The sequence below is a fragment of the Bos mutus genome, chromosome 15 (genome assembly GCF_027580195.1).
Source record: "Bos mutus isolate GX-2022 chromosome 15, NWIPB_WYAK_1.1, whole genome shotgun sequence".
NCBI classification, from domain to species: Eukaryota; Metazoa; Chordata; class Mammalia; order Artiodactyla; family Bovidae; genus Bos; species Bos mutus.
In genome coordinates, this window is record NC_091631.1 from 47047273 (window position 1) to 47119361 (window position 72089).

Consider the following 72089-nt stretch of genomic DNA (forward strand, 5'->3'; position numbering starts at 1 on the left):
TTTGGGGGCTCCAAGAGCAACTGAACTGAACTGAACTGAACTGAACTGAAAATCACTGCAGATGGTGATTGCAGCCATGAAATTAAAAGACGCTTACTCCTTGGAAGGAAAGTTATGACCAACCTAGATAGCATATTCAAAAGCAGAGACATTACTTTGCCAATAAAGGTTCATCTAGTCAAGGCTATGGTTTTTCCTGTGGTCATGTATGGATGTGAGAGTTGGACTGTGAAGAAAGCTGAGCACCGAAGAATTGATGCTTTTGAACTGTGGTGTTGGAGAAGACTCTTGAGAGTCCCTTGGACTGCAAGGAGTTCCAACCAGTTCATCCTAAAGGAGATCAGTCCTGGGTGTTCACTGGAAGGACTGATGCTAAAGCTGAAACTCCAATACTTTGGCCACCTCATGTGAAGAGTTGACTCATTGGAAAAGACCAGATGCTGGGAGGGATCGGGGGTAGGAGGAGAAGGGGATGACAAAGGATGAGATGGCTGGATGGCATCACCGACTCAATGGACATGAGTTTGAGTAAACTCCGGGAGTTGGTAATGGACAGGGAGGCCTGGCGTGCTGTAATTCATGGGGTCGCAAAGATTCGGACATGACCGAGTGACTGAAATGAACTGAACTGAACTGAAACTAAAAGAAAGAAGTTTGTTTGCTAACAAAAATGTGTTAAAAACCAACTCAGAGGGAGGGGCTAATTGAAAGAGTAACAATGAAACATATACATTAACACAGGTAAAATAGAGAGCCAGTGGGAATTTGGTATATGACACAGCGAGCTCAAACCCTAGAGATGTGGGGTGGGGTGAGAGGTGGGAGGAAAGTTCAAGAGGGAGGAGATCTGTGTGTTATGGCTAATTATGGTTAGTTCATGTTGTTGTATGTCAGGAATTAACACAATATTGTAAAGCAATTATCCTCCAATAAAGAAGAAACAAAACCCAACCCATATCTCCCTATATGTGATGAAAACTTCTTGGCCAGTAGCGAGAGTAATATGAAGAAATGGCAAAGTTCATCTGAGGTCTTCAGTCACAGCATTTCTCAGCAAATATAACTGCTCTCATCTATAATTCGTCATTTTAGTCAAACCTTCATTGTAATTAGTCTTTGAGAGCTTGATTGCATTACCCATTTTGTTTCTGGAAGAAGGGATAACTATGTTCTGTTTATTAAATGTGCCTGGTTACTTCTTAAAAATGACCTTCTAGAAGTTTTCCTAAACATACATTTCTTCTTCTAAGCAGCTATATTAAGGGATCTCCTCCTGACTTGACTTTCTGGGGTCATGTGTGCTTGCTGTACCCATTACTCCCCTTTCCCCTTGAAATCTTCACACTGGTACCACATTTACCCATCACTTGTTTTTTTGTTGGTTTATTTCTTAGTAGACAATAGTCTACTCTCCACTGACTCCACCGATAGAAAGCAGTGGCGTAGACAACCTGAAACTATGCTGTTTGGTTGCTCAGTCGTGTCTGAGTCTTTGTGACCCCATGGACTGTAGCCCGCCAGGCTTCTCTGTCCATAGGATTCTCCAGGCAAGAATACTGGAGTGGGCTGCCATAAATCACTCCAACTTTGGAATGCTTCATATGATTTTTGTGGAAACAGATTTACCCCCTGTAGTTGTATTCTACCCAACCTAATATTACAATCAACTCTCATTTCTGGATCACCTCATTGACTGAAGTGATAGAAAAGTATGTCTCTGATTAGGAAACTCAGTTGACTTGGGTGGATAATAAGAAATTTGAGTATATGAATAGCCAGATAACAACTGACATGCCAATCAAAATATGTTTAAAAGCCCTACTATTTGTCATGGACATGTAACATCTACTTAAATATTATTCAGTTCAGTTCATTTCAGTCACTCAGTCGTGTCTGACTCTTTGCCACCCATGGACTGCAGCACACCAGGCTTCCCTGTCCATCACCAACTCTCAGAGCTTACTCAAACTCATGTTCATCGAGTCAGTGATGCCATCCAACCATCTCATCCTCTGTCGTCCCCTTCTCCTCCTGCCTTCAATCTTTCCCAGCATCAAGGTCTTTTCCAAGGAGTCAGCTCTTCACATCAGGTGGCCCAAGTATTGGAGTTTCAGCTTCAGCATCAGTCCTTCCAATGAATATTCAGGACTGATTTCCTTTAGGATGGACTGGTTGGATCTCCTTGAAGTCCAAGAGACTCTCAAGAGTCTTCTCCAACACCACAGTTCAAAAGCATCAATTCTTTGGCACTCGGCTTTCTTTATAGTCTGACTCTCACATCTGTTCATGACTACTGGAAAAGCCATAGCTTTGACTAGACAGACCTTTGTTGACAAAGTAATGTCTCTGCTTTTTAATATGCTGTCTAGGTTGGTCATAGCTTTTCTTTCAAGGAGATATTTCATTTGCATTTTTTAACCCTTAAGACAACTGTATTGTGGGGATATTATAATCTTCATTCTGAAGATTAGGCTTTGAAATGTAAAATGACTCCCTGCAGTTCTCATAAGGATAAAGAAAACGGTTGGAATGTGTGCTCAGTCTTCCAATAATAAATGCAGCAGCCTTTAAACAGCTGCCTCTGGGTCTAGTGAATGGATCCCATGCAATTCAGAAACGTCATTGCCCTCCCCCTTTCTGTGCACTGAGAGGGCATCTCTTGCATCTCCTGCATTGGCAGGTGGATTCTTTACCACTAGCGCCACCTGGGAAGTCCCAGTATCTGTATCCATAAAACAGCATGACAATTAAGACATAGAACATCTTCATTACCTCCAAAAGATTCACTGTGCCCCTTGGCAGTCCATCTCTCCTTATGGCTCTGGTTATAGGCAAGGCAAGCACTGATCTGCTTTTTGTCTCTATAGCTCAGTTTGTATTCTGTATGCTTTGAATAAATATAATCATACAGTATGTACTCCTCTGTGTTGGTTTCTTTCATTTAATATAAAGATTTGGAGACTTATCCATGTTGCATGTGTAAGTCGTTTGTTCCTTTTTATTGCTGAGTAGTGTTTCATGGTAGTATAGATATATCACAATTTGTTTATTCATTCTCCAGTTGATGGATGTTTGGGTTTCCAGTTTGGGGCTGCTCTGAACATGTGTGTGTAAGCCTTGGTGTGGACATATGTTTTTATTTACGTTGGTAAGCCCTACAATTAGAATTTCTGGGTCATATGGTAGATATATATTTAACTTTGTAAGAAAATACCAGTTCTCAGTGGTTTACCATCTTACATTCCCACTAAGAGTATATATGAGTTCCAATTTCTCCATATTCTTGTCAAAACTTGTTATTGTCAGTCTTTTATTCTTAATTGTACTTATTTTTATACAATTTTAAAGGTTACATTCCACTTGCAGTTATTATAAAATAGTGGCCGTAGTCCCTGTGTCGTACAGTCCCTTCTTGCAGCCCACCTTATGCAGCTGTTCTTATGAGCATGCACCAGCATCTCCTTGCGATTTTAACTTGCATTTCCCTGATGGCTAAGGACTTTGAACATCTCTTCATATCCTTATTTGTATTATCTTCTTCTGTGAAATGTGTGTTTAAATTTTAATCTTTTTGTTTTTACTAGGTTGTCATTATTATTGGGTTATAAGAAGTCCTTATATATACAAACTAGATACCAACCTGTCGTATTTATTTGTGTGGGAGATATTTCTCTCAATTTATTGTGCACATTTTCATTTTCTTAATGGTACCTTTTAAAGAGCAAAAGATTTACATTTTGATCAGCTTCAGTGTATTGAATATTTTTCTCTTTGTTTTTGTGCCTGACCTTTCTTATCTTTCCCTATCTCCAAAATTTTATTTATTTTTTTATATCAAATTCTTTTTTAAATTTTTTATTATTATTTTTTTACTTTACAATATTGTATTGGTTTTGCCATACATCAACATGCATCCATCATGGGTGTACACGCGTTCCCCATCCTGAACCCCCCTCCCACCTCCCTCCCCGTACCATCCCTCTGGGTCATCCCAGTGCACCAGCCCCGAGAGTTTCTCCTATGTTTTTTTTTTTTCTAAAAGATTACTGCTCTTAGCTTTCATGTTGTTGTTCAGTTGCTCAGTCACGTCTGACTCTTTGCAAACTCGTGGTCTGCAGCATGCCAGGCTTCCCTGTCCTTCACTATCTCCCAGAACTTGCTCAAATCCATGTCCATGGAGTTGGTGATGCCATCCAACCATGTCGTCCTCTCTTTAGCTTTTATATTCAAGTCTATTGTTAACTTTGCGATAATGTTTATATATGTTATGGAATGTGTCAGTGTTCATTCTTTTCTATATAGTTTTCTTGTTCTGGCATCATTTGCTGAAATGACCATTCCCCCCCACCCCACTGAGCTGCTTTGACACTTTTGTCAAAAAATCAGCTGACCGTATGGATCTACTTTAGATTCTATTCTGTTCCATTGGTCTGTAAGTCTCTTCTATCCTCTAATACTACACTGTCTTTATTATTATGCTTCTGTCGTAAATCTTGAAATAAAATAATATGAAACCTCTGTTCTTTACAGATTACTTTAAAAATTCTGGAACCTTTTTTGTCTTGCAGTATTAATTTTAGGATGAACTTGTCAATTTTTGCAAGAGAAGGGAAGGGTTTGCTGAACTTTTGATTGTGAGATTACTTTGAATGTCTAGCTCAGTTTGCATAGAATTGGCATTTAATGACATTGGAGTCTTCCGAGCTGTGAACCTGGCATGTCTCTGCACTTCTTTAGGTCTTTAACTTCTTGAAGCAGTATTTTGTCACTTTCACTGTCAGCGCTTACACACAGTAAAAGCTTACACACTGCTTTGGTTTCCCAGAGCTGCTGTAATAAATTACCACTAAATGGTTGGTTGAAAGTAACAGAAATTTATTTCACTGTTCAGGAGGCCAAAAGTCCAACATCAAGATATTGGCAGGTTGGTTCTTCTGAACACTGGGAAGGAGAATCCGTCCCCTGCCTCGCTCCTGGCGTCTGCCAGCAGTCCTTGGCATTCCTTGGCCAATTTCTTGCCTCTGTTTTTACCTGGTCTTCTCCTTCTATGCCTCAGTGTCTTTTTTTCTATCTCCTATAAAGACAGTGTTGTTGGATTTAGGGACCACCCTAACCCAGGATGATCTCATCTGAATATTTTTATCTTACATCTGCAAAGACCCTTTTTCCCCCCAAAAGTTTACATTCTGTAGTTCCAGGTAGAAATGTCTTTTAGGAGCCATAATCCAACTCACTATGCATCTATTTTTGAAACTGTATTCCTGAGTATTTTATGTTTTATGATACATGGATTTTTAAAACTTCATTTCCAATGATTTGTTGCTAGTATGTAAAAATGTAATTGACTTGTATGTATTACTCATATCTTGTGATTTTACTAAATGCATCTCTTAGTTCTGGTCAGTGTTATTTAGATTCCTTTAGGATTTTCTACATCGGCAACCATGCCCTTTAAAAACAGAGGCAATTTTACTTCTTTTTCTATGTATGCCTTTTATTTTTCTTGCTTTGTTAAAAATTGCTTGGATGTCCAATGAGATGATGGCTAGAAGTAGTAAACACAGGCATCTTTACCTTGTTCCCTATCTTAGGGGGAGACAGTTTTATAATTAACTATCAAGGATGATGTTAACAATAGGTTTTATTTTAAAATCTTTATTGATTTTTCTACAATATTGCTTCTGTTTTATGTTTTGGTCCTTTGGTCACAAGGCATATGGGATCCTAGCTCCCCAACCAGGGATCAAACCTATACTCCCTGAATTGGGAGGCCAAGTCTTAACCACTGGGCCGCCAGGGAAGTCTTGACAATAGGTTTTTTCTAGAATGCCCCTTTTCAGATTGAGAAAATTTCTTTCTATTCCTAATATGCTGAATGGTTTTTCTTTCTTTTTATTGTTGTGAATGGGTATTGAATTTTTTCAAATGATTTTTCTGCACCTGTTGAAATAATAATATGTTTTTCTCTATTTATTCTGTTAATATGGTGAATTGCATTGCTTGAATTTTAAATGTAAAACAAATATTACATCCCTGGAATAAATTCTAATTGATAATGTTGTATTTTTATGTTGTTAGCTTTGACTTATTATAATTTTATTAAGGACTTTTGCATCCGTGGTCATAAAGGTATTGGTCTGTAATTGTCTTGGAATTTATTTATCCAATTTTGGTAAAATAAGAATCAGTTGGAAGTGTTCTCTTTTTCTCTATTCTATGGAAGAATTTTGTAAGTTTAGTGGTATTTCTTACTTGAGAATTTGGTGGGAATCACCAGTGATACCATTTGGATCTGGCATGTTCTTTGTGGGGAGGTTTAGATAGTGAATATAATTGCTCTAACAGGTATAAAGAAAGCTATTTAGATGTTCTGTTTCATCTGTATCAATTTTAGTTGTATTTTTCAATGAATTTTTTCATTTTATTTAAGTTCTAGCCTACTTGTTTTTATTTATCTAGCCTAGACATTTTCTCTTCTGTGAAACCTTTCCTGACACCTTCAATAAGTGATTTCTCATCTTTGTGCCACTACTTTATCTAGTATCATTTGTCCTCTCTGCTTTTCTTTCAGCTTGTCTGTTCATGTATCTCTTCCTATGCTAAATTAAGAGCCTTGAAATTCAGTGATTCCATCCTATATATCTTTGTGTCTCTGCCACCTTGTATGTGGCTTGGCACATAATAGATGACCCTCCATCCCAATGTAAATTATCAAATTATTTTGTATACTGTTGTTTAATTTATAGTTACTTTTATAAGCATGTTTTTAATTTCCCTAGTAGATTATGAGCATCTGTTGCAAAAATGGCAAGTATTATTCAATATTCATATTCCTTTTATTTCTTACATTTAGAATGATTTTTAAACTATTAAGTTGAATAGACTTACTGAATACTACAGAAAAAATCATTAGTATTCTAGAACTCAGAGAGAGAGGTTAAATGGAAACCTGGAAATCACACATCAATAGAGGAAGAAAAATAAAGGAACTAACATTGTTAAGCACTTACTATGTGCCAGACATTATGATAAACAATTTATATTCCTTATCTCATATAACCTTAAAATACTTAGGCACAGAAAATATTATCATCCGCATTTTATAGATCAGGAATCTGAGGTTCAGAAAAGTTAAGTGCTTTTCCCAAGTCCACAGAGTTATGACGTGGCAAATCTGAGTTTCAAATCCAAGTCTAAATGATCCCATCATCAATGTTCTTGGTTTCAATCATACTTTTGTCCATTTGAATTTCACCTGTTTTGTCCATTTGAGTTTCACTTGTCTCACCAAGTGAGATGCTTGATGGATTTGCCCAAGTTGCCTTTAAACTTTGCTAGAATAGATTATTCTGTGGTTCCCCTAATTGAGCATTGGAATCATTGTACATTTAGAAAAGCTACAAAACATTCCCTGCAAACGTGTTCTGCCTACAATATGAAATAGAAGAAGTGTAAAAGATCCAGAACAGACTTATCTCAAAGTATGTTGCATAACTCCCTGTGGTCTTCCCATCATTGTTCATCAGCCTTTTGTCCATAAGCATTCTTTCGATGGTATCGGAAGCCCCCATTCTGGCAAATTGGGGGTGTCACTGGTTTCTGCTGCTGCTGCTAAGTCACGTCAGTCGTGTCCGACTCCTAGCGACCCCATGGACTGCAGCCCACCAGGCCCCTCCGTCCATGGCATTTCCCAGGCAAGAGTACTGGAGTGGGGTGCCATTGCCTTCTCCAAGTCCCTACCCAAATAGCCTGGGGCTTCCAGGTGACTTAGTGGGCCACAGTCCATGGGGTCACAAAGTGTTGGGCATACACACACTCACACACCCAGATAGCATAAGGGGAATTAAGAGGTCAAGACCATGATAACTCCATCTCTGTGACTTGGTATGAAAGGAGGGTATCTTTCCTCATAGTGGATCTCACCTTTAGGAGTGTTTCATGTTCTGTTTAGAGAGATCTGTGGGCTAGTTTGTGCAATGCAGTTCTTCTCCTTTTGCCTTGGTACAAGATGAGTAAAACACCAGATCCAGTCATATAGCCTCTATGCTGCTGACAAATAAGATGCTTCTACCTTCAGTTTAGTTTCTCTCTCAACACAAAGAGTACTCTGTAAGTCACCTAGAGCTGGGTTGCCTGTGATAACCAGGCTTTTCTTAATTAGAAAAATGAATAACGCACCGTTTTACCAATATATCTTAGCCAAAGAATTGGGAGGGGAAGAAGTTTTTCTGTGATTTCAGTCTTTCAATTGAAACAAGATGTTTCTGAGGTCTTCTCCATGTAAAAATAATAATAACAATACCATTTGTTTATTTCTTTGCATACAATACTGTGATCAGGAACTTGCTACTTCTCCGGAGAAACTGCTTGCAAAGCCTCATTGAGGTGCCCACTTACCAGTTCACACTGACCACTCCCTGCGGTCTCTCGTGGTGTGGGTGATACTTTCATGTAATACAAGCGCCAGAAAAGAGAGCTGGATCAATTCTCTCTGTTTAAATTCTAGTCTTGGTTGGAAGGATTCCCTTAGGCACCCACAGCTCTAGGTTCTTTCTGACTAAAAAGTATAGCAAATATTCTCAGAGCTGTTCACATTAGGATAAAAAAAAAATCTAAAAAGTATCCTCGCCCTTTAAATGTCAGAGATCAACCTGGGGATCTTTCTCACTTTCAGGTAGTAGATACGGCTTCTTTGTGGTGTGAGCTTCAAACTTGTTGGGAGGAGGATGTTGTTGAGACTTGTCATTAATTAATCATGTTTACCATGTACGACCTGGGTCATTTGATAGTCCACATGGAGGTAACAGAGGAGAAAATAGCATAAATACATGACCCCTTGGAAACTGTTTTCTGTGGAAATATTTGAGTAGGCAGTTGAAATCAAGGTAAATATAGGAAGAATAGGAGTTGGGAGGGCTTCCCTGATGGCTTAGTGAGTAAAGAATCTACTTGTAATGCAGGAGACACAGGAGACGTGGGTTCAATTCCTGGGTTGGGAAGATCCCCTGGAGAAGGAAATGGCAACACATTCCAGTATTCTTGCCTGGGAAACCCCATGGACAGAGGAGCCTGGTAGACTACAGTCCATAGAGTCACAAAGAGTCGGACACAACTGAGCGAGTAGGCACAGCACAGCACAGGAGTTGGGAAGAAAAGAAGGGCAGAATGTAACCATTTTCCTTCCACCTAGCACTGCGCTTAGACCCTACAGTCTGTAGCACAGTGCCTGCTAAGATCCTTGCTGAATCTAAGTGCCTTGCTGAATGAACAGAATGAATGAATGGGTGGATGTCAGATACTGAACTTTCTAACACGGTAGCTTCAAATTGTGGTAAATTTGTTGTGTTCCATCTCGGTGCTATAGAAGCCCAGGAAAGACCTTTCAGAAACTGAGCATGTGCTCTGCAGTGTCTGGATAGGACCAACTTCTGTAGTTCTCTTTCTCTCTCTTTTTTTATTGGGGTATAGTTGCTTTACAGTATTGTACAGTAAAGTGAAGCGGCTACATGTATCCATGTCTCCCCTCCCTCTCAGCTCTCCCTCCCCGCCCCATCCCACCCACCTAGGCCACCGCCGAGCACTGACCTGAGCTCCCTCTGTCCGACAGCAGGTTCCCACTGGCCATCCATTCTACACATGGCTGTGCACATATGCTAATCCCAATCTCCCAATTCATTGCACCCTCCTCCCTTGCCCTGGGCCCACACATCTGTTCTCTACAAATGCATCTCTGTTCCTTCCCTGCAAATAAATTCATCTGTACCATTTTTCTAGATTCCACATCATGTGTTAATATATGATATTTATTTTTCTCTTTCTGATTTACTTCACTCTGTTTAACAGACAAATGAATGGATAAAGAAGATGTGGTACATATATACAATGGAATACTACTCAGATAAAAAGGAATGAAATTAGGTCATTTGTAGAGAACATGGATGGACCTAGGGTCTGTTACACAGAGTGAAGTAAGAAGAGAACATTAATTCCTACTGTTCTCTTTATCCAGAGGCTGAAGGGACCTTCTTGCCTGCAACTGGAATATTGTTGCCAGTTTCAACAAAGAATCTATGTTGCCTAAGGAAACCAGTGTTTCCTCTTCCAGCATTCAGTCTTGGCTCCTTTGCCTGAGAGGGCTGTTCTTAGAAATGTCCTCCAGAGACTTTTCTATTAAACCAGGATGCAAAATGCATTGCGGTGTAATTCTGCTGCTGAGGTCCTATGAAAGGAATGAGTTGGGACAGATGCAGCAAGGTATTAGGACACATTTTCCCCATTCTTCATCCTGTGCAACCCAGAAGTGAACTTATTTTCATCAAGATGACCCAATTCTTAGCATGTTTTTCTACCCACTTTTACCCATAATACTTTCAAATCACTGTCTAATTCAAACTGTGCAGAACAACAAGAAAATGAAAAGAAGATAAACTGGTTAATCAAAAGCAAAATGGCATTTAATTAAAACTAAGATGGCAAATTCATGGAAAATAAAAGTATTTTACTAAAAAAAAAAAAAGAAACAGCCTTGTGATTAAACCTCAGGGCCACAAAGAGCATCACTGTCCTTTTGAGGTTTTGAGTGTATTTCATTTGTACATTGGAAGCAATTATTTGTCACATTGTTGATAATCTGTCTACTAAATTGTGCACTCAGCACTGCCATCATTTTAACCTTTTTTAGTCACCAGGCTTTCATCTTTCTGCACTTTTATCAAATTTCTGAGTGGTAGTTTATTTTCATAAGCTTTTAATTAAAAAAATTAAAATATAGTTGATTTACAATGTTGTGTTAATTTCTACTGTACAGCAAGGTGATTTATATATTCTTTTGTATGTTCTTTTCATTATGGTTTATCTCACGATATTGAATATGGTCCTCTGTGTTGTACAGTAGGACCTTGTTGTTTACCCATCCATCTGCTAACCCCAAACTCCCAGTCCATCCTTCCCCCACCACATCCCCTTTGGCAACCACAAGTCTGTTCTGTGTCTTTTTCCCAGCTAGATTTATTTGTGTCGCAATCCACTTATTTCACTAGGTATCTTCATTCGCGTAAAGTGTCCGCCTTCTCTGTTTCTTTCCACTACCTTGACCCCACACTCATCCTATAGTCAGAATCAGGACACAGAGCAGTTCCGACCCTGAAATAAGAGGCTGGCTCTTAATTATCCTTCCCCAATAATCTTGAAAGATTGAGGATGAAAGGTTATGCCTAGAGAAATTCCTCTTTACATTCCTAAAACTGCATCAGAGAAACTGCTAAATTTAATCAATGATCCACAGTCTTTTTAAGTAAAGAATTTTCTGTGTGTATCTAACAATCTTGTTGGGATCTTTTGTGGCAAGACAGTGTGATGAGAAATAAACATTCCCTATGGTCCGATGTATTGGGTATGCTCTTGGAAACGTGGGAGGGACTGTTTGCCAGCAAGTCTTGGCAGTTTTGAGAGATAACTGGCCAAGTCATAAGGGAATGAGAAGAAGAAGTTTATGTAAAACCGAGTCCAGCATTGTGTATAAAACACAGGTCTCAATGTAAAGAAATCTGTTGCCTTAAAATCTTGGGGAAATATATCACCACATCTTGTCTTTACTACACAGATAACCCACACAAGTAGCCTCTTCTTAAAAAAAAAAAAAAAAAGGTTTTTTTTTTTTTGAAATAAGAATATAAGAAAATCAAGATGATCTTAAAGAAATGGATCTCTATATATTAATTTTCTCCTTGATTTTACTTTTAAGAGTTAAAACAACATTTCAGGAGAGAAATGTGGAGAAGGATAAAGGGAAATCAATAAAGTTATTCTGTGACTTTTCCCAGGAGGGAGCTGTGTTAATCGAGAATGGCTTGCTTGGCTATATATCAAGTCCAAGGAGACCAGGAGTTGATTTTGAACCAGATTTCCCCGCTAGACTGAAGAAAATAAATATGTATATTGATGTATATACATGTGTGTGTATGTATATGTTATTTAGTTGCTAAGTCATGTCCAACTCTTTGTGACCCCATGGCATGTAACCTGCCAAGTGCCTCTATCCATGGGATTTCCTAAGCAAGAATACTGGAGTGGGTTGCCATTTCCTTCTCCAGGGGATCTTCCCCACCCAGGGATCAAACCCACGTCTCCCACATTGGTAGGCAAGTTCTCTACTACTGATCACCAGGGAAGCCCATACGTGTGTGTGTGTGTATACAGATATAGATATAATTTTATAAGAATGGTTTATGTTTGTATTTATACTATTATATACATTTTATCGGGCTTCCCAGGTGGTGCTAGTAGCAAAGAACCTGCCTGCCAATGCAGGAGATGTAAGAGAAATGGGTTTGATCCCTGGCTCAGGAATATCCCACTCTAGCATGGCAACCCACTCCAGTATTCTTGCCTAGTAAATCCTGCAGACAGAGGAGCCTGGTGGGCTATAGTCCATGGGGTTGAAAAGAGTCAGACACGACTGGAGCAATTTAGCATGCATGCACATACATTTTACTATATATTTAAAATATGTGTGAATGTGTATACACACATATTTAAAAAGTAGGTAAGAGTAATTTCTTTAGATAACTAGTAATACCAGACAAAATTCTTCTTATCATATTTTATGTATTTTGATTTAGATAATTTTACACTTTATAAGTTTCTTTTATAAGACTTTTGACTCCAAAAGAAGGCAATTGATTACAAGAGCCTAAAGAGAGAGAAAAGGGAATGGGAACCAGAGTTCCTGACTCTAGGCAAGTGGACACGTCTGTGACCACCGGAAATCTTCTGAAGAGTCTCTGTGTCATTCATGTGGTCATTTTCTCTTGTGATCACATTACAGAAATTTTTAGCAGGTGTGATTTCAGCCTGGAAGTCAAGATGGCCAGGAGACAGTTGGGACCCCAACTGCTGGGCGGGGATGCCACGGCCCCATGTTTATCAAAGCAGCAGTGGTGTCTTTGTGGCCAAACTGGAACGGCGTAGTTGGTCGGGAGACAGGATACCTAGGAGTCAGGCCTGACTTTACCTCCACAGTGTGATCTTGAGTGAGTTATCCATCCTTCCTGAACTTCAGTTTCCTTGATTATGAAATGGCATGGATACTGATTCTTGCCCCTTCCCAGCAACATGCTGATTTGCTGCCCAAGAATCTTGTCAAAATTTCTTGTTCTACTCAGTGATCAGGAGATTTTGGAGACAAGCTAATGATCCTTTTAGCGACCTAACCTAGTGTAGTGAAACCCCCCGTACTGATTCTGAGCTTCTTTCTTCTCTTGTATATTCAGACTCTAAGTTGTTTTTAACATCACCTAAGATACTGTCTTTATTTTCTAAATCCCATGTATATCATAACTGCTAAGAAACTATTCTTGTACATAATAGAATCTAACCAGAGAGGGACAGGACAATTCTAGAATTTTCCTGGAGGGAACTTAGGAATTCACCTAATCTAATCTTCTCATTTTATAGTTGTGGGAACTAATGATCTGAGAGGTAAAATATCTTGTCCAGAGATAAGCAGAGAACTCATGTCTCTTTAACTTTTCATTTCTATGTTCTTTCCATTGATTCATATGTCTCGGGATCACTGTAAACCAGAAATATAACTTAATGTTCTAGAAAGCAGACTAGACCAGGGTGTATAAGCCTTTGATTTTCCCCAGGGCCAGATTCGAACTCTGTGCACATCCTGGCCAGCGGGGTTGTAACATTCTCATGAAGGATGAAGAACTCAGGGTTGTCAGAGCCTCTTCTTTGCCCCTTCTTGCCCCATAAGACCCAGTCCAGAATCTGGATCCAACTGAACTCCTGCCTTTCTATGTTTATTTTGGATGAGGTTGCATTTGCCCTTTATCCTGTAGGGCTTACATTTTATCTTCCAGTCGACTTTCCTCATTTTATATTCAACATTCCTGAGAATCTGCCTTGTGATATGTCATGGTGCGATGGGCTAGATACACAGTCTTCACCGCAGTCACAGTGCAACAGGTCCTGAATAAGAGTTGCTTGCAGCACTCGGGGCCTCTGAGGAAAGAGAGACTGAAGTCATCCAAAGGAGACAAGGAAGAGAGCAGACAGCATATTCATTCTCCTTTCTTGTCAGCACAGAAAGGTTCATTCTGTGCAGTGGTATTTTCCAGACTAATGTCTTCCTTGTTTTCAGTAGAAGAAGAGGAAGAGGAATATGTCAGACCCTCTCCCCGCACCCCGCCCCCCGCCCCCCACCCACCTGCCCATCTACAGGTCTGCTTCGGTCTTACTTGGCTTGTTTTCCATGAATTGTCTGAACCAAGCTGCTTCCTGATCCTTCACTCATTTCTTACCACACGATGAAAAACAGTCACCAGGGCCCAGAGATACACATGTATCAATATATATGTAGATGAGTTGGAAGGAAGATATGTCCACCCAGTATTTCCTCCCTTACTTTAGTTTTCTGATCTGTTTTCTCTGCTTTTTTAAAAAACTTGACAACTAGATACCTAGATGTTTCCTAGAAACACCCAAAGCATTATTAACGCTTTAAACAGAATCTAAACACCAGCCAGATGTTCTGTTTAATTTTCCAAATACTTTTTCTCCTTCCTTACCTTAGAAGTTTTCTCTCTTTTCCATGCAGTTTAAGATATGGATTTTGAGTCACTATGCTCATGGCAGGAGAAGAAAATCATCATTTAAAGGTTGATCATGTCTATATCACCAGTCCACAGGCCTGAGTTATATAACATTATAACCCTAGATGAGGTTAAGTTCCAAGAAATGTACAGAATGAGCAATAATTTGTAAAGCACCCATTACGTGGCAGGCACAGTTCTAAGCACAGTAGAATCAGAATCGGCATGCTTGCAGGTGAACCCCTTGCAGACTTGAGCATATAGACCCAGAAGTCCATAAACTGAACAGTCCAGAAGAATGGGGGTAGACAGTCAGGCTATCACGGTGAATCTTCAAAGACCTAAGAATGCTGAAAGAATTTACTCAGCCTCCTCTAGTGTGGGAATGCAAGTTGGCCTCAAATTGTAGTTGGTTTGCTCCAGGCTGGCCAGCCCTGGAGCGCACCGTCCAGCATTCCTGGAGGGCAAAGTATCAGACCGCAGGCGACGAGCCTGGCTCCCTCCAACATAGTTCTCTGTGGCCCTCGTGTCATTGCTCACTGCAGCATGGAGAGAGTCCTTGAGAAGTGTCAAACACGGCAAATATAAACTCTCGGAGGTAGCAGCTTCTACCCTTAAAACATTCCTTGGCTTCTCCCCAGAGCGCTCCCAATCCTCTGCTCTCTGCTTTCATCTCTGCAGGAATTCTGGTACCGTGCTGCACCTCAGTCCCAAAAAACATGTTTGAAAATGTTTCTGTGTTTTAGTTTTTCTAATTCCGCATGCTCAGCATTTTTGGAACTCACCTATTTTACAAATGCTCAAGTAGACACAATCGTATCTTTCTGGAAGCTCTTCCCAGCTGCTCTATTGTTAGTTAATAATGGGGGAAACCAAGGTGTCCAGAGCATGATAATACTTTTGTTTGTTTGTTTTGTTTTTAATTATTTTTAATAGAAGGATAGTTGCTTTACAGAACTGTGTTGGTTTCTGCCATACATCAGCATGAGTCAGCCTTGGTGTCCATGCGTCCTCTCCCTCTTGAACCTCCCCGCCACCTCCCACCCCATCTTACCCCTCTGTGCTGTCACAGAGCCCTGGCTTGAGTTCCCTGAGTCATACAGAAAACTCTCACTGGCAAACTGTTTTACATATGGTAGTGTGTATGCTCCCATGCTTCTCTGTTTGCCCCACTGTCTCCTTCGCCCCGCTGTGTCCACAAATCTGTTCTCTATATCTGCGTCTCCATTGCTGCCCTGCAAATATGTTCATCGGTACCATCCCAGAGCATGATCATTCTTAACGATACTTTGGATTTACAGCAGACTCAATCTGGATGAACCTGAGGCAGTTCATACATACTAGTTCATCTTTCCCCACAACAGCTGGTTCAGAGATCTAGATTCTCTTCTTGGTTCTCCAAGAATCCTTCTTGGGGAAATATACTTAGCCATGAACAGCCTTGGTTCCCAACTATGAAACAGGAATAATGATATGAGGGTGTTTGCTTCCCTGCTTCCTTGTCCTAACCCTTTAGAAAGTAAACAGGTTTAAAAGATCCAAAAAGTCTGAGATTGAAGGAGTTATGTCTTAACTTTATGACCCTTAATGGAAAAGTGAGAGAGAGTATTAGAAACTTGACTGGAAACCCTGAAATCTGAATTGTAATTGATTCTCCTCTTTTTTTAATATTCCTGTATTGGCTGCCCAGGGTCTTAGTTGTGGCATGTGGAATCTTTCAGCTGTGCCATGTAAACTGTTAGTTGCAGAATGTGGGATCTAGTTCCCTGACCAGGGGTTGAACCCAGGCCCCCTGCATTGGGAGTGCACAGTCTTAGCCACTGGACCACCAGGGAAGTCCCTCAATCTCTTCTTGATAATGGGTCACTGCCCTGGATGGATACCTCTCTCTTTTAAATGGAGAAAGTACTGAGCAATACAGTATATCAATAGAGTATTGCAAAGTGCTCAGAGATCCAGAGATGGCGAACACAGTAAAAGGGGCCCAGTCTTCTAAAGAGCATGACTTTGGTCAGCAAACATGCCTTTAGGGACCATAGAATCAATAGGACTAAATGTAAGGTAAGTACAACCTCCAGGCTCTGCAGCAATTTCAAAGAATATGCACACTCGAGACTGAGTCCCTAGCCTGTACCGTTGCACGTCATCTCTGGACTCTCAACCTAGTAGCCTTAATCTTCCCAGATCTCAGTGGGTAGAGATGCCTCATTGCTTGCCAGCCTAAACCTAATGACTGAATATAAGGGACCTAGACTGAAGTAAAACTTGGCTCTTAGATGACACACAGCAGCCAAGAGTAATGATCTTTATAATATCAGGTTCAATTCTCTTAGTGCACAGGTAATAGGGATCTCGCCTTTTAGAAGGGCCTGGATCCTCATCCTCTTCCTCTCCCTTTCTCGCTCAGTTTACCCACTATTATACAGGAATGAAAGATTTTTTCTTTTACTTTCTTGGATCCAAAAGTCCAGTGAAACCTACTTCCTCAAATTGCTAGAATTAGGCACTAAGCAATGGACAGTAGTAGACTATGTTTCAGAGAACTTCACAGACCATGAGGGTCGATCAGATAAATTCCAGCTCCTCTATGGAGTTAAGGCTAGAAACCAGGAAAAGTCCTCTGAAACTCACCCAATGAGGAGGCAACAAGATTATTTTATAGATTCATATCAAACAATATTGGGCTTCCCAGGTGGCTCAGTGATAATGAATCTACCTACTAATGCAGAAGACGCGAGTTCAATCCCTGCGAAGGGAAGATCCCCTGGAGAAGGAAATGACAACCCACTCCAGTATTCTTGCTTAGGAAACCCCATGGACAGAGGAGCTTGGTAGGCTACAGTCCATGGGGTCACAAAGAGTCGGACACAACTGAGTGAGCGTGCACACACACACACACACACACACACACCAGACAGTATTATTAAATATATACACTGAAGCATTATCTTACCATTGATTTCCCCTAATATCCTAAAAGGTTAAAGGAAAGCAAAAAAAAAAAAAAAAACTTTCCAGTGGGCCACATATTTAGTGACATTACTCAGCCTGAGACACCTGGAGCTGATGTGAGTTTGAGGTATAAAATCCACCAGATAACTCCTTTTGAAACCACTTGAAGTATAGAATCCCTGTACCAGACACTGCTCCCTACTGGTTCAAATTTTCTTTGCTTTTGGACAAGGGCATTGCTAACCAAGCAGCGCATAACTAAGCTTCCTCTTCCTCATCATCCTAGGAAGAATAGTAGGGAGTGTTTTTGTCCATTGATGAGCAACTCTTGCCGACAGAAGTTAGACAGTTCACATCTAAAGCACACAGATGGACTGTGTTATCCATCTGGTTCTCCCATGAGAGATGCCACCCACCCCGAAGGGTACATCTTTAGAAACTGTGTTCCAGGTTAATATAGTGGAAATTACCCCAGCTTGGTGAAGACAGTCACATAGTTGTAACCCGATTCAGTGGTGTCTAAGCTCTGAATGTGCATGGATGGCTGTCAGAGGACAGATTGAATGCTTGCCTGTGCCCCTTGCCCTCTATTCAGAGACAGGGATTCCTCAGATGAAGACCAGCAGAGAAGCTAGCCTCCCTGGGGCACCACTTACCCGTACTTAAATATTCTTTCCTTAGTCAAAAAAAGGAATTGTCCAATCTTTTTGCCGGAAGACATACTATGAAACCCTGGAGGCTTTAGGTCAAAGAGTCATGAAGCATTTCTACCTTCTCAGCCTCTCTTTCTGAAATGAGGGCATCTCAGCTGAGTTGCTGATCTCAGATCTGGACTCACCCACACCCTCTAAAGTGTAAGAGATCTCTATCCCTGTGTGTAGCTCAGAATAGTCCTTCACGACCACATCATCCTGGATGTGGCTTTATCACGTGACGTTACCTCCTAATTCCCAGAGAGGTGAGATTTCAGATGAAATTCATCTGGCTTCCAACAGCACACCTTTGGAACTTTCAGAATAGATGAAATATATCAAATTGTTCTTTTTCAGAAACACAGACGTGGGTATAGAGGGAACTTCTGTCAGAGTATCATCATGGATAAAAAGAATGCTATTCACCATTAGTTAAATGCTACTTTTATGTGGCATTTTACTAAGCATTATTCCCAAGGCTCTTTAGACATGAATCCAGATCTCTCCAAAAGTTACGATCAAAACTGCACTTACTGGGGGAGAATGGATACATGTGTGTGTGTGGCTGAGTCCTTTCGCTATTCACCGAAAACTGTCACAGCATTGTTCATCAGCTATACCCCCAGTACAAAATAAAAGGGTTTAACAAATTACATTTACGTGAGTGTAAAAGTTCATTCAAAAACTACTTGTTGAGCTCCTGCTACGTGCCAGGTGCTGGGTACTGGGAATACAACCATGGCCGTGTCACAGCCCCATCTTCATTCACCTTTGTCTTTGGAGGTGAAGACAGCAGAGTATTTAGGCAGAGCCATTGCCACAGCAGTGTCCTCTGTCCTCTGGCTAAGGAGATCACACTGCCCAGCACAGGGCCTGATATATAGTCAAGCACTCAATATATGTTATTAGATAAAATGAACTAAATGAAAAAAATGAATAAATGCTAATATAAAGTGTAGAGTATGCCATGCATAATACATAGAAACTAGACTAATTTGAGATGATTACCTACAGAAAGTGTCATTTACACTGGGCAAGGCAATAAGAGTATACTGACGGATAAGAAGGGAACGATCATACTTAAGGAGTTAGACCTGTGTTCAAATCCTAGCAGTGACACTCATGAGCGGGACAATTCTAATTATTCCAAACCTCATCTGTAAAACACTGATGATGGCTTTCAAGGCTGCTCTGAGGATTAAATGAGATATTAGTTATCTATATCCGTCTAGCTCACCAAAGAGCTCCAATAATAGCTTAAGGAGTCACAGAGAGCATAAGTGTAACAGTAAACCACAAAGCACCCAAGTAGTAAGGTTAACAGCACCAGTATTTTGAGCATCAGAGATCAACAAAAAGCTTAAAATCATGGTGGAAGCAAGGGAGAGGTGCCACCTCTCTTAGCCTCCAGCCCACACAAGCCTGGAGGGAGCAGGTGACGTGCAGGGTTTTATCTCCCCCCTCAGGGTCATCCCAGAAGGATTTCGTGTTCAACTTTCAGCTGTAGGACCACATGGCACCTTGCTGTCACTGTTCACAGGATAGTAAATACCCTTCCAGGTAAGCAGATGATCTTAGGGTATTGTGATGTGTGGAGGCCCTTTGTGTGTGTGTGCGACACACACACACATACATAAAAATACAGTTTTAAGGTATAAGTTTCTTGTAACAATTAGCTTTTGTTGCTTTTGTCCTAAATATCATAAATATATGAGAATCCCTTCCTCTGTTCTTTCCTCCATGCATGTACCTCAGACCTTTTCTTGCTGCATTCATGTAGTTAACACACACATACACACATACCCTGTTCTCTACTGGCTTCATCTACTTTTAGGTGAGCTGTTAAAAAGTGCCCTGAGATGCACTGGCTTGCTTTCTATGTTAATGTGGGTGGGGAAAGACCAGGTCGATGGAGATGCCAGCAGTGGACTTGCAGTTTGAGTTTTCAGTCTGAGACATGAGATAGGACTGTATTTTGATATGGCAAAAAAAAAAAAAAGTCCAAGAAGAGAGTGAGAGAGGTCAAAGAAAGCAGATGGTGGTGGCCAGAGATGAAGAAAGGTTGTAAGACGTAAAAGGATTTGAGACCTAAAAATCTGAGGAGTGGAAAACTAGATGTGCTTAAAATAATGATGGGGGAGAGGGAAAGCAACGGTTTGGACCTGTGAAACCATGCCAGGCACTGAGAGCCAGGGGCAGTGGCAGAAGGGAAGGCCAGGTAAGACAAAGCGGGAATCTGGCTCCCTACAATGCAGCATGGAGCAGGGATACAGAATTTGCTGCAGTGGGAGGTGGGGCCAGTCTGGCACAGTCTGTGGGTTTGAAAGGAGCTGGGCGGGTTGGAGAATGCCAGGCCGCCTTTGTAGTTCTGAGTTCAGAGAGGGGGTGACAAATACTGGGTTTCAGGTCAGAAGCCTGGCTTGGGTGGCTTCTGGAGAAATTTTCTCTCTGCTCCCAAACTCTTACAGTGTGCTCATCACACCGCTGGCCTCCAATCAGAGCATGAACACGTGTCCCGGAGGCCGTCCAAGCAGAGATTCAGCAGTGGTACCTGTTGGCCGACTCATGGGGCCCTTTCCCTTTCCTATCCCCTGGAGGCGGTAAACTGGGCTGAACACAATATCCTTGTGTATTTCCCGTCATCCTCCCAACATGCTTCACCTCTCCCAGACTCCTAGGGTTAATCCCCAAGACAACCTTGCTTTGAAAGAAAAAATGTGGTGAGCCTACTTGAAGATTTGGATCCCAGAGGCCTCTTCTCTGTCCTGCCTCAGCCAGACACGGGGCAAAGAGACGGACGTTTACAGAGAAAGAAGCAGTAAGTTCTTGTTGTTGCTTGTTTTCAATGTTTGATTGCTCTCCAGATTTAGGGTCCCTGAAAGCAATGGGCTTTTCTTTTCTTCTTTTTCTCTCCTCTCTCTCTTTTTTTCTTTCTTCTCCTGAAGAAATTAATAATATCCCCTTCCCATCCTGCGGGTGATTCATAAAAGCAATTGCATTAGAAAGTGCTTCTCCGTTGCTGCTCGTAGCCTGGGTTAAAGATATCTGAAGTTGATCTGTGTGTGCCTGTTCGCAATACTGTAGTATTTGGAAATGCATCTGCATTTGTGAAAATGATTTGTACTGATGATTCTTCCCTAGAAGAAACACTACATAGCTGGCTGATTGATTGTAATGATGATGAATTTGTCCCTGGACTGGCATGGATGTTTTCTTTGGGGATTTTTGTGCCTATTTGCTACTCATCAAGGGGAAGCACAGACCGAGTTTGGAATGAGGGTGTGGTCCGCCTGATTCAGCTTCCTTCCCGGCCCATCTCTGACTCCTGCCTCCTGCTCCTCCCCTCCCACCCTGGCTCCTCCGATCCTTCCTGAGACTGTCAGTGAAACGGCATCCACCTTTCTTTTCCCTTACTGCCTGTGTTGTGCTCCATCAGGTCAGAGACCACTCCCTGTGATCAAACTCATCACGTTTGTGATCTCAGCATATTTTCAATCCAACTGAAATCAACTCCTTTAGCTTCTTCCATCCTGGGATTATTCATCAACATAGTAAGAGCAATAATAATACTGTATTTAGAAGTTCCTTAGCACATTGCATCTCTGAGAGTCTTACAGATGTTACTAATTAATCTTCACAACACCCCATCCAGGAGCGGTAAATATTAATAACCATAATAGAATATACACACACACGCACACGTGCACACACACACACACACACACACATATGCTAAGGACAGCAAAATAGTTCACTTATTTATCATGGTTCACTTGATACAGTAACTGATATTTTTGAGGCACCCATCATAGATACAATAATTAGAGATGTGCTTTTGTTAACAAAACCACTACCCACTTCTAGCGTACCCTTGGGTACTAAATAATTACCCACTTTGTGTGGTTATCTAGCTCACTAATTACCCACAGAAATTGGGGTCAGGTGTTAACTGCTTGAAATAAGTATCCTCTAAAGACATCGCTGAGTTGTATAGAGAAAATGATGTGTTCATAGCAAAACTTTGGTAAGTTACATATTTGTGTATCTTGGTAAACAGAGTGAATACAGACGGGGATAGATTAGCTCAGAGTGTGAAAATCATGCTGAGCCATTGCTGCAAATATACAGAGGTTTTGGAGAAGCTCAGGAAATGTCATTCTCTGTCTACCTTTCCTTCATGAAGATGATCACAATCGTGATTCCCATAATCTGGACTTCATATATGAGGACACTAAGACAATTGATGATTCTCCTTAGGAATGATTCATTTTGGTGTTACAGGGAGGCACCCAGTGAGTCAAAGATTTTTTTTGACAGCTCCACCCTTTATGATTATTCTAGCATGTTTCTTTTTCTGCATCAGTGTAGTGCAAACATCCTATTAGCCAAATCTGAAAAAGATTCTAACCCAGTCTCCAATCCCTGCCAGCCATCTCTTTCTCCTTCCCAGTAATGACAAAAAGAAAAAAAAAAAAAAGGAAACCCAACACTGTGATTGTAGGTCTTTCCCTTTTTGCCTTGATTTGTTCTGCTTTCCTCTCTCCTCCTCTCCCTTCTTCCTCTCTCTGCATCTTCTTCTTGTTTGTGCTTTTTCTTCTCTTCCTTGGCATCCATCTGTGCTTCTGCAGGTCTCACAGAGACAAAGCACAATATCTTGAGTTGAGCACAAAGAAACCACCTTTTAAAAACATCAACTTGGAAGAAACCTGCATCATCAGCTACCTCCCTCCCTTCCTCGGTCTTTACAGAGCCTGGCATTATATTCAACACAGCACTGCCTGTTGTCTGCATGATTCTAGCCACAAAAACTGGGTGAAGGTGGCACCATACCCACTGTGTGTTCAGATAGGTAGAGACCCCAGTTTTCAAGGGACACCTGCTTTACAGGATCCTTGGGTAGCTGAGCTTTTAAGATGTGTGCCAGCAAAAATGATAGGAGATGCTCCCTTCGTCAGTTCAGGATGTCTTTCATTTTCTTCTTGTGCCACTTTTTTTCTGTCATCTGAATGATTACTTCTCATGATCAGGGGACTGTCAGCTGATCAATGAAGTGTGTATGGATCTGATGGACATTTGAGGAGAAATGCTTCAGGAGTAAGAAAAGATGTCTGCAGTAGAAGCAGAGGGTCAGGATGAGCTATAGTCACTGATACGTTCCCTTGGATTTGGAAATGAACTTAAGTGGTAAATTAGTACACAAGACAAACAGAGTCAATGTGTAAAGCACAGCCATTGAAAAGAAAGAGATTTTTAGCATTGTAGTCACCACATGCCTTAATGGAGTGTATACTTTAAATACAGATTTGAATCACTGCTCTTGTATCCCTCTAAATGTCAATTTCAAAGAAGTCCTTGGGCATTGTTGACTTTCTGTCCGTAAAGAAAACCCACCAAGATTCACCAAGTACATCACCTGCAGTCACACGCATACGTGTTTTAAATGCCCATGGGATGTTGAACAATTAGGCAGAGAACTGCACTGTGGTCTCTTCTCTTCACTGCTCCCCTCCACCCCCCATTTTTTTTTTTCTTTTAGAAAATGTGATACCTGATCTCTGGATCTAGCAGGGATGAGGGATTTTTTGTTTTTGGAGGTGTTTTTTTTTTTTTGTATTTGTATAATACAATGTCTGGCCTTCCCCCTGACCTGCTGGTGTATTTTCGGTCTCATTAGTAGTCAGAGAGAAGCCCTAGTGCATCCGGTGCTGGGAGTCAGGTCTGAGACACAGGACAACAGAGAGAGGGAGCGGGCGAGAGGATATTAGAAGAGAGGCTTGTCTCCAAGATATGGAAGGAAGTGAGAAATGACAGGACTGCAAGCTTTGTATGGAGGAGCCTGGCAGGGCGGGGGGGAGCGGCGAGGAGCACAAAGTGGGTTCTCAGAAGCCCTAGAAGAGCTAAAGGTGATTAGAAGGGGATATTGATTCCTTATTCTGCCAGCGATTTAAGCAGGCATGCGAGGAATCCGCACCATGGTTGCAAAAGGAGACCCACTGCCTCCTGTAACCAGACACTCGGGCTTTCCAGGAGCCCAGCGAGAGCCGAGAAGAAAGGGGGCAGTGTGGTCTAGGAAAATTCAACTTGTCGCTGATTTGTGCCTGATGCTCGCTGTCCGTCAGCAGCCTCCCTTACAATCTTTTTTTCCTCTCTCTCCCCCTTTTTTTTTTTTTTCTTGCCTTCTCCTTCTTCACTGAAGCCTAGGGGAGCCAGTAAAGATTAAATGTGCTTTCTCAAAGGCAGCCACTTCATGCTGCTATGTCGAAAGGGCCATTATTATTATTATTATTTTAATAGTAAAAGAAGAAGGGAGAGAGGTTGAGAGAGAGAGAGAGAAGCTAGGTAGGATGATGACGGACTAGCTTTTCCGAGAGGAAAAGGGAAGGGAGAGAAAAAGCAGAGACCCTGAACGGAGGATTGTGCCTGAGGAGAACCTACGGAGGTGAGAAAAAAAAGTTGTCTTGAAGATTGGGGTGGGGGGAGATGCTGAACAACCCTGTACAGCAGGAAAAGAGACATAATTTAGCTGTCTTGCTGGTATGATTCTATTTTGGAAGGGGTGGGGGGGTGGGGACAGGGGTGGGGGGGATCCTGGAGCTTTAACGGTTTGTAGTTGCATATGGAAATACATACAAAATACTTAGCATTTTTCCTAAGTGCCCCAGGCCCCCCTCCAGTTCCTTCCTATCAGGGGCTGCTTTGTCATTCTCTTTGACTAGCCAGCCATCTACCTGGCTCAGGCTGGAATAAAAGAAGAAAAAGAAAGAAGGACAGGAGAGAAACAAGAAAGAAAAAAAGGGGGAAGAAAAAATGTTAAAAGAGCCATCTTCCCACCCACTTCCCCTCCCTTTCGTTTCATTTTTTTTTTTTTTTTTTTGGAGGCGGCACTGGGAGCCGTCCCCGCACAGGAAAGCCCAGTTTCCAGGCAGATGGGGGAAGCGCCGATCTAGCAGGTACAGAACCAGTAGCTGTCTGCGAAGATGGAGGGGAATTATGCTTCGGATTCCTCTGAAATATTGGCAAAAGGCTTCAAAGGATCCGCAGCGGGAGCGGGGCGGGGGAGATGCGCCTCCCTGGCTGGCGCCCACCCCTTCCCACTCCCCTCGACCGAGTGACAGCCTGGTGCTGGCTCGGGGTGGTTTGGCCTTGGCTTCAGCCAAGCAGCTGATGCACAGGAGGCCTGTTCGCAGGACTGGCAAAGTGCACGCTAAAGAAAGAAGGAGGAAATTTTGAAAAGCAACCCTGGGGAGGGTTCATTCTTATGAAAACATTAAAAAAAATTTTTTTAACTGAATATTCTCAAAATTTGATCAGTCCCAGCCCTTCTCTCCACTCCCACCGAATTGCCCCCTACCTCCCCTCGTCAAAGCATAAACTACAGAGTTACAGTCTCTAGATTTGGTGTATCGCTTCCTGCCCCCGCCTCCCCCTCCCCGCCCAGTTCTCGGTCCTCTATTGAAACACCTCGCCCAGGCGAGCGCCCTGCAGCTCACATTTCCCCCCCTGGCTCGGATGGTGCTACGGGAGCTGCAGCCTGACTCCACTTCCAATGGGTGAGTTTAAAACGCTATTCGTATTTATACTTTCCAAGCCTCCAAATCCTCCTCCTCGGTCTTCTTCTAAAAACCCAATTTGGATGGTTTTGCATGCGGCATGTTCGCCCGGGGGAAAGAGATGCCTCCGATTTTCTTTACCGTCCTTAGTGCTAGTTGTAAATTAAAGCTTTGAAGAGACGTTCAATCCTGACTGTAGACCGTGGTTTGCAAAACATGGGCATTTCTAAGTCTATTCATACTATTTTCCATTTTACTAAACTCTTTTGCCCAAAGCTCCAAAGAGTTTTCTCTGATAGACTGGCGATTGTGTGTTCAGGTATGTATATGCGCCCACAGACCCTGCGTCTGTGTGCCTGTATCTAAGTGGAATCCAGATACTGTGGACGAGGGCTACTTAAGAGAGTGAGGGAATATTCTGCCACCTGTTTGTTGTCTTTTAGTCAACAACCTCGAGCACAAACTGCTTGTCATTCCTGTTTTGCTTTGTTTTGTCTCAAGAAAGAACAATTTAGCGCGCGCCTCTCAATCCCTGAGACCCTAACTTGTGATGTTTACCGTTTAAATCCACGGGTTAGGCTCTTGGGAGCTGCGAGTCGCGCCCTTGCATCCTGGAAATTTGGTGGAACTTTTTTTCTTTGAAGCAAAAACAAAAGAAAAGAAAGTTGGTCCGAAGTGCCTGAGTGCACCTCTGAGGTTTTCATTGTTAGGTGGGATCAGGTGATCAGGAAAGTGGCAGCTCCTGGATTTCTGTTAAAGTAGGTACATATTCCGTGATAATAGCGTGCTAGCTGCGATGTGTATGCATGTATATTATTAATGCCCGAGGCTTGTGGAACTCACCTATCCTGGTCTATTCCTTGAGAGCAACACGCAGTACTATCCGAGCGTAACAAGAACAGCTCAGTACCTGGTGCTTGACCTCAGAACATGTCAGCTGAAGTCCCAGCATGCCCCATGCCTCCAACTTTTCAACTCAACAGTTAATCTTAAAACTGTGCCCAATTAAAATGGGCATATGGCTAGAGTATATATTCAGTGCCCACACGTGCATCATATATGGCTGGGCAGTGAACACACAGACACAGGTAGGGGTGAACCAATAGTGTGAGCTAAAATAGCAATAAGCTAAAAACTCTACTCTTACTAGACTTGCTAGGATGGAATTTATGGTGTTAACCAAGATTAAATTTGTATTACTTTGTTAGATTTTAAAAAATAAAACAGATATAGCCTCCTTGCTTGGCATTTATTTTAAGAGGTTATACACAATAAGCTTAAAAGTAATAGAGATTGCAAATGTATTTTCTAAACATATAAAAGAAAAAATAATAGGAGATATGTATTTTTAAACATATAAAAGGAAACAACGCACACAAAATTATTGTATCCTATAGAAGTTGTCAATGCCTATACTTTATTTAAAAATTGGGGAAAAACTGATCAGGATTTCAAAAAAATTGATCCAACAAAGTTATTTATAACACTAACCTATACAGTTCAAATAATCTCTCAAGGTAATGGTTAGCATTACCCAATTTGCAGTTTTTAACTTTTCATACCATAATAATCTCAGTGATTTAGATCTGTCTCACGGTTAGAGAAACAGTAACTTACCTTTCCTTTGTTATGAAAAATTCCAATATACAATTTCATTTAAACCATTTTAGTATTCTTGGGGCAACATTTGTCTTCTATTTTTGGAAACCACCTAAATCAACCCTGACTTCAAATGCTTTCTTCTTTTGAAGACTTTATTTCAGTTATAACCTCAATTTATACATGTTGTCGAAGGTTAAGGAAATTGTTCTTTTTCTGCTTTTCTTTTTTTAAGAGTTTATTGCCATTTTAGAAACTGACTCCAAATCGCAGTCAAGAAACCATTTTGTATCAGAAAACTGAATCGAGAAAATGAATTGTGCAACAATAGCATTGTGCCTTTTGTTGAAACCTTCTAGTAGATGTAATATTTAAATATTACTTTCCAGCCTTTGATGGCCTGAATATATTTTGAAGAAAAGAGCTATTTGATTTTCAAGTTATCTTTTGGTTTTTATACAATAGATTAATGCTTTTCCCCCATCTTAGCTGATATGTATGCATAGGCATTTGGAAATTATGGAAGGACATCTATTTAACTTACGGATATATATTACCACTTGATTCATATCAAGTATTTGCCAAATATTTGGTACTTTTGGAAGTCAAAATATATCTACATCTTATTCTATGAAAATATATGCGGGGATCAATAAAAGCACACTAGATGTGATTCTTCTATGATTTTTAAATGATAATAGCATAGTAATTTAATACTAGTGATACAATTTCTATTCCAAGACACTCTTTCAGTTTTTTACATGTTTTCAAGTGGGTTGCTCATGTCCTGAGGTTGCTATCATACGATTGATCACACAGGCAATCAGGAGTGCATAACGACACATGAGATTTTATATTTCAGCAGGGAACTGCTTCAGTGTAAGGGCAGGTTTCTCAACACCCCTTCTTCCTCACGGAGCCCATCAGTGAAGTTCAGTGAAATGAATAACATAATTGGTGGTTGGTTCAATCACTACCAGTCTAGACTAGCCCAGACGCATCAATTAGAGGGGGCTGTCTTTTAAAGGGAGAGTGCCACCGAAACAAGCAGGGCATTATTGATACTGATCTTTAAAAGTGCAAATCCAGCTTGGCAGATAAAAAAAAAAATAAGGCGGAGAAATGAAGGGGGGCAGTGCGTTGTGGGAAGAAAAGAGAAAGAAGTGAACTGGAGCTTTCGGGACACAGGACAGGAAGCTTGAGAGAAAAGCAGGGAATAATGAGTGAAATGCAATGCAGCACTTCCTTGCAACACACAGTTACAATTCAGTTCACAGGGCACACTGGTTCACCGTATTTTTAACTAGATTCCCCCCTACTTTTTTTTTAATTCCTTTTTTGCCCCTCTTTCCAAAGTGCCAGCTTAAAACCAATGCAGTTGGAAATTTAACAGCTCTAGGAAGCTCTAGTGAGAATAAAGCCAAGTAAGACGAACCAGCGAAAACTCCTTTTGCAGCAGTTTTCCCCAAAAGAAAAACATGGAAGATGTTTATTTTTCGAGTCTCTTATTCAACCTTTTTTAAAAAGAAAAAAATCAAGTGTTCAAGTGAACAGGACTCATTTAAATCCAGCACCTGGGAACTAATTTTATGGGCAAGACACCTTTAGGTAAACAGCTCATAGTTTTCTGTTGAATATAGTAAAATTGTGAAGAATGTAACAAAAGGCTCTGCTAATTTGGTTGGTTTTTTTCTTTCTTCTTTTTTTTGGGGGGGATGGATAAAAGACAGATGATTTAGAAAGCATTAAGAACACATCAAGCCCCAGGGAAAGAAAATGTTTGATTGGTATTAATTAAAACACTGCTAATATATTCTAATAAAATCAAATTTAACATTCTAAACTAATCCGCTTGGTATGTCAAAGGGAAAGAAAAGTATTGTCTTATTTGCATCTCTGCAATCCAAATGCATTTGCTCATTCAGCAGAATTAATTTTTATCACCAGCCTGTTTAATCTCCTCACAGATTTAGCCAAACTTATTCTTTCAAACTAAAAAGGATCAAAGTAGGGAATCCATAAAGGTATTGGGAAGACTAGTGACTGCATTTAGTACTGGCTTTATATTACGACGTGTTTTTTCGTCTTCATTCGCTTTAATGGGGTTTGGAGGAAAACGGTCTGCAGCGAGAATGATGAATGGTTAATTTTTCCTTTCTCTCCTACCTACTGGGTTATTTAGGAATTCCAGTTGCCAAATTATATGAGTAGCATTTATTTACAGGAATAATGTTGTTCTATTGATTAATATCTCATGTATTTCTAACTTTAGTATCTTATTTATTACGAATTCTTAATGAAAAAAAAAAAAAGACTCTTAAACAAGAGACCAATTGCCTTTTCTCAAGAAAGTGGAGAGGTGAATGTAAAATTTTCTTCACTAAGAACTGAGTTCTTTGTTTCCTTTTTTAAGTCAAAATTTCTATAGAAAAAGTCATACTTTCATAAAATGGAGAGTTTTACGTTCTTTATTGTTAAACTCTCACAATGGGTAAAATTGTCCCAAAATGACATCATACCCAAAATGTTTCTCCTTTTATTAGTCTCCCATGACTGTGATATCATATGTAAATATGTGCCTCACACACAAAATGAATGGGCCATAAATATCGAGTACCACATTTGTATATTTCAAAAATGAGGAATCCTGCACACTCTCCAGGAGATGTAAAACCACTGACTCAACCACTGACGATACTGCCTCTTGCTCCATTGCCTTTTTCAGTTCTTGGATGTAAAAGAGCAGTCGCAGTTCGGTTTCACATGTATTGTTCTATAATCCAGGCAATAAATGCTAATTAGTAATGCTCAAGGATCCGACCATTCAGAGTAATTATCATAATTTACTTCTTCCTTGTTAAAGACATTCCTTGCTGATTAAAAAAAAAAATTAAATCATGATTTTACCATTGCACTGCAGTGGAAATACACTGGAGAGGTGTTCAAGGTATAGGAATTATCACTCTGGCTGCATTTGAAGTCACCGACATGTGCCTCTTAGGTTATTCCAAATGGAATTGCAACTAGATTTCGGAAAAGAAATTCATGTAAATGCACAAAGTTTTGCATGTGCACCAAGAATGTATGATTGTATTTTACAAACCCCAAGGCTCCTCCTTCCCCGCCCACCCCCTTTTCTAAAACCACTTACTGAGCAGAACAAAGGAAGCTGCTAACTATAGAGGCATCATTAAGTATGAACAGCAACAGCATGATAAAGTATGTGATATGACAACATATTTCATTGCACAAAAGTGCAGATAATTAAATAATTCAATAGTAACCCTGGCTAATTAGGAGAAAGATCTTTAAGGAGGAATCAAGAAAATGGATCCAATCAACTTGAATAATATGCTCCATTCTCCAAGATCACAAATATATATTTGGTTATTTGCTGATTGATTGATTGATACAGGAAGATGAGGACAAAAGCCTATTCTTCAAAATGGAACTTTGATCTGATGTCCTCTTTAGGACAAATTAGCCATATGTTTTAACAGAGCAGAATTGAATCCAGGGCTCTGTTTTCAGTCCAAGGTGTAATCTGCCATTCGTTTGCACACTTATTTTAACAATTGAAAAGCTTTTCATATCATTGCCTCCGAATATGTATGTAGCCTTCACCGCATTTTCTAATGAGGCTCTTGTTTAAGTTTGTTTCTTATTTCTTGAAGCGAATAAGGATCCTCTAAGGAACAGAATAAATAACCATGCGATCATTCTCTTTGGACCCTACCCCCTTGCTTTTTCCATTAAGGTAACATTCCCAATGTTCATTGTTTGTTGGTTCTTTAAAGAAGAGCTTCAGCTTTTACATGAGGGTTGAAAGCACATTAGAGAAATAATTCCCTTTGGATACTATACAGAAGGAGCCACCTGCAAAATGTTGATGCTGTTATTGAAATCTCAAGTGGAATCAGCTTTCAAAAAATTAGATATTAGATACATCCGATATAATTTGCAATGTGTAATTATACTAATGTGCATATAGTTGTGTGTTGCTTTACATGTTGCCTACTTGAGATTTTTTTTTTTTTCCCTTGGGCATTTCTCCTCATTTGAAATGATTCCTGAGTAGAATGTTTTTAAAGTCAGCTTTTATTTTAAAGTCAGCTTTTATTTTTTAAATTCCTTATTAATTAATAAAAGAAGCAAAGAACTCCATGTTCTCATGTAAGAATGAATGTGTCTGACCTAGATGTTGGAAATTAACCGTCACTAAAAGGCTGATTGTTGTGCATACTTACATTATTTATAAAATATTTGCTGCTCTTTACTGATTTAGTCTTCATCTTGACTTTGGACAACTTGAAGTAATGGAGAATATTAGAATCGTAAATCTTATTCATAAGAAATCCATTTCCTTTATTAGAATAATGAGATAAAATGCCAGGGAAATGGCCTTAGGCAGAGATAGTAATTTTAATTTAATCAAAGTAATCAAAATCATAACAAAAACAACTTCTTTTCTGTTTTTCCTCCACTTTGGGTGGCACATGATGAATAATTGAAACTCTGGCTCTAGTCGTTTATGCACTAACATCACCTTCCTTTATGGTATCTCGATATGGTGTCTCCTGAACTGGAGAGCCCACCACACCAAGGTGTTGGCCCCTGAAGATCTAGCTGTTAAGGGAAAACCCAGGCAGAGCAACAGCAACTGACTGGTCAGCCTGGCGCTCGGCGCTTGCTACGTGCTCAGCAGGTGTAGATGCTCCTGAGGCAAGTTTGGAGAACTGTCACCATCAGATCACAGAGGGACCCCGAGGAAGGCAATGCAAGGGCCCCAATTTATGCTTATATGTTCAGGAGACAAAAAGGGTTCCAAGGGAGGCTCATGTTGAGATGATACAAGATATTACTCATTCCAATTAAGTAGTCACAGGTCCCAAAGAAAGCTGATTTGTTAAACCTTTGACTCATACTAGGCACCTAGAATACGGTGCTTTGCATATTTATACTGTTTATTCCTCAAAATTCATTTTGATGATGGGGTCCACATTGTAGAAGAGACATTATGCATGGGCTACATCTGTGCAACACCAAAGCAATACATTGATTTAGTTTTCATCTGATCATGTACACAGGGGCTTTGCATTATTAGCTACCTAAAGGGGTTTCTCAAAAATTGTGTGAAACGTCCTTCCTTGCTACAGTAGCATTTTTGTTGATTCACAAATGTATCGTACACATGTATCAAAACCTTAACACCCCATCCTCCCATTCTGTGTTCACAAAATAATCAGTTCCAAAATCTATGTTTATTTAGTCACTCATCCAGGATCATTCATTGCGTGTTTCATCAGAACGGAAAAATACCTATTAATAATATTTTAACACTAGGTTGTTTTACGGGTTTTCAGAAATATATGTATCCTATACCTGTTAGGTATTAGGAATAGTATTAGGTATAGTATTTCTAGGTATACTATACCTAGGAAAAGAACCAACATTTTCAGTGTATCCAAAGGGTTTAGTGCTGAAAGAGAAATGTTTCGGAGTATATCCCTTTTGGTGTACCTAATTCATTATGCATCTTCATTGTGCTAACATAATGAAGAGGTTGACAATAAAGGCCTTAGTTAATTTAAAATCCACCTGCAAAGTATATTTCATTCATAAAAACTTTTGTAGAATAAAAGAAGCATTAATACAGCTCTTCCCAAATATCCTTATCTGTAAAATGAGTGTGTTGGATTAGTTGGTCTCTAAAATCTTTTCCAGCGGGGAATTTTGGTAAACGATTCTTATAGAGGTGTAAGAACAACTTCAGGACATTTGTACCAACAGCTGCCCTTTAAAGTTATATTTGATCCCACCTCCAGGTGCTGTATTTACTAACATATTTTGCCTTGATGCTAAAACTGTAAAGACTGAAGTTCATTTTCAGGAAGGGCAGGGATGGAAAAGAGGAACAGCCGAAGAACGAAAAAAGCTACCCAGTGGGAGAAGGAAATTCTTGATCTGAGACCTAAGCCCATTTCCTTCAACGTTAACATAGAAGAAGCCCAGACAAGCACCTGCCTTTCTATTTTAAGACCAGAAGGACTATTCTTTAGTCTTTCTGCCTTCATTAATTGCTCGTAGTATCCTTTGATTTGTTTTTTTTTCCCCCATTGGGTTGACATCTTTGAGTTTCATATATTCCCCTTTTCACTTGATGCATTTGAATCATGTTACTATCCCCTTCAAAAGCCTACAGTAGTCATATTAACATGCCACCCTTCCCCAATTAAACCTTAACACATTCAAAGCCTCCTGAAAATTGCCCCACCCACTGTTTCAAACCACTCGGAATGTATAACCTCTTCTCGAATTAAGCGAGCCTGCTCTTATCAGGTCCATGAATATTCTCTCACCCAGGCTTTTCTTCTCTGCACAGTCTGCCTCTCACCTCTTGTACATTTCAGAAATCTTTCTTTTCTTTCTCACTCTCCCTCCTTTCTCCTTCATTCTTTCTCTGCCTTTCCCTTCCTTCCTCCCTGTCTGCCTTTTGTGGTTCCTTTCATTCTTTCTTTCAGTGGGTACCATGTGTCCTGCTCTGAGCTAGGCACTAGAAATACAAAGACACACACAAGGAATTAACATTGACTCCTAGCCGTTCTCTGTTCACTCCTGCGTTGCAGAAGTGTGCTGTACCCACAGTTATTTTATTTTGCATTTAGTCTTTAGATTTAGTTGAATGTGTCCTTAATGTCCTGTGTTCTTTTGTTGTTTTCCTCCGTGTCCTATTTCAGTAAGTTGCCTGTTGGATAAAACCTGAAGCTTTTCTTACGGAGTGCTTTCTCCCCAGGCAAGGAGCATGGCGCTCTCTCACACACTCCCGAACAATGCTGTTGCTTGACTGATTCCCAAACAAGGTGAACAGTGAGAAAGCTCCATTTTTCTCGTGATGCAGCATTTCACTCATAGTTGGAAATAGCCTGGCCCTCAAAGTATCGTAACATTCCTTTATTTGTAGCAAAGAGTCAATGTGATAACCTTCTGTGACGTGTTCTGTTATTTTTTTAGTCGTCTCCGTGTTCCTTTCAGCTGGTCCTATAGTCCCCCTTCCTCAGGAATGTCTTCCCAGTGAAACAACACAGACTGCAGAAACCCTGTCCCGATGGATGCTAAAGCCAACTGCGAAGTGGAAACAAAGAACAGCATCACCTGAAGACGTCTCTCCTGCCAGTCAGCACACCCAGATGCTGCAGTTTTCAGCCAGTAGCATCTCAGAACAAGAGGCAAGCTTTTCAAGAAACAGAAACCCTTAAGAAAGCTATCTAGATCTCGAATGAGCAAGGACTTTCCCTTCCTCATGTGTATTCCTCTGTTTGTATTTAAATTCTGTGTGACCTTCATTTTTTTAAAAACTTTTTTTTCTAGTATGACTATGCTTATTAATACGCTAATTTTTAAAATAGAAAATTGTTCGTGCCAGAGGTCCGTTGCATGTTAGCCACACACAGAGTTTGACCTTAAAAGAATGACTTAAAGAATATTGAGTTCTTTTGCAATCACAGAATAGTAGGTGGCAATACAAAGGATAAAATGATGATGGGAACTCAGAATGTGTCATCGAAATACAGTACCCACTGACACCAAACAACCAGCCTTCTTATCAGGCAAGCTAGGTTCTGTGAGACCTAGTCACTGCCTCTAAGGAGTTTAAACCTAGTTAAACAGAAGCACATAAACTTTTGAAAAGAGAAGTAACAGATCAAGTCAATTCATAAGAGCAAAATGAAAGATATAAGCAAGGAGCTCGGAGGAAGTCCACTTAGGCGGGGCAAACTGGTCTGTCTAGGGAAGAAAGTTCCTAAAGGAAGGAAATACAAGGTGAATTTTAAAGGATGTTAAAGATTTAGATAAATGGGAAGGAAGAACATAGAATCCTTTCTATAGATGCACTATTGCGAGCAAAGTCAGAGAGGAAGGCATCTACCTGGTGATTTCAGGAAATTATGAATGCACAGGTCCAGTTGACCAAATCCCAGATTTCCATTGCCAATCTATATGTACATACATGGTGAAGACTTTACACACATACTTCCCCTTGCCCACCTCAGGTGTAGACCAGAATTACAATCATATTTCTTCCATTAAAATAAGTGAGCGTGATTGATGATAGTATGAGGATTTGTGATTTTTCTGTTAGCCTAATAACAGTGGATATTTATTGAGTTCTCCCTACATGTTAAGCATTTTATATAGTAATTCTCTTAAGCTTCACAACAACCCTGCAAAATAGATATTATTTTGTATTTCCATTTTACATAAAGAAACCTGAGGTTTAAGTAACTTGCCAAACTGCTACATACAGGGTTCACAATCAGGACTGTGATTTCAAAGCTCATGATCTAAGTCACTAAGCCACAGTGTTCCAAGTTTGTAATTTTGCCACTTCTGTATTCCTTGATATTTTTCTCTGGTAGACACATAGCTATTTTCTTTAATTATCTTCTCAAAATTTTCAGTTTTCTGGTTGAACTAGCATGGTGGAATGTATTTTCATGACAGAAATGGAAGCTACTGGGGAACAGAGTTTATCAGCATTTTAAGCTTTTTTTGGACCAGACTCTGAGGAGACTGTTAGCTTTGGTCAGCATGAAATCTTAACTTCTTGAGAACAAAAACAGGGGGTGGGGAGAGCTTAAAGGTCATCTATTGCAATGTTCTTTCCTACAGATGTGATAAACCTGTAAAGATAGAGCAACTTACAAAAGATCGCTCATTGGAATATAACAACTAGATCCAGAAACCATGCCCTCAGAGGCTCTTGAACTACACCACCCTGCCTAAATGAAGCATGAGCTTGAATTTCACCAATGGAAACATTCTGTCTGGGTGATCAAGGAGCACCATACCAAGTACATTGCTTCACTTTTGGCTGCCTCTTTGGCTTTTCACTTCAATGTGAAAAATAGATAGTTGTGAACTCACATCTTTAGTTTCAAAAACTGTCAATGGTCTAGCCGCAAAGAACACACAGCAGCCCAAGTTATGTGTACAATGTCTTCAATGATATTCTCAAGTTACTTGGCATTCTTCCTTCACCTAAACCAGTCAGATCTTCTAATGAGCATTTTCTTAACCAAATTTATACACAGTATATAGTCATAAGAGTTTCTGCATGAATGTTTAAACATGTCTGTTTTGATAGTCTTTATGGTTTTTGAAAATATCAATGGTTATTTGCTATTTTAATTGTCAGTTATCCATATAACTAACCCAAGAATACTTCAGCCATAAAAAAATAGAATTAAGGAAATCTTAGTCTTCTATACTAGCCCCTTTGCCTTTAGTTGGCACTTAGTAATAATTAATAAAGTGGTCTACTGGAGAATACAGAGGTTCAAAACGCAATTTTGTCTTGAAGGAGTCAGTTGAACTGTGTCTACTTGAGAGCAAGCATCTAGACATTTGGAAGGACCTGAATATTTGACTGTTGTCAATTTCCACTTAGCTATCCGGCTTTGGCACACTTAGACCTCCTGGTGGTTCAGGTCGTCCTATTTTCAAAATGATGATCATTGGCCATCTCTCACACAGTGCTCATTAAGTGAGTTCATAAATAAACAGGTTGTTTTCTTTTTTAAGCATAGCCAAGCACAAAATGTGACTCTGTTGACATTTTATGAGACTTTGTCATATGTCCCCTGAACCCCCAATAAAAGCAATGTTGCATCAACTGTGAACTTGTGTTGATTTCTTGGAAGAGTATGCTCTCACAATTTGGGTGTTTTCTCTAGTGTATATCAAAGCTAGTTTCAGGATCTATGAGGAGCAAATAATCTGATATGATGGGAAATTTTCAATTTCAAAGCAATTTCTAAATGATCCCACATTGCCCTTAATAGACAGCACAGTCATCTACTCATAAGTCAGAAACCAAAGTGTGATCCTTATCTTTTTCTCTTCCCACCTGTCAAGACCAATCAGGTGAATCTCTGGTTTTTCTGTCTTTCCATTTTTAAATGTGTCTTCATCCTCCAACTGTTTAAGACAACCGTCATATCACCTGGACTACTGTCTCATGCCTCCAGTTTCTCCCTTTCACGCTGCCAAATAGCACCCAGGGAAATCCATCTAAACCACAGATATGATCATATCGTTCCACAGTTTCAAACTTTTCGCTGGCTTCCCATTGCCCTTTAACCATTGTTACATCTAAGCCCTTCCTAGCCCGGTTCCTGGCCCCAACGTCCTTCTCTGGACTCCCCATGTCCCACCGCTTTTGTAGGCCCTTGCCACACATCTATGCCATTTCTTAACGCTCTTGTTCTCTTCTGGGCTTTCTCACACACCTGCACCTTCTGCTTGGTACTTCATCACCCCTTCCAGACTCCATCTCTTGTCCTTCAGGTATCATCCTAGAAATCGCTTCCTTTGGAAGTCTTCACTTCAACCCTAAGACTAGCTTATTCACCTAGGTGCTTTCATAGCATTCTGTTCTTACCATATATTAGTGCTTATCACCCAGGTTATGAGAACTTAGGTAGCAATCTCCTCAATTTGAATGTGATATTCTAGAGCTGCCTTGTCCTGTAAGGTAACCACTTGCCATATATAGCTGCATTAATTTAATATTAAGTAAAATTTTAAATTCAATTTCTCAGGTGCACTGGCTAAATCTCAAGTGCTCAGGATCCACCTGTGTCTAGTGGCTACCGTGTTGACTGGCACAGATACAGCACAAGTCCATCCTTGAGAAAGTTGTATTGGACAGGGGTGCGTGTGTGCTCAGTCATGTCCAACTCTGCGACCCCATGGACTGTAGCCCACCAGGCTTCTTTGCCCCTGGGACTTTCCAGGCAAGAAACACTGGAGTGGGTTGCCATTTCCTACTGCAAGGGATCTTCCCAACCCAAGAATCAAACCCCAGTCTCTTGCGTCTCCTGCACGGGCAGGTGGGTTCTCTACCCCTGCACTGCCTGTGAAGCTTCTATTGGAGAATCGTGTTCTAAAGGACAGGTACTGTGTTCTGTTTGTCATTTTATCTCCTAAACTTGCAGCCTTTTTTACCTCGAGTTTGTCATCTGAACCCACAGAGCAAAACAATTATTTCAGTGACTATATTTTTCAATTGTCTCAACAATGATATATAACTGAAATTAGGCTATATGTATAGGAAGGAAATTGATTCATTACATGTAAAGATGGCCAGGGTATGAAGGTTTAATTCTGGTACAAAATCCTCATTGAGAAAGCCTACTAGTTTATCACAGTGTTTGGCATGATGTAAGTAGTTCATAAACATCTGATGAATGAGTGAATGACATCTGGACACTCAGATGTTTTGTTTATTTTCACCTGAATGTGTGGAGTCATGTAGGAGATGTATCCTTAGCTCCCCCAAGAGCCTCTTCTCTAAAGGATATGGAGATGGATGATTTCCTTGCATCCACCCCAAGATAGTTGAATTGTGCTAACTGCAATAGGTTGCCCGTTATTTTACTTGCCTTCCTTGTTTGCACTGGCAAACAAAAGTAGAGAATTGAGCCCTTATTCAGTGAAGAAGATCAAAGTGAAAATGATCAGTGTAGACACCAGATTTGAAAAACCCTCTTTCACGAGGGATTGGCCAAAGTTCACTTAATATGTTAATGATTTCCTGAGCACCTACTTTAAATAGGCCAGACACTTTGTTAGGTACTAAAGTCATAGGAAGGTATCAAGACAGATACAATTTTTGAGTTCATAGTGAAACAACGTATCTTTATTTCATTGTGCCCAAAGCAGGAGTTTTCAGCTTTGACTGCCCATTGTTACTGCCAGGTGGGAAAATGCTGATACATGAGGGCTTCCTCAAAAGACTTTGATTTAATTGGTGTGCGGTGTAGCCTGGGAACTGGGAATTTTTTGTAAAGCTCACTGGGTGATTTTAATACGCAGCCTAAGTTGAAAACTATTAACTTTATGGGGACAAAATCTTCTCTATAAAGATTTTGTGTATATGTGTGTGTGTAATGTGTATCATATATATAATGTATACTTATATATATATAAAATATACATTATATACATGTGTATATACATGTATGGGCTTCCATGGTGGCTCAGATGGTAAAGAATCTGCCTGCAATGTGGGAGACCTGGGTTCTGCAATGTGGGAGACCTGGGTTCTGCAATGTGGGAGACGTGGGTTCGATCCCTGGGTTGGGAAGATCCCCTGGGGAAAGGAAAGAAGTGAGCTCAGAGCTTAAAGGCTTTTGGTATTGATGATTGATAGCCTATTAGAACCCAAAAGAGAACCTTTAAAATAATCTGTCTAACATATCCTAATTTTACTTTTTATTCCTCAGAATAGAAACTCACACTTAAGAGCTGTCCAGGTCAATCAGTTCATGACTCAGATAAGACCTGACCCCTGGTTTCTGTCTCCAATAAGGTGTTCTTTCTGCTACACTAAGCTGTCTCCAGGAAATGGAAAATATAATTATCTTCAAATCAAGAGACAACCAACATCTAGTCTGGTGATAATTTTTTAAAGTAGTAATTGAATTTAGACTGCATTTAATCCCATGTGCTCAATTTCCTGCTAATTAAATGTGAGCAATATACATTTATTTTGCTAGAGTGTAACTTTTTGAAAAATATACATTATATACATATGTATATACACCTATACTTATCTATGTAACATATATCATACATAATGTATACTTAAATATATAATGTATAAAGTATACATTATATATATTTGTATATACATGCATGGGCTTCCATGGTGACTCAGATGGTAAAGAATCTTCCTGCAATATAGGAGACCTCGGTTTGACCCCTGGGTTGGGAAGATCCCCTGGAGAAGGGAATGGCTACCTACTACAGTATTCTTGCCTGGAGAATTCCTTGGCCAGAGGAGCCTGGTGAGCTGGAGTTGGACATGATTGATTGACTAACACTTTCATATACATGTATACATATATATATATAAAATACATATTATATATATGTAATGTGTGTGTGTATATATATATATATATATATATATATATATATATATATATATGTTGTTGTTTAATCCCTCAGTTGTGTCTGCTCTTTGCAACCCCATGGACTGTAAGTAGCCCGCCAGGCTCCTCTGTCATGGGATTATCCAGGCAAGACTACTGGGGTGGGTTACCATTTCCTCCTCCAAGTGATCTTCCCGACCCAGGGATAGAACCTATATACATATGCTTACTATATATATACACACACACACACACACACACGTATATATAATGAGATAGAGTTTAGTTTCCCAGGAGCCTTCACCACATTCTTACAAATTCAAAAATCAATAGACATATTTTAAACTCCACGCATGACTAAGGACATTTTGCCTTTAAACTTGAACTACTAAAGAGCAGAAATGGGAGTAGAGGAGAAATAAGTGCGTATTGTATTCCCACAGTCTTTGTTCCCACCCACCTTATTACATGACATTCCATTCAGTTTAACATTTCACATATAGGTACAAGTTACCAGTCTGTCCCCTTGAAAAAACTTGACTTTGAAAAATAACTGTTATTTTAAAAAGTTACTTCTCTTAGCTACCACTCCCCCATTTTTATATTCTACTCATAGATCAAGAGAATTCAGGAGCCATACATCATCCAGTCCATTCTTCTTTATCCATATAAGATCATATAGTGAAAATGTGCCTTTCCATTTTTTAACACTCAAAATAAAACTCATGTCCATATAGTTCCTTTGAGACACATTTCAGTGTTTGAGAGCCTACACAGTTGGGAAATTCTATTTCATTTCGATCCCAAATCCCTCACGCTGTAGTTTAATCCCATTTTCTCTTGTTCCCTGTGGAGAGAAAGGACAGCTGGTCTCCATTCTCTCTAAACCCAATCCCTTCAAGTCCTTAAAGACACCTACCTCCCAGCCTTCTCTTCTCTGAAATAAATACTAACAGTTCCCATCAGGAAAATGTCTCTCTTGTGCATATTCACTGCCATCCATATCACATATATTCATGTTCATTGTATAATTTCGTAAATAAAACAAGCCAAGGCCAAGAGCAAAACAAGCAAATGTATCATTGTTTTCATGAATGAAGTCACAGATCCAATAATAGATGCTGAATACTTAGTTGTGAATGGTAGCCTTCCAATAATTATGTGCCAAAATTATCATAATTTCTTTTAGAAAGTATTGGCAATCTGTTGCTTTTGGAGAGGGGAATTAAAAATTCAGTGATTAGGTTTCAATTTCCTTTATTCAAGTTCTCCCCATGTTCCACAATGGAATATTCCATTCAGCATTCCACAGCAGGAGCCACCATTGCTTTGACAAAAATAGATACAGTATTGGAACATTCAGTCAATGGAGTAATCCAATTGTCTGAACATTCTTTTCTGCTTTATCATTTACATTTTAATAAATCCCAGAATATGTCAAGCTGTAGCGAGTTGTACCAAGTGGAGCTAATAGCATGCAGTTACCAGATGCAAAGAGAAATCATACATGCAATGCATCCACATTTAGTTTGTATGTATTTTTAGATTTCTACATTTTCAACAGGGATACTCTTAAAAATAAAAAGTGGCTATTTAGCAAAATCTTTGTTATCAATATTCTGTTAGTATATTCAGCCTTTCTGAAGGAAGCAGTGGGGATGGGGTGCTCTATTTAATTGATGTAACTGGCATCTGCAAATCCCAAAGATGACACTATATGGCAGGTAAAATGTGGAATGTTAAATTATCATCCTACGCCTGTTTCTTTGGCAGTTTACTGTCTCTCCAGGAGGCTCAGATGATCACATTTTAAAGTCCCTTGACATCCCATGATCCCAAGATTCCAGGGAAATCAATCCTGAAAAGATTGTGTGTGTGCAATTATTATTAACCTGTTTGCATAACTTACCCCATAAATATATTGACTATCAACTGTTTTAACACTTGGAGAGATTTGTTGTCCTGGTTTGACAGACCACTGAATTTGACAGTCCACTGAATTTTTCCAGCGTCACAGAGATGTAATGGTGGAATGAGTCTCAGCATGTTGGAGGTCCCTAAGCGGTAGGTATGTCCCTGGAGAGAGGAGGTGTTTTCAAGGATGAGACTATTCAGATTAGTCTCTATTAGTAAAAATCATGGGAAGCATGAGACTTAAACTTAGCTCTGCTTATCTCCTTTGTACCTAATTACCTAAATTACTTGTTAGCCCCTCAGAAAACTCTCCTTTTAGACTTCTACCCAAAAAACCAGAATTATTTCCTGACATCAGGTATATCTGATTAGTGTTAAACTTGTAGTAGCCTGAAGGCCTACAAAGAACCATTTGTTTTTTGCTGATGCTTAGAGCAGAGTAAATGTTTACCAGGGAGATTGTGGGTAGCATACCACTGTCACTAGATGGGGTCAAGTTCTGTGCTAAGGAGAGGATAGCTTACAGTAGTGGGATGGAGAAAACCAAAATTTTAAAGTCACTTGACATCCCATGATCCCAAGATTCCAGGGAAATCAATCCTGAAAAGATTGTGTGTGTGCGATTATTATTAACTGAATAAACTGGCATTGCAGTGCACCAGTGAGGTCATCAGCATGTCTTAATTCCTAGATTTTTCTCTAATTTTGCCCACAGTGTGGTGACTGGTAGATTTAATGGAAAAGTATGACCTGCCCATTAGTAAAATGATCACAGTATCCTGAAGACCTCTTGAGAAGCACCCTTTACAACTTCCTTGTTCACTTAGAGTACAATCAAACACTTGTTCTCCTAAAGTACTTCCATGATCATAGAATAATGAGTTATGGCTTTGAATAGCTTTCAATGACTTTTAATTAATCAACTAATGATCTCAGCATCAGGGAGAATTTTAGGAGATATGTCAAATGGTGAAGGTCCAAAGGTATGATTGAAAGTTTAACTTCCGTGAATCAAAGCTTCTCTGTTCTAGATCTAATGCTATTGATAATTATTTCCTTTAAAATTTCTGAAGTTGCAGTAGCTCTTCTGTAAAAGGTAGGTTTTTGGTAGTTGATGTGTGTTGATCAACATGGTAGTCCATGTGTTGTTACCTCATAAAGTTATCGGAAGTAAATACGTTTAAGTGTTTTACAAAGTCTCTCACTGCTTTTAACATTCTCTATGTTTCTTTAACATTTGGCACTTCAATTATATTGTGTCTTGGTGTGGGTCTCTCTAGGTTCATCTTATCTGAACATCTCTGGGCTTCCTGAATCTGGATGTCTATTGACTTCCCCAGGTTAGGAAAGCTTTCAGCCATTATATCTTCAACACAATGTCTGTCTCTTTCTCTCTCTCTTCTCCGTCTGGGACTTTACTAACAGAAATATTAGTTTATTTCATGTTGTCCCATAAGCCCCTTAAGCTGTCTTCACTTCTTAAATTTTTGTTTTCTTTTTGCTGTTCTGATTGAGTGAGTTCTGCTGCCTTGTCTTCTAGTTGGCTGATTCTTTTTTCTGCTTTGTCTAGTCTCGTTTCGAACTCCTCTTAGTGTATTTTTTGGTTTAGTTATCTTTCAGCTCTGTGACTCCTGTTTGGTACTCTTTTCTATTTTCCATCTCTCTCTTGAAGTTCTCACATGTTCATCCATTCTTCTCCCCAATTCAGCGAACATCATATGACCACTCATTACTTTATCGGGTAAATTACTTATCTCCATTTTATTAATTTTTACTGAAGTTTTCTCTTGTTCTTTCATTTGGAACATATTCCTCTGTTTCTTTGTTTTTTCTTGGCATTCTGTGTTGGTTCCTATATGGATGAAACAACTATCTCTCCTGGTCTTGGAGGAGCGGCCTTGTGTAGGAGGTGAACCTTCTTGTTCAACCCTGTCCCAGCTCTGTCATCTCTTAAATTTTTGTGCTTGTCCAAGCAGCCTATCATACTTTTAATAGCTCCCAGTATTTGAGGATGTGCCAGAATCTGTCAGTGTCTTTAAGGGGAGGATCTCAGCACCCAGATCTGGCTGGAAGCTAAACCCTCATACATTGGCTTTTAAAAGCTACAAATATATACAGCCTTGCTGAGATCACAAGTGTAATTCCTGCTGCTCAGTGCTTTGGTGGTGATTCCTAGGTGGCAGTCACAAAAATTGAGGCTGCAAACAAGTTTATAGGCATACCTTGGTGATATTGTGGGTTTGGTTCCAGAGCACTACAATAAAGCAAATATCACAAAAAAGTGAGTCACATGATCTTTTTTGTTTGTTTCTCAGTGAATATAGAAGTTGTGTTTCCCTGTGCTATGGTCTATTAAGTGTGCCATAGCATTCTATCTTAAAAAAAAATCAACAACAATGTACATACCTTAATTAGAAATTAATGCTATTGGAAATATGGAGCTGATAAACTTGCTTGACTCAGGTTCCCACAAACTTTCAGCTTGTAAAAAAACACAATATCTGCAAAGTTCAATGAAGCAAAGTGTAATAAAACAAGGTATATCTGTGCAAACTCTTTTCTGGGAGATACCAGTGAGCAAGAGCAAGACAGAGAGGGAGACATCAGATGATATCCTCAACCTATGTTCCTTGAGATCCTTGAGAATAGCTTCGTGTCCACTAGAAATGTGCCAGGCTTGAAGTGTGTACCTCAAACAGAAGCTTAAGGACAAGCCAAGAGACTTCCTTCGCAGAAAGACTTGGAGGTATGCCTCAGTCTGCAGTCCACTTGGTGCCCTGTGTGTGGCAATCTGCCAAGAACTGTCTCTTCAATTGTCACAGTCCTGTGGGACCCAGGAATGCAAGTCCCTCTAGCCATAGAGCTAGGTGATCAAGATTACATATCATTGGCTTTTAACTACCCAAGTTAATAGAGAAGAGCGGGAGAGCAGATGTTATAACAATATACTTTTACAGAATGCACTATTATTATTTTAATTTTTTAAAATGTAGTTTATTGAAGTATAATTGATTTACAATGTTGTATTTCTGGGGCTTCTCTGCTATAAAGTTTTTCAGCTATAGATATATATCCATTTTTAATATTCTTTTCTATTAAGGTTTCATCACAGGATATTGAACTTAGTTCCCTGTGCTACTAGAGTAGAACCTTGTTTATCCACCCTGTGTGTAGTAGTTTGTATCTGCTAATCCCAAACTCTCAGCCCATCCCCCCACCCCGTGGCAACCCCAGGTCTGTTCTCTGTGAGTCTGTTCCTGTTTCATAGATAAGTTCACTTGTGTCATATTTTAGATGCCACATGTAAGTGATATCATATGGGATTTGTCCTTCGCATTCTGATCTACTTCACTTAGTGTGATAATTTCTACGTCCATCCATGTTGCTGCAAATGGCGTTATTTCAGCAGAATGTATTTCTGATGCTTGCTTCAGCCAGATTTCCTTTTGGATTCTAAATCCATGGATTTTCAATGACAAAGAAGCCATAAAGGCCATCTAGTTTATCTTCTGTTGGAATTTTCCCTGCTACCTGTAAGAGACCACTTCACTAATCAGCAATTCCGTCTTTGGAGAACTCAGATAGTTTAAATATTTCTCCCTCATATCGAGTCACAAGAAATTCTTCATCATTCCTTGGATCATACAGTGTCAGTCTCATCTCTTGCACCTATCAGTCCTACAGATATTTAAAAGAAGAAACCAGGTTTCTTCCAGAGTCTACTTTTCCCTAGGCTACATATACCTAGCGTCTCCAAACACTCCTTCTATGGCATATTTCAAATACTTCAATTATTCTTGTTAGTCTCCACACTTCAGCTTGTCTATCTGCCTTTTTTTAATGTGCTACTTAGAATCGAGAGCAATTTTCTAGATGTGGACTGACAAATAGAAAGCAGAAGGTGATGATAACTATTTAAATGCTTCCTAAGTACTGAATTTCTATGCATAAAACCTCATATTAATCTTCTTGGCAACTGTTCAGCAGTATCAACCTAGCTTGTCTTACTATTTATTAAAATACTTACGTCTGTTTTGTACATGCTACTGTCAAACACCATTTTCCTCATCCTTAGATTCAGTCCATTATCCTATCTCCCAGTATCTTTTGTGATCCTAATGAAGATATCAGATATATTAGATATTTCTCTGAGTCATCTTATTCACATACTTGACTCAAACTTGTCCAAAAGAGATCAGAAGGCTTACCAAGTGACACGTTGAAGTTAGGATTTCAAATGTCAGTCCCTAAAACTTTAAGTCTAATAACTGTCAAAGAGGAGAAGTTAATCTGCAATTTTTGTTGTTGTTTAATTTGGTTTGGTCTCATACTTACATTATCTTTGTCTTATTAATGACTCTTGCTGGGAAGCAGCCATCTAGATGAATGGTGAATGGTAAAGGGAAATTGTTTTCTTTAGGTAATTTTAAGGTTTCTTTAGTAATCAAAAGAAGGAACATTTCATTTGGGAAGAATTGAGATCACTACTGTATATATTGATATCTTAAATAACTGGATTTTCCTCTTTCCTCATATTACTTTTCTTTCCTGATCTTTTTGGGTTGGTTAATAACCCTCCCTGAAAGAGGAGGTCTATGGAATTTTCCAGGCAAGAATACTGGAGTGGGTTGCCATTTCCTACTCCAGGGGATCTTCCCAATCCAGGGATCAAACCCACATCTCTTGCATCTCCTGCATTGGTAGGTGGATTCTTCACACTAGGCGCTACCTGAGAAGATATGGTAAAGGGAGTTGGAAATCTTTTGTCCACAGTATCTAAGGCTATTAGTAGGTCCATATATCTTTGCATTTGGCTAGCCCACATAATAAAGTAAGAGTAAATATGTTTGTTTTTGTTTAAAAAAAAAAAGAACTTTGATTCTTCACTGTAGCAACAATTCTTTGAGGAGGAGAGGGAGTTACATAAGGTGAGTATGGTCTGGCATCTATTCAAGGGGTTTAGTTACGAAAGTGCCAAAAGATACTCATAATGAGGTATTTCAATTCAATTCAAATTGTTAAGATGAATTGAAATTCATGATAAAGCAGCTCCACAATCTGGCCCCAGAGGACAGAATTCATAGCAAGGCTCCAGTGTGCTGTGCTATCTGATGGTAACGTTATCCAGAAACATTGAAAGTCCTCTTTTTATTCTTTCTCTTTCTACTTCTGTGCTGAGAGTTGGCAATTATTTCTCTGTACCTCATTTTCTTTTGCTCGTCCCTCTCCTTCCTTCCTTTCACTGTCCCTCCCTTTCCTTCCTTCCTTTCACTGTCCCTCCCTTTCCTTCTCCTCTCCCTCTTTCTTTTCTTCCTTTTTTTTGGTGGCATTTCTTCTTCTCTCTCTCTCAGTCTCTCTCTTTTTATTTTATTAAATTTCGTTCCATTAAATATGAACTATTTAAGAGCCACCACTACTGGAGTTTGGTGCATGCACGTGGCTTTATATCTCATGCTACCTACTGTCCTCATAAGACTTCATCTTGTAATAAATCAATGTTAAAATTCTATCTGAGGATAAAACCACATGTAGTTATCAGGGTTCTGAACCTTCCTTGAAAGGAAAAAAAAAAAAGAAAAGAGCCCTCCCTGGATTGTTTCTGTACTGTCTTTCCCCTTTATATTACTTCTTTACTTCCTTCTATAGCTCTTAAGTTTATTGGACAGGGGTTAAGAGTCAACATTTAAGAACACACACATCCTTTTTTTTTTTCTGTTAACACTGTTCATTTTATTATTTGCTTATGACTGCCACTCTTATCCTCTAAGTGGTTCTTAAACTGCAGTGTGCATCAGAATGATCTTGGAGAACTGTTAAACCATAGACTCCTGGGCCCGATCCTCAGAGTTTCTGATTTAACAGGTCTGAGGTTGGAGACCTAGGATGGGCACTTAGTATTAAGTTCCCAAGTGATGCTTCTGCTATTGGTCTTGGGACCACACTTTGAGAACCACTGCTCTACTTCTAAACCTATTTCATTCTCTTCCCATCACTTCTTCAATGGGATAAATAACACTGCTTCCTTTCATCTTCCTCAGTAACATGTTTCCAGAACTTTCAATCATCAGGGTAGCTCTTGTTTGAAGTATTTCCACATCTATATTTTGCTGAAGGGTTAGAACTGAATATAAGACTAGCTAATTCTGACATAATAAAAATAATATTATGTCCCTAGGATGTATATCTCCCAAAAGGTTAGACCAATATTTTCTTATCTATTATCTTGTCTGCATAATATCCGTATGATATATCTCATTTTGGTAAGAAGAGATATTGGGCAATTACCACGAAGATATGCAGGAAAAGACTTGAACTCAGGTTTCTAGACTCCTAGTTCACAGTTCTATTTAAATTCTTAAAGGATTTATCTAACTTCTAAAATGTGAAGTCCAGTTCATATCATTGAATTAAGGTGAACTGCTCTAATCTATTAATATACTGTCAAAAAATAGAAAGTTGCTTCAGTTCAGCTCAGTTCAGTCGCTCAGTCGTGTCTGACTCTTTGTGACCCCATGAATCGCAGCACGCCAGGCCTCCCTGTCCATCACCAACTCCTGGAGTTCACTCAAACTCATGTCCATTGAGTCGGTGATGCCGTCCAGCCATCTCATCCTCTGTCGTCCCTTTTTCCTCCTGCCCCCAGTCCCTCCCGGCATCAGAGTGTTTTCCAATGAGTCAACTCTTTGCATGAGGTGGCCAAAGTACTGGAGTTTCAGCTTTAGCATCATTCCTTCCAAAGAACACCCAGGGCTGATCTCCTTTAGAATGGACTGGTAGGATCTTGCAGTCCAAGGGACTCTCAAGAGTCTTCTCCAACACCACAGTTCAAAAGCATCAGTTGCTTAATTTTGAGTAAAAGATACCATCAGCTATTGAGATACAAAATAAGCGTTATTTAAAGAATTCCACTCCAGCAATATGAAAATTTAAAACTCTTTTACTTGGAACTTTGTTTCTGTGGTCACAAATATTGGCTTTTACTATGATCCCACTTTCGGTTTTCATTTAACTGAACATATTAATTTTGGTGTAGTTTGCCCCCAATTTTTCCTACCATAATAAACTAGTCTTCCACATGATTCTACAAATTGATTTGACATTATTTGATTTTTACAGTCTTAACTGTTCTACATGATAATCAGAAATTTCTGCATTTGCTATTTACCTGGCTTTATGGCCTACATGTTTCCAAAAATGCAAGTGAGAAAGAGAGGTTAGAGGGAAAGCAGTTTTCTCAACATGTTGTCTTTCATTCGCTAAGTCCTATCCAACTCTTTGTGACCCCATGGATTGACTGCAGCATGCCAGGTTCCTCTGTCCTCTACTATCTCCCGAATTTTGCTCAAATTCATGTCCATTGAGTTGGTGATGCTATCTGACCACCTCATCCTCTGCCACCTTCTTATCTTTTTGCCTTCAATCTTTCCCAGCATCAGGGTCTTTTCCAGTAAGTCAGCTCTTCACATCAGGTGGAAAGTAACACATCAATATTATTATTTATCATCATCTCGAAGTTTTTAGTTCCTTATATACCGTGGTCCTCTCTCAGCTTTTCTCATATCCCGTTCAGTTCTCCCATCATGGCAAATAAAATGAAGTGTCTGACAGTTTATGAAACAATAAAGCTGGATTAAATGGGTTTTTAAGGGTCCTATTGTTTGTCCCAAACCATTGTTGCTACAGGGAAAGCCTCCAACTGTTTGACTGACACACAAATTGCCATCAGCAAGGTATTAGAAGGAATCTCATTTATTACCACCAAGGAAATAAATAATGCCGTGGACTGAGTGTCTTTCATCCAGATTAGACTAACCAAATCAATTCAGATCATTAGAATACATTATATCCAATTATATATAAATCTGCCTTGTAAATAACCACTTACCTGCTTGCCCAGAGCAATATAATGCTCTATGCTAAACCAACAGCTAAAATTATAGAATCGACTGGTAAAATATTTTAATGCGTTGTTAAATATTTTGTACTAAATTCATTCAGTAAACATTAATTGAGGACCTACTAAATCTTGGGAATACAGCAATGAATAATAGATGATTCTAGTCCTCAACTCTTCAAAGTGCTTACCTAGTAAAGGGAAATAGATATGTAAAAAAGAAAAATGATTGTCCTTCTCTTGCTCTAAACTGCTTTCAATCCCAGGAAAACTAATGGGAGTTTCTTTCTGACTTATGCATAGGGAAAAAATGATGAGGAGACTGATGAAAATATCTAGAGAAAACTAAAAAATGAGAATTTGCATAAAGGTTCAGGTTCAACACCTTCCAATGACCTTCTCTAGTAAATGCATGTTTTAAGTTAAGCACCTAGAGCCAGATATCCTGGAATGTGAAGTCAAGTGGGCCTTAGGAATCATCACTATGAACAAAGCTAGTGGAGGTGATGGAATTCCAGTTGAGCTATTTCAAATCCTGAAATATGATGCTGTGAAAGTGCTGCACTCAATATGCCAGCAAATTTGGAAAACTCAGCAGTGGCCACAGGACTGGAAAAGGTCAGTTTGCATTCCAATCCCAAAGAAAGGCAATGCTAAAGAATGTTCAAACTACCGCACAATTGCACTCATCTCACATGCTGGTAAAGTAAAACTCAAAATTCTCCAAGCCAGGCTTCAACAATATGTGAACCGTGAACTTCCAGATGTTCAAGCTGGTTTTAGAAAAGGCAGATGAACCAGAGATCAAATTGCCAACATCCGCTGGATCATCAAAAAAGCAAGAGAGTTCCAGAAAAACATCTATTTCTGCTTTATTGACTATGCCAAAGCCTTTGACTATGTGGATCACAATAAACTGTGGAAAATTCTTCAAGAGATGGAAATACCAGACCACCTGACCTGCCTCCTGAGAAATCTGTATGCAGGTTAGGAAGCAACAGTTAGAACTGGACATGAAACAACAGATTGGTTCCAAATAGGAAAAGGAGTACGCCAAGGCAGTATATTGTCACCCTGCTTATTTAACTTATATGCAGAGTACATCATGAGAAACGCTGGGCTGGAAGAAGCACAAGCTGTAATCAAGATTGCTGGGAGAAATATCAATCACCTCAGATATGCTGATGACACCACCCTTATGGCAGAAAGTGAAGAGGAACTAAAGAGCCTCTTGATGAAAGTGAAAGTGGAGAGTGAAAAAGTTGGCTTAAAGCTCAACATTCAGAAAACGAAGATCATGGCATCTGGTTCCATCACTTCATTGGAAATAGATGGGAAACAGTGGAAATAATGGCTGACTTTATTTTTTTGGGCTCCAAAATCACTGCAGATGATGATTGCAGCCATGAAATTAAAAGACGCTTACTCCTTGGAAGGAAAGTTATGACCAACCTAGACAGCATATTCAAAAGCAGAGACATTACTTTGTCAACAAAGATCCGTCTAGTCAAGGCTATGGTTTTTCCAGTAGTCATGTATGGATGTGAGAGTTTAACTATAGAGAAAGCTGAGTGCCAAAGAATTGATGCTTTTGAACTGTGGTGTTGGAGAAGACTCTTGAAAAGTCCCTTGGCCTGCAAGGAGATCCAACCAGTCCATCCTATCCTAAAGGAGATCAATTCTGGGTGTTCATTGGAAGGACTGATGTTGAAGCTGAAACTCCAGTACTTTGGCCACCTCATGTGAAGAGTTGACTCATTGGAAAAGACTCTGATGCTGGGAGGGATTGGGGGCAGGAGGAGAAGGGGACGACAGAGGATGAGATGGCTGGATGGCATCACCGACTCGATGGACATGGGTTTGGGTGGACTCTGGGAGTTGGTGATAGACAGGGAGGCCTGGCGTGCTGCGGTTCATGGGGTCGCAAAAAGTTGGACACGACTGAGAGATTGAACTGAACAGAACTGAACTGAAGTTAAGCAAAACATAAGGAGGAAATGAGTGTGTGCAGGAGGGTAGACATAGTATGCTGAAGTCAGGCAGCAATGACTTTGGATTATCTAGAATTGTGATTCCATTCTGTCTGTTCTAATGGATAATTAAGTACATTAAAAACATTTTCAGGGGAATGACTAGCAAAGGATATACATGTTTATCCTTCAAATTATGTCTCTATCCCTGAGATAGTCCATTTACTTAGGTAATAATATGTTCTTTCACTTATTTATATCAAGATGGTTTGACTAACCCACCTTCAACTGAAAGATGCACAAAGATGCACATGGATCCACCTACGCTTTCTTTAAACAAGTGTCCCATCTCCTTTAAATAATGACCCTTGCCAGCTGTGCCCAGACAGGGCTGAGATCACAGCACAAGTGCAAGTGGACAAGTGTTTGTGGGGAAAAACCAAAACTGGTTTATTTAGGGATTTGAATTTGTAACCTCATGAGTGTGAAGTCCAAACCAGCTGATGGTAGAACCCTGTAAGGAGTGAGATTATCTTCTTGGTTTTAATTTTTTAACAGCTTCTTTAAAAAGGTACAACCCTAACACAACACATTGAGATGAAATGCTGATTTTGAGGCCATCCAGGTGGGTAAACAAGGGCTTCTTCAGACCTTTAAAAGGAAAGAGGTTCAAGTCCATGAACATGTTCAGCCAAGGGACCCTGGAAAGGAAATAACAACCCACTTAGAAGGAGTGCTGAGAAAAATTTTTAGAAGTGGTGTATGAACCCTAAAAGAGAACCATACAAAAAAAATCATTTTTTCCCAAAGTCACTCATTTTCCCCTTCTTAAGCATAGTGTGTTTCCATTTTCAGCCTTCTCATCATTTTGCATTCTCCAGAATTTCTTTGCAAGGATTATAGTCCTATTATTAGCTAATAACCATTTGAAAGTAATTCTCCTTTTCAACTGATTTTTGTTGTTGTTGTTATTGCTTATAAAGTTCTGTTATCAAGAACTTTTAAAGTTTTGTTACTGGGTTCTGAAAACTGGCATTTCTTATGTCTGTGACCAGTTTGGGACCAGGCATTGCTGAGCTTTGATTGGCCAGTCTGCTTATGGTCTGACTGCCTGTCAGTAATGCTCATTCACAAAAGCGAGGGGTGAGGTCATCATGCTTACAGCGAGGAAGTTTTGCGTGCTGTTTATTTTGTATGTAGCTCATAATCACCTTTTTCTTACATCTGGTGAAATATGTGCCCCTGTGAATTCCACGGATACTAAACAGCAAAGGCACCAAGTCTGTGCATGTTTTTGTTTTGATTGTGTAAGTGTTGCAAGTGTCCTGTGAAAACAGTGACTTTGTGTTAGGCCAGGAGCGGTATTTTGGGAGCCAGTACAGGCACTTGAAGAATCAAGACTCCGGCCAAGCCTCACGTGTGAAGCTGGATGGAACTTTCTCCAGCATGATCACCTGTTTCCTCCCTTTAGGGTCTCAGGTTCAATTCTATGTGCCTATTAGAAAATAACTGTTAGATTCATGCTTCTTTAAGGTATTATTTTAAAAGGGGGATTCCTTCCATGGGTATTAATGAAGGACTTAATGTCTCAGAGAAGACTTTCATCACAGACTTTTCTGATGCCGTAGCAGACTTGCAGGGTAAAGAGGGGAACCCAGGATAAATCACTTATTCATGCTTCTCGACACCACTTGCCTGGGCAAAACTGTGAAGCAGACAAAGCTTATCTTTTGTACCCACAGCTTCTCTTTTTCATATTTATTTTGCTTGCAGGACTCTGAACAGTCAGTTTCTTCCACCTGACTTCAAATCCAAAGTCACTGAAGTTTAAATGGTGATGCCCCAGAGACAAGCTTTCTCTTTCCCATTAAGCATCTCATTGTGTCAGCAGAACTGGAAAAGCTCACTTGATCCACATGGAGTGGAGTGGGGGAGGAGGAATGGAAAATATGTTACTTTTCCCGGCACATCCATGGTATCTCTGTTCTGTATCCTAAAAAGTTCACTGTGGATATTGAGTAGTGAATGCAGTGTCTTAGAGTTCTTGATGTACCTTCTCCATCTGCTATTTCAGTTCTTGAGAATTTTGACCACTGGTGTGGATCTTTGAAGTCATCTATACAAATTCATCTGCCTTCCCAACTTTTCCAAGTGTAACCTCCAGCCATAATCTTTCTTTTCATAAGCTCAACTGGGAGCATGTATACAAATAAGTAACCAGCCAGAGACAGAGGCACAGAAAGACACCAATCCCCCACATTTAATCCCATGCAACCCCTACTCTTCTTTGCTTTCCATGTATCCACAAGGGTGATAACATTACATTGGTCCAAGACCTAGGCAGAGACATGCATGTTCTCATGAAGGGCGAAGAAAGAATTTCCCTTAGTCAAAATTCTGCCCTTGCATTTTAAATAGAAAAAGCTTAAAACACCTGCAGACGAGATGGTTTTTGGTTAAAGGTTTATAGGATTTATTTGAGACATCCTGGAAGGAGAAGGGTGGTGCACTCATCACTTCCTGCTTTTTGCCTTGTGTTTATTTCTCTGCTTGTTCCAATTTATTTTTTATTCACTGAGCTATTTCCCCCTGCCCCAGACTTACCTCTCTCCTCCTTTATCGTGTTCTCTGGACCACCCTTCTTGCTGTCTGCCTACTTTATTTTCAACATACACTCAAAATTAGTAGCCCCACTGCTGGGCTACTCGTCATCCACACACAAGCCTAGAAACATTTGATAGTGGGGTAGAAATACCTTTAAATGGCCGTTCTCTTCAATCCCCTGCTGTCAAGTCACTACTGTGCCCATGATCAACTGCTATCATCATTCAAATCTGAATAGAAACATCGATTCCTCAAGGAAGCCTCCTCTGACCTCCCCCCAATTATATCATGTTCCTTTGTTTGTGTTCTCATAACTTGCTGTAATGTTCTTCTTTATACCATTAATGGTTTATAATTATATAGTTAGGCAATGATGTGATAAATGTATGACCCTTCCATAGGGCTGAGTGCTTCAGAGGGGAGAGAAGTGTATGTTTTGCTCACCAGTGCATCCTCACCTCTTTGTTCAATGCCTAGTTCAAAATGGGAACCAATAGGTGTTAATTCCTAGTTATTATTATTATTGTTACAAATATCAAGGTCAGTGATCAACTTTTTTTTTTTATTGTAAAACAAAACCTAGCTAGACGTAAGGGATTTATAGATTAACTTACCATTTCCTTCACTCACTCATTCATTCATGTAGACATTCATTTGTAGACAGCTGTCAAACAATGAGGAAGGCTTCACGGAGGAAGTTGCCTTTCCTGAGACTGGAAGGTTCCCAATAATTTGGACAAAGTAGAGATGGAACGGACTGTGCCTTAGATGGAGAGAAGGGTGAGGCCAAAAGTTAGTGTCTCTCTCCTTGAATGCTCTGTGCATGGAGAGGAGACAGTGACTATCTCAGTGACCTTGAGAGTGGAGACTGAAGGAAGGTCCTGGAGGAACTTGGATGTTCATCACAGGAGTTGAGATTTTTATTCTTAGGCCAGTGCAGAGTGATTGAGGCCTGTGGGCATGGTGATCTCATCTGAACGGTGTGTTTGGGAAGATTAATTTGGCATCACTGCATGTCGGGGTTAAGTTGGCTGTCTCGCTGACCTTCACGGCTTCCATCTCTAATGCTCATATTCCTATCCCTGTGTCTTAGTCCCCTTTTAGGGCCTGGACTCTAACCTCTGCTGCCCTGGCCTGGGGATAGCTGCTGAATTTCCCTGATATTGGTTGCCTATAGTTTGAAACTCTGCTTATCACCTGTGTAGTCTCAATGGACATACTTCACCTTGGTATCTTTAAAAAATGAACTACTCATGACACATTTTTTGAGTGCGATCTCAAGTAATCTTACTTCCATTTTCATATGATGAAACTGAGGCTTATAAGTGGCAGAACTGACTTCCAAGTTCAGGATTCCTGATCCCAGGTCTAGAGCTCTTTTCTGTCATAAGTTCACAGTCTCTCTCAACTAATATAAAGAATGCCATCCTGTGCTAAATTGCTTCAGTCGTGTCTGACTGTTGGCAACCCTGTGGACTGTAGCCTGCCAGGCTCCTCTGTCCATGGGATTTCCCAGGCAAGAATATTGGTGTGGGTTGCCGTGTCCTCTCCAGGGGACCTTCCTGATCCAGGGATGGAGCCCGAGTGTCTTACATCTCCTGCTTGGGCAGGCAGGTTCTTTCCCACTAGTGCCACCTGGGAAGCCCCTAAAAAGAATGAGTGAGTACAAATCAAGCCACAATAGTTAAAATTTATTGAGTACTTTCTATGTGCAGGCTTAGTTCTAAGTGCTTTTATATGTATTGAATTGCTGAATGACTACAAAAAATTGTGAAGTAGGTACTACTGTTCTTTAAACAGGTGGAAAAACCATGATAAGAAAATTTAAGTAATGTGCCTAGTTATGAAGTTACTGAGCAGAATAATCTGGATGGAAACCCAAACAGTCTGACTCTTGAGCCAGTATTCTACTGATATGCTAGGTTAAGAGGTGTATGTAGGCGAAGGCATCTACTCATTGTCTCATAAACAGGAGGTGCTCAAGGAAGGTTGCTAGAATGTCAGTTCATGCTTTGGTCTCAGCCAAAGCTATGTGCACCCCATTTGTCCTGTGCCACAGACCAATTCTGGGGTCTGAGTTGGTCTCCAGATGCTCACACACAGGTGATCTTCCTGGGATGAAAAGCTCTACTGCTGTATGTTTATATTTGGTCCTCCATCTGCGGCCAAGCCCAGGAGTCTGTCTTTACTTTCCAACCTGGTCTCCCCAGCCAAATGCAACCTTCCCTCTTCTGGTGAATTACAGATGGCATTCACTCTTCTACACTTGCCACAGACATGGTCTTTGCAATAGATCCACACAAGCTCTCTCTGGGGAATGAAGCTTTGAGGAATCTATAGTCTCATCCACCAGCATTGATGAGCTTTGAAAGATTGTCAGAAAAGACCTTCTGACAAGTAGTTCACTTAAAACTTCAACAAAAGGTATTGAATTAAAAGGTATATTTCATGCTACTTGTGTTACTCCAGGAATCATGCATTTTTCACAGACCTATCTTATTTATTAGTCTCAACAGCTACTTGAAGAATTGTCATTTCATTTTACAGATAAGAATTCAGGTTTAGACATGTAAAGATGCCATGGCCAGATAAGTGATAGATCTACAGTATAAATACAGGTGTATAAGGGCTCACAATCTAGCAAGGAAATCAGATGACTGTATAAATAACATCAAGCATGATAAATACTGTGATGGATAAAATGCAACCAATGTGTCCTTTTTTTGTACCATAATGGCAAAAGGTGCAAACCTTAAGTTTTATATATATATTATATATGGTGTTGGTGGTTTGGTCTCAAAGTCTTTTCTGACTTTTGCAACCCCATGAACTGTATAGCCCACCAGGTTCCTCTGCCCATGGAATTTCCCAGGCAAGAATACTGGAGTCGGTTGCCATTTTGTTCTCCAGGGGATCTTCCTGACCCAAGGATCAAACCTGTGTCTCCTCTATTGCAGGCAGGTTCTTTACTGACTAAGTCACCAAAACACACACACACACACACACACACACACACACACACCCCATTTAGTAAAACAATTAATCCTTTCCCTCAAATCTTTAATCTTTATTCCTCATCTTTTAAAATTACTAAAGAGTTTATTTGAACAACTGAGGGTCCTAATGGTATATAAAGTACCATGATATCTAATATTAGAAATGTTAAAAGCATGAACAAATATGGTCTGGACAATAGAAGCTTAGACAGAGCTGGCCATAGTAGTGAGCAAGGAAATGCTAGAAAATTCCAGATAAAGCTCATAAAGAAGGTGAGCTTCAATACACTGAGTTCCCTTTGCATGAGTGGTCAGGGGAAGCCAGCCAGCATGGGCCAGAGTTTTGACGATGGCAGGCTGTGGGCCGTGAGAGAAGTTTGTGCCCTGGTCTTGTTTACAGTTTGTCTGAGGCTTCTTGAGATCAGCCCAGCCAGATGGACTCTTCCTCTCAAATATCAGACCTGATCTTTTCAAATAAAACAGTACAAAGCACATTAAAAGCTTTGATCCAACTGTTTACTTTGCATTTGTGTGTGTTGGGGGAAATGGGGACAAAGGAAGGATTTATTAGGCCTTGCTGTGGGTGGCCAGTGCAGCCACTGGGCATGTTCAAGAAGAAATGGGAGTGCTCGGAGCTGACATACCGGATCCATGTCAACATTTGGACACCCTGGTGTTCCAGCTGAATTCCATGGACTCGCCCCATGAGCCTCCTACATTTCAATCTTCTCATCCACAGTGGGGGCAAGCTTCCTGAGATAGGAGCCCTTGAAGTTTAGCTGGTCAATCCATCCATCCCTCTGCCTCAAGGCAGGTTGGAGTCAGACATCTTTTTTAAGATTCTCCTGGAAAAGAAGATTCTCAACATCTCTGAGTGATGCCACCTTTCTTTTTCATGAGTGTGTTGTACTTTCAAAACATTTCACATAAATTATTTGGTTTGCATCCTTCTGAAGCAGATGGTTATGTATTTTCTGGCTTTGTCTCTGTCTCTTTCTCACACACACACTCACACTCACACAGACATTTCTTCTACATAGATCAGAAAACTGTCCATAATAGGAGGCAGAAATCTTTAACTCCCATTATATACCAGAAACTCTCAACAGATGATATTGTTAATCTTCTCAAAAGTCCCCAGAGGTAGGTACAGTTTGCCGATTTTAGAGATGAAAAGTTCTGAAGCTCAGAGAAGTTAAAAACTCTCTGGCTCATTCCTAATAGATGTTGATACTTATTATGACCAAAGGGGTGGAATGAAGATTCATGGATTCCAAGGCCTGCTTGTCTGTCCTCATCAGCAGGCTGGTCTCTTATTGCTCGCTGTTCTTTGGCTCCACAAAAACCCAATGCAGAGAGGTGATTGCTCTCAGAAAATCCTCTTTTATGTCTGTTTTCTTTTATATTTGCGTTCATAGGGACAGAGAAGATCTAAAAAGAAAGCTGCGCTACAGGATTTTTGAGATCAGTAAATAAAAGGAAATTACATGGGCAGAATAGACAGTGTGCCAAATGGGGTTTCAGGAACCTTCTTCTGTTTAGGAATGAGAAGATCAGCAAAAGAATTGCAGCTTTCTTTTAGCTCAACAGAAGAGCAACTACGATTACTTAGTAAATCTAGTGGAAGAAGTATATGGTATCCCTGAGTGTGAAGACAGAATTGTCCTCTTATTTCTCAGCTCTGGTCACCTTTCTGTCCTTGCTTTCCCCTCTCATTCAGTCCCCAGATAAAACTGTTGCACATAAGCCCTTGGTCTCTGGATAGTTCAGAGATGGGCACTAGAGAGGAAAGGAATTTAGAAATTCCAGCACAAACACAGTACAGAAAGCTTCACCAATTGCACTGTCGAGTGACTTTAAAGCTACTCAGAAAAAAAAAAAAAAAAGACACGGTTATTCTGAGATTTCAAAAACAAATGAGGCATTTGGAAAAAATAAAGATAAAGCATGATGGTTGCATGTTTATCAAGTAGAATTTTAAAATATCTTGTTGGTGTGTGTATGTCTGTGTGAGTGTGTATATGAGAGACAGACTCATACTGTAATTTTAATTGCTTGTAATCTAACTTGCCTTTTTGTTCCTTTTTTTCTTCCTTTTTTTTGTATCAGTTAATCTGTTGGTTACATTTTCAGCTTTTCTTTGCTTCTGGTTTCATTTTCAGATGAAAAAATGCTAGGCACACAGTGCTGCTGTCTGGTTGCCATGGCGACCACAGCCTATTATCCTGCCTTGTCATTCATCAAGAAAGAATTGCACTTGACAGAGGGAGAGGAAAATGCCTGCAGTCTGCAGCATAGAAGGAAAAAAAGGTTCTCTTTTCTTCTATGTCTGTAAAAGGTCTTTAATGCCCGTTTAGTTACATGCTTTATTTAGCATTATTTATTACTTGTAACGACAATAATTGATACCTGCAAAAATACATCCCCTCCCCGCAAAGTATTTAACTTGCAATTTGTTCATTTGCCTTGCTTTCCCATTTCAAACCTACACCTAGCGTCAGCCCCCGCCCCCCCACCACAAACACTGCTTCCACTCTCATAACAGAAATAGCCCAAAGATTCTATTTTCCACAGAGGGTGATCATTGTAAAGGTGGCTAAACGAACCACTTCTTCTTCCTGAAATTGTGTCTTATAATCAACAGTTCTCTTGTCTTGCTGTTCCTAGAACTAATTATTGGGGTATGTGATCGATCGATAATTGAATATAACTTTTGATGAAAAGACTTCTCCAAGTGTGTGAAGCTTATGAAATATGGTGTTAGCAGAATACTGCAAAAGTACGGCAATCTTTCCATTAGATAATTGAATATAAGATCATGATTGCTCTTTACAAATTTGGATCCATCCCAAATCCATTGTTCTTCAAAGGCAGGGAAATGTAATTACTTGTTATTTGACTATTCCTCATCATGGCCATTGGAATTCACCCAAATTATTTCCAAAAATAAATGGTCTAAGAAATTTTGTATAGTTGAACACTTAGGTTTATTTATTATTTTTAAATCTGATATTTTCTACTTCATTATTTAACTCTTAAAATATCTGCAGCTGGTGGGACATTTTAAACAACTTTACTCTGTTGATCGCTTGGCTCTTCTTGAATTCTTTGCTTTGTTAAGGTGGAGAAAGTAGTTGTAAAATAGGCAATATCTTAAGTTGAGATAATCTGAGCTTGGTTTTTGAATATTTACTTGATCTTTTGTCTTAGTGATGAGAGAGAAACTGGACAATTATGAGCATCATGAGTTGGTAAAATCCCAGAATTTGGCATAACCAATATTTGTTTCAAATAAGCCATCCCACCTTGAGAATATATGAGCCACGAGGGTGACGAATAATGAACTTCTGAAGTTCAAGTTCTAGTTCATCTGAAGAAAACAACCCTCCTAGAGGTCAAACTTCACCAGCACCCACAGTGACGCTGAAATCACATTTCTACCTTGTAAGTGAACAGAGAGTTGGATAATTATCCGGTCAGTTTTGGTTTTTGAGATGGTTTAGATTCTAACATTCCCACCACTTCCTTCATTATCTGGATAATTTTGGCAAGAAGAGGTTTGGGGGCGGAGAGGGATAATTCTAAAAGAATAAAATAATTACAGCTGTCAGGAAATCTGCCCTGGATTTTAAATATTGCTCCATAATAATTCAAAATCTCTTGATTCTCATTGAGTCGCAGATAAATTCCATGAATGCATACTTGCCAGGATCCTTGATATACCCTGACCATGTAAAAATGTAGAAACCATGGGATGTTTTTCTTTAATCTTGACATTTGGGAGTGCAAAGGGAAACAAAAAGGAGAAAAAACATATTGAGTTTAGAATTGTGGCTGTGTCCCATTGGTTCTCAACTTTTACTTTAATATTGCAGTAACACTACTGGTTCATTTCCTGTTAAACTTCAAGCCTACCTTTTGATTTTCAAATGTCCCCTAGGCTAATGTTTTCACTGAAGAATGAAATGAACAGGCAGAAACAATTAAGCGAGCAGATACAGTGAAAAGGAACGCCACACTGCACTTTCAAAGAAATGGACGTGTATGAAGGAATTCTGCTTGGAATTTGATCTCACAGCAGCAAAGCCTTTGCTTCTTGTCATTTTTCTTTTGCCCACCCCCAATCCACACCAATTCCCCTTTATGGGAGGGAAAAAAGATCTAGGCACACAAAGGAACTCCTAAATACTCACAGGCATGGGAAATATTTTCTCTGCCTGTTACTAGTACAGGATAATCTCCAAGAAAAAAAAAAAGTCATCTAGATATTCTAAACTGCAAATGTCTTCCAAAGCCCGTTAAATGTTCACATATGTCTTTATGAAATTTGTAATATGGATTGTTTATACACTCTTGATTACAGGCATGGACACCATTAAAAAGGATCACATCAGTGTAAAGATGGAAAATTATAAAATCAGATAAAATTGTAACCTACAAGAAAATAGTGTGTATTTTAAAAAACTTAATAATCTACAACTCTGTATATTAAAAAAAATAAATCAACAGCCAAAAGTGAGCTGTTAAAGAGCCTTCTAACTTCCATGAGGAATTAACAAGGAAGTAATTGACTCTCCCCCAAACAAATCTGCCATCACATGTTTATAGCATTTTTGTCACTATATGAAAGCTGTATCTTCTTTTTCAGCACCAAAATGAGAGATTTTACATGGCATTAGCTTGGCATGCCTATTTTTGGATTTACTTTGTTAAAACAGAGCTAAGTCATATGCTGTAATACAGAAGAGACTGGGTAGAGTATAGCAAGGTAAGGAGGCTAACAGTGAGGCAGCATCATATACATTTTGGAAGACTCTATGTTATTATCTGACATAAGACCTGCACAACAGGTTCAAGGTTAGTTTCCACTGACATCCAGTGTATTTCTAAGATGGTGTGCCATGGGAAATTGTCTTGTGAAGGGATCAGAACACTCAAAACACGCACAGTTTAAACCTTGCAACTCTCCTTTGTAAGGCAGAACAATGCCTCAGTCATGGATCTGGAAGATGGAAGGCACCCATAAGATTATACTGAGCGGAAGGCCCGGTTTTGTTTTTTTATTGAATCCATCCCTTAGTATTTTCCTAATAAAACACCTCTCATAAACCAGGGATTTTGTATTTTTGTTGTTGTTATGGGGATTTAAAAAAAATACCAGTATAATAGTTTTACTCTGCAGTAGTGAAGATTTAAAGACAGCTGCTAGTAAACATAAAACCAGCTATATAATGGCATTACAATGGATTTTTTATTTGAGATTCCAGGATGGGGTAAATTTGTTACCCTAACAAACAGCTGGTTACAGTGAAATTGACTTCACATAATAGGGAACATTCCCCTGGAAAAAGAAGGCAATTTATATTGGTTAAAACACCAAGCAATGACACACTTCCTTTTCTTTGTTACTTATTAAAAAAAAAAAAAAATGAAAACAACAACGAAAACTCCACCCATGTAGTGTTTAGGTGTCATGAGAACACTCCAGCAAACCATTCTTCTTCCAGGTGCCATGGTCCTAGTCCTGGAGTGTTACAAAAGCACAAATGAATTTTCAGGTACCCAGGAAGTCCCAAGTTGGAACAGGACATTCTTTAATCTTATCTACAGTGATCTGTCACCAGCATCATTTGAACTAAGCAAACTGAGGTCACCTGATGTTCTTGCTTGTCTTTGTAACACAAGAGAAGATAAATCTAAAATATCCATGGGTGTATTTCCATGTATTGCAACACCATATTATTCTTCAGATTATAGTGTTACATTTGTTAAATGTCAGAATGACCTTACAAGAAAAATATGGGCAGTTGTGGCAGTTGAGAAAGTGTAATTAGATATATAAAAGAATTTTTTGAGATGAATATCACTAACTCTTGAAACTAGTCACCACTCCAATTTGAGATTTTCTTTTTCTGGAGAGTCATAGCAGGCTCCGCCAAAGATAAGTCCGCCCAGAACCTGTGAATTTGCAGAAAGGGTCTTTGCAGATGTAGCCAACTAAGCTACGGATCACAGCAGGATAACTGTGGGCCCTAAGTCCAGCAACAGGCTTCATTGTAAGAGAAAAGAGGGGGAGAAAATACAAAGAGACAACCAGAGGGGAAGGACATGAGTAGACAGAGGGAGAGGATGAATTGATGCATCTACAAGGAAGGAATACCCAGAATTGCTCAGTGGTAAAGAATCACCCTGCCAATGAAGGAGATATGAGTTCGACCCCTGGGTTGGGAAGGTCCCCTGGAGGATGAAATGGCAACCCACTCCAATGCCTGGGAAATTCCATGGACAGAGGAGCCTGGTGGGCTAGTGTCATGGGGGTCTCAAAGAATCAGCCACAACTGAGCAACTGAGCATGCATGTATACAAGCAGCCAGTAGACGCTAAGAGATCAGTTCAGTTCAGTCACTCAGTCGTGTCCGACTCTTTGTGACCCCATAGACTGCAGCATGCCAGGCCTCCCTGTTCATCACCAACTCCTGGAATTTACTCAAACTCATGTCCTTTGAGTCGATGATGCCATCCAACCATCTCATCCTCTGTTGTCCCCTTCTCCTCCTGCCTTCAATCTTTCCCAGGATCAGGGTCTTTTCAAATGAGTCAGCTCTTCACATAAGGTGGCCAAAGTATTGGAGTTTCAGCTTCAACATCAGTCCTTCCAATGAATATTCAGGACTGATTTCCTTTATGATGGACAGGTTGGATCTTCTTGCAGTTCAAGGGACTCTCAAGAGTCTTCTCAAACACCACAGTTCAAAAGCATCAATTCTTTGGCACTCAGCTTTCTTTATAGTCCAACTCTCACATCCATACATGACTACTGGAAAAATCATAGCCTTGACTAGATGGACCTTTGTTGGCAAAGTAATGTCTCTGCTTTTTAATACATTGCCTAGGTTGGTCATAACTTTTCTTCCAAGGAGTAAGCGTCTTTTAATTTCATGGCTGCAGTCACCATCTGCAGTGATTTTGAAGCCCCCGAAAATAAAGTCAGCCACTGATTCCACTGTTTTCCCATCTATTTCCCATGAAGTGATGGGACCAGATGCTATGATCTTTGCTTTCTGAATGTTGAGCTTTAAGCCAACTTTTTCAAACTCTCCTCTTTCACTTTCATCAAGAGGCTCTTTAGTTCTTCTTCACTTTCTGCCATAAGGGTGGTGTCATCTGCATATCTGAGGTGATTGATATTTCTCCTGGCAATCCTGATTCCAGCTTGTGCTTCTTCCAGCCCAGTGTTTCTCATGATGTACTCTGCAGATAAATTAAATAAGTAGGGTGACAATATACAGCCTTGACATTCTCCTTTTCCTATTTGGAACCAGTCTGTTGTTTCATGTCCAGTTCTAACTGTTGCTTCCTGACCTGCGTACAGATTTCTCAAGAGGCAAGTCAGGTGGTCTGGTATTTCCATCTCTTGAAGAATTTTCCACAGTTTATTGTGATCCACACAGTCAAAGGCTTTGGCATAGTCAATAAAGCACAAATAGATGTTTTTCTGGAAGTCTCTTGCTTTTTCGATGACCCAGCGGATGTTGGCAATTTGATCTCTGGTTCCTCTGCCTTTTCTAAAACCAGCTTGAACATCTGGAAGTTCATGGTTTATGTATTGTTGAAACCTGACTTGCAGAATTTTGAGCATTACTTTACTAGCATGTGAGATAAGTGCAATTGTGTGGTATGCTAAGAGATAACAGGAAGCAAATTATTTGTCAGAGCCTTCAGAAGGAGCAGGTTCTGGACTTCCAGCCTCCAGAAGCTTAAGAGGGTACATTTCTGCCATCCTAAGTCATTCAGTTTGTGGTGATTTGTTACAACATAAGTTAAGGCAAAACCCCCTCCCCTGAACAATCAAGGCAAAAGGGCGACATATTAGCATATGGAATACAAGGGAGAATAGCACAACCAAACTGTTAGAAGGTTAAGGGCGTAACTGAACCGCAGGGACAACCAAAACTCGGGTACAAATTCTGCCAGAATGCTCCAGCCTCCCTCTCAGTGTCACTGTCTCACACTAACAACTTCACTTGGCTGGAAACACTGCCACTAACATCTGAATTTCCCATTTTATGGCTTCAATCATCTCAGACAGACTGGTTCCCTTTCATATGTCCAAATCCTGCAGAAAAATTGTATTTTTCTAATTTAGGTCATGACTACCCCAGAACAAATCAACCGAGGCTAAGCGGCCGTATCTTATCAAATATGGTAGTTTCATGGGAGATTATAGGAAAAGGTGGAGGTGCTGCCACTCAGGTGTCCACGAGATGGAATCTTTTCTTGTCTATCTCTGATGCCATAGCCACTTTTCATAAAGACTACAGTGTAATCCTGGCAAAGACATTTGCTCTGTGGGTAAGGTATAGAGGTGAATCCAGGCTAGAGTGTGGTGTTAGCAAGTCACAGGACCTTTCTGAGCTTCTTTATCTTCTTTTGAAAGATGAGGAGAGATTCACCATACATATGGAAGGATCCCAGTCGTGTGTGTTCATGGTGATAGCAGAAGTAGAGATATTGGATGGGCCTGAAAAACGCACAAGGTCAACTGCTTTGTTTCTGTAACTGAGATTTCAGAAGTTAAGTTGGTAAGAAAATCAGGGCGAGAATTTAGGTTACTTAACTACCAGATGAGTGCTTCTTTGTTATTTTATAGGATCTGTCCCATCCCTGTGGATATAAAATAAGTTCTCATCTGAAAGGTGTCATTCACCTAAGTCAAAAGCATCTCTTTTAGAACAGACACTGATATCAGGTTTTAGATTAGATAATAACACCAGGGTAAAGAGGTCAAATAAAAGAAAGTGGGTTGGGAGCTAAGATGTGAGGGACCCAGTCTAGGTGCTTGTCAAATTGTGCCTGCGCTGGAGCCTATGGAGTGTAATTATTTTGAGACAGCTTTCAGAAAATAGAGAGATAAGCCCTGGATGATCAGAACCCTCTCATTTTAAAGCCATATTGTTTATATCCCTCTACCCGGTGTTTATTTTTCTTTTACCATCCCTTATTATATAATGAAAACATTTTGAAAGATCCTGCTTGCCTCAGTTTTGCAATGAGGAAATCAAGAGAAAGGTTTTGTGTTCTTTGGGCCAAAGTTGAGCCAGAATAAGGACAACTACCAATATGTCTAGTGTGTGTAGGTCATCTCGTTTTGTTGTTGTTTTTAACATTTATTTATTTATTATTGTTTACTCTGCTGGGTCTTCGTTGCTGCACGCAGTCTTTCTCTAGTTGTGGCGAAAAAGTTGTTGACATCCTTCCCATGGCCTTTGCAAAATATGTGCCATTTTAATTTCATCGAAGAGTGGCTTCTCTGTGTATGTGTTCAACTCCAATGCTTGTCTCTGGGTGCTTCTGCAATGCTCCACAGTAGAAGGGGGTCTTAAATATCCAGTTAATCATCCATCCATGCAGCTCATTCAGCAAGTATTTATCGAGTCCCTACTATGTTCCAGTTGATGCTCTAGGTGCTTGGGATATATTAGCACATGAAACAGACAAAACCAATAGGCCTTCATAGTGCTTATATTTTATTGGTTAAAATAAACCAACTCCCCCTATAAGTACAATAAATAAGCTATGGGGCAAAAATAGAATAAGCATAATCAGAAGTGGTAACAGAAACAGGAGTACAGGCTGCGGTTTTTAATAAGATGCATAAAAGGGTCTCATTGACACAATTTTTGAGCAAAAACAATAGGCACAAGAAGGAGTTAAATATGTAAATACATGGAATAACAATACAGTATTCCAGGTGGATGGAACCAGTCACTGCAAAGGCACAAAGGAGAAGGAGCACTTTGCTAGTGGCGGTAAGCACTGTGATGCCCCCAGAGGTACTAAGAGGTCCATATCCTAATACATGGAACCTGCAAATAATGCCACCTAACATGGCAAAAGGGACTTTACAGATATGATTAAATAAAGGATCTTGACATGGAGATATTATCCAAGTGGATACAATATAATCACAGGTGTCCTTATACATGAAAGAGGGAGGTGGAAAAATCAGAGAAAGAACTGTGTGATAGAAAGCAGAGGTTGGAGTGATGTGATTGCTGTTTTTGAAGCTGGGAAGATGCCATGAGCCAAAGAATGCGGGAAGCATCTAGTAGGTGGAAAAGGTTAGGAAATGGATTGTCCACTAGGGTTTCCAGAAGGAATGTGGCCATGCCAACAATTTGATTTTAGCCCCTTGAGAACTGTTTCAGACTTCTAACCTTTAGAAATGTAAAATAATAAGTGTGTGCTATTTTAAGTCACTGGTTTGTTAATTAAGACCAAGAAACTAATAAACTAGTTCACAAAACATGTGTGTGCCCAGGCGCGCAGTCATGTCTGACTTGTTGCAATCCCATGGGCTGTAGCCTGCCAAGCTCCTCTGTCCATGGGATTCTCCAGCAAGAATACTGGACTGGGTTCTCATTTCCTCCTCCAGGCGACCTTCCTGACCCAGGGATTGAACCTACATCTCTTAAGTCTCCTGCACTGGCAGGCAGATTCTTTACCACTAGCGCTACCTGGTTAGCCCAGTACATTCATTCATCTATTCAGATGATCTTCAGATAATATTATTTTGTGCATTTAATACACATGAGTTATTGAGTGAGGACCAGAGATTCAGGGTTAAAACACACAGCTTTTACCCTGAAAACTGTGATCGCAAAGCAATGATAGATACTTCCTACAAAATGTGGTAAAAACTATGGTGAAACTAGGCACACAATAATTTGAGATCACATGGGAGACATGTTTAATCAGACTGAGGAAAGAATAATAGCCAGAAAGACTTCCTGCAGGAAGTGATATATTAACAAAAATTTAATCAGTTTAGAGTAGAATTTAAAGTAGAATTTAACCTGGCAAAGATGGGGGAAGGCAGCATTATAAATAGAAGTAATTTTGAGTTCAGAAAGCCATAAGAGTACATGTCACTTTCAGGGGTCTGTGGGTAGTTTGCTACTTACCAAGAGGTAAAATGAAATGTCTGAGAAGCCAGGGACCAACATGCTCCTAAGATGAAGACTTTAAACACACAAATGAGTGTGTTAATGTTAATTTAATGCTGTTATTTTTTTCCTGAAGTCTCATTTAGATATTAGAAAATGCACAAATATTAGATGTACAGTTTAATTAGATTTGACTATTGACGTCATTGGAGAAGGCAGTGGCACCCCACTCCAGTACTCTTGCCTGGAAAATCCCATGGATGGAGGAGCCTGGTGGGCTGCAGTCCATGGGGTCACCAGGAGTCGGGCACGACTGAGCAACCTCACTTTCACTTTTCATTTTCATGCAGTGGAGAAGGAAATGGCAACCCACTCCAGTGTTCTTGCCTGGAAAATCCCAGGGACGGGGGAGCCTGGTGGGCTGCCGTCTATGGGGTCGCACAGAGTCGGACACGACTGAAGCGACTTAGCAGCATTGACCTCACCTGTATGGACCCAAACCACAGCATGATAAAGTCAATTCTACATTGCTAAATTTGTTGCTATTGTTGTTCTGTCGCTAAGTCATGTCCGACTCTTTGTGATCCCGTGGACTGCAGCACATCAGGCTCCCCTTGTCCTTCACTATCTCTTGGAGTTTGCTCAAATTCATGTCCATTGAGTCAATAATGCTCTCTAACCATTTCATCTTCTGCTGCCCCCTTCTCCTTTTGCCTTCAGTCTTTCCCAGCATTAGGGTCTTTTCCAATGAGTCAGCTCTTTGCAACACGTGGCCAAAGTATTGGAGCTTCAACTTTAGCATCAGTCCTTCCAATGAATATTCAGGATTGATTTCCTAATCAACACTGCCATGCAAGATCATGCAAGAAACATCACATCATAAGTCTCATGCAAAAATGTTGGAGGGTAAAACATTCAAATACTTTGTCAGTGACATATAAAATAAATAGTAGCCTAATAAAAATAGTAGTGCAGTTTTACACATATTTGGTGATTAAGAATTTCATAAAGGAGTTATTATTAGAAGTTTACATAACAAATATGGCACTTTACTTTGAAAAAGACCTCAAGTCTGCTTGTGCAAGTAGGCATCAGAAGGGTTGCAGTTTGGGAGTTCTTATGAAGTGAAGGAAGGAAGGTTATCTGAAATGCGGCAGAAATATGTACCACCAAATGTTGATGGTTGCGACTCAGAATACGTGAGATAAACGGAGGCAGCTAGTAGATGTTTGAGGCATATTCCTTTGTGTGAGATTTGTGTTTTCCTAAGCAGCTCAGTCTAGCTGGGTGCAGTTTTTTGCATTCACCTAGTGTTTCTTGCAGACAGCATCACATGTAAGCAAATGAAAAGTTCCTTTTCCCATTTCTAATTTTCTGATAGTTACTCCTACTACAACTTCTCCTCCTCTTCCTCCTACTAGCATTATCATTACATTATTAAGCATTGAATTTAGTTAAATGCTTTTTCTTCAACTAGTAAGATAAATAAATTTTATTTATCTTGTCAATATGTTGAATTATATCAATTTTATTTTGAAAAATAAATCACCTTTGCCTTTCTGAGATAACCCCATTAGTTCATGATGTATTTGCCTTTTGATGTATTGCTGGATGGGGGTTGTTACCATTTTGTATTTATGCTAATGAGAGGTATTGATCCATCATTTTCCTTTTTTGTAATGTACTTAAGTGGTTTTGGTTTCAGGGTAGTGTTGTCTCATTAAAGGAATTGAGAACTGCTCCTCCTTCCTTGTACATTCTTGAAAGAGTTTGTTAACAATTTGTATTGTTTGTTTCTTAATTGCTTGAATCAATTTCTTAATAGATTTAGAGCTATTCTAATTTTTTATTTCTTCTTATGTTAGCTTTAGCAATGTGTCAAGGGTCTTGTCCTTTTAATGTAAAATTTCAAATTTATTCTCATAAAGTTGTTCATAATAGTCAAATAACAAGTTTTTAAGTTTGAATGATCTCTATTAGTATCTCTTGTTTCGTTTGTAATATTGATCATTTGTATTTTCTCTTTTTTCTTGATTAGGTAAGAGCTTATCAATTTGATTAATCTTTTAAAAAAGCCAATTTATGATTTTATTGTTTTTTATTTATTACTTGCCAGTTTTTTTATTTAATTGACTTCTGCTCTTATCCTTATTATTTTCTTCTATATTCTTGTTTGGGCTTGTTTTTTTCTGATTTTTCTAACTTCTTAAGGCAGAATCTTAGATTACAATTTTAAACCATTTTTATTTTCTAACATAAACATTTAAAACTGCAAGTTTCTTTCTAAATACCGCTTTGACTTCATCCTACAAATTTGATGTTATGTTTTTATTTTAATTTAGTTCAAAATATTTTCAAATTTTTCTCTTGATTTTGTCTTAGACCTATGGTTTAATAAGAAGTATTTTGATTGACTTCTAAATACTAGAGGATTTTCCAAATGTCTTTTTGTTATTGATTTCTAATTTAATCCTAAGAACATACTCTAAATGATTTGTATTATTTTAAGTTTATTTAGACTTATGGCACAGCAAAGGGTCTTGGCAACGTTTTGTGATCACTTCAAAAGAATGGATTTTCCAGTTATTGAGAGGAGTTGTGCCAGCCAGGTTGTGTTGGTCATTGGAATGGTTCACATCTTCTACATGCTTATTGATTTTCTATTTCTTCTATCAATGGTTGCGATAAAGGTATTGAAATCTCCAGCTGTAATTGTCAGTTTGTCTATTGCTTCCTCCTTTTCCATCCTCTTGTTCCCTCTTGAATTTTGATATTGTTATTAGATGTATATCCTTTTATGATTACTGTGTTTTCTTTGTAATTTGGCATTTCTATTGTCATTTTCTTTATTTCTGTAGGGCTACTTTGCTTGAAGTCAGCTTTCTCTAATATTAATATACACAGTTCTCTAATATTAATATACACAATAATCATAATATGATTAGTGTTTTCACTAATGGTATGTATTTTTTCCACATTTGTACTTTTAAGCTACCTGTGTCTTTACATTATATGTGAATTTGTCATAAATAGCACATATTGAGTCATGATTTTTAACACAGTATGACAGTTTCACCTTTTAAATGAAATGTTTAGTCCATTTACATTTAATGTATTTATTTAAATGGTTGGAGTTAAGATTGTTACCTTGCTATCTTTTTTCTATTTGTCCCATCTACAGTTTGTTCCTTTTTTCCTCTTAACAGACTATTTGGATTGAGTGTTTATTATTCCATGTTATATTGTCCATTGGCTTATTATTTTTACCTCACTTTATTTATTTTTTAATAACCCTTCTGGGACTTATCACATGAATCCTTAACTTATCGTAGTCTACCTTGAATTAATATCAGCCCACCTTTATGTAAAACATAGGAACTTAAAGTTTTCCCCATTTATTTTTTCTATTGCTATCATGCACTTAACTTCTACAC

At 39.6% G+C, this 72089-nt stretch overlaps 1 long non-coding RNA gene across 2 annotated transcripts; it reads left to right on the plus strand.

Annotated features, from left to right (window-relative positions):
* Nucleotides 1-24177: 24177 nt before the first annotated feature.
* Nucleotides 24178-37073, plus strand: LOC106700748 (uncharacterized). 2 transcript variants are annotated; one of them, XR_011467054.1, is made up of 4 exons: nt 24178-24683; nt 25123-25194; nt 25683-25794; nt 34405-37073. It is a non-coding gene; the product is annotated as an uncharacterized lncRNA (long non-coding RNA). The 2 variants fall into 2 exon arrangements; XR_011467053.1 differs by lacking the exons at nt 24178-24683; nt 25123-25194 and having other exon boundaries at nt 25201-25794.
* The last annotated feature ends 35016 nt before the right edge of the window (nt 37074-72089 follow it).